The sequence below is a fragment of the Salmo salar genome, chromosome 19 (assembly GCF_965601325.2).
Source record: "Salmo salar chromosome 19, fSalSal1, whole genome shotgun sequence".
Classification (NCBI taxonomy): domain Eukaryota; kingdom Metazoa; phylum Chordata; class Actinopteri; order Salmoniformes; family Salmonidae; genus Salmo; species Salmo salar.
Genome location: NC_138309.1, coordinates 80,601,547 through 80,673,635, shown reverse-complemented (window position 1 = coordinate 80,673,635; position 72,089 = coordinate 80,601,547).

Below are 72,089 nucleotides of genomic sequence, written 5' to 3'. Positions count from 1 at the left end.
CCACACCTGGATTGTGCAATATTTGCCACATTATTCTTTTAAACATTCTTCAAGCTCTGCCAAGTTGGTTTTTGATGATTGCCAGACTGCCATTTTCAAGTATTGTCATAGATTTTCAAGCTGTTTTAAGTAAAACATTTAACTAGTCTACTCAGGAACATTCAATGTCGTCTTGCTAAGCAACTCCAGTGTATATTTGGCTTTGTGTTTTAGGTTATTGATGAAAGGTGAATTTGTCTCCCAGTGTCTGTTGGAAAGCAGACTGATCCAGGTTTTCCTCTAGGATTTTGCCTGTGCTTAGCTCTATTCTGTTTCTTTTTATTTTAAAAGACAAAACTTACTAATCCTTGCCATTGACAAGCAAACGCATAACATGATGCAGCCACCACCATGCTTGAAAATATGGTACGGTACTCCGTGAGGTGATGTGATGTGTTGTGTTGGATTTACCTCAAACATATAATGCTTTGTATTCAGGACATAAAGTTCATTTCTTTGCCACATTTTTAGCAGTTTTACTTTAGTGCCTTATTGCAAACAGGCAAACAATTCTGCATAAGATTTCTTCTTTTCACTCTGTCATTTAGGTTAGTATTGTCGAGTAACTACAGTGTTGTTGATCCATCCTCAGTTTTCTCCTATTACAGCCATTAAACTCTGTAACTGTTTTAAAATCACCATTGGCCTCATGGTGAAATTCCTGAGCGGTTTCTTTCCTCTCCATCTTTGTAGCGACTGGGTGTATTGACACACCATCCAAAGTGTAATTAATAACTTCACCACTTCACCATATTCAATGTCTGCTTTTTTTTATTTTTACCCATCTACCAATAGGTGCCCTTCTTTGCAAGGCTTTGGAAACGCTCTTGGTCTTTGTGGTTGAATCTGTATTTCAAATTCACAGCTCGACTGTGTGCGGTACAGAGATGAGGTAGTCATTCAAAAACCATGTTAAACACTATTTTTCCATTCATGCTGTAACACAACAAAATGTAGAAAAAATGAAGGGGTGTGAATACTTCCTTAAGGCACTGTACATACTGTTGTTCTCAATAATTGTCATCAACAGTAAATAGCCTACAGTGTCACTGTCAGCGTTATAGACATTAAACTAGTATTACAGATAACAAGTAGCATTCAACCGTGGTAGAAATGTGGCTGCTGCATAAACCAGGCCATTAAATAATCTGTATGCAGTACCATGGTACACATTTTTACGATATGTTGTAAAGTCGGTGCTGCATTTCTCCGTCTATCTACTACGCGAATCTCCTGCATCTCCCAGGTATGTCTCATTGTGTTGAGATGTGAGAGTACAGTGTTGACCCAGGGACCCGTGGCTGGTTTGTCTGTTCTCCGCCTGCAGCAACGAGCAGCTCCAGCACTGATGAAAATCCTTATAATTGGCCAAGCCTCCACACATGGCCCCGAGCTCCTCCATTCTACATTTCCAATGAGACACCACAGAGACGGAGAGAGTGAGAGGGGGAAGGAGTGGGGTAGAGAGAGGGAGTGGGCAACCTGACTGAAGATGCATCTCCAATTCTCTCTGTGCATCATGTGGCCCTGTGTGTGTGTGTGTGTGTGTGGTTTGTGTGTGTGTGTGTGTGTGTGTGCATGTGTGTGTGTGCTGTGTGTTGTGTGTGTGTAGTGTGCTGTGTTGTTGACATTAGCATATTCTATGTGAACTGGTAGCAGCGTGATGCAGCACAGCCTTGACATCAATAGCAGAAGAAGTCATCCTCACATCATGTCTATATAATGTCCTGTATACAAGGAAGTTGTAGTCACATCATGTCTACATAATGTCCTGTATACCAGGAAGTTAGTCACATCATGTCTATATAATGTCCTGTATACCAGGAAGTTAGTCACATCATGTCTATATAATGTCCTGTATACCAGGAGGTTGCACCGAAATCATGTCTATGTAATGTCCTGTATACCAGGAAGTTACAGTCAAATCATGTCTATATAATTAGTCCTGTATATCAGGAAGTTGCAGTCACATCATGTCTATATGATGTCTTGTATACCAGGAAGTTGGAGTGAAATCATGTCTATATTATGTCCTGTATACCAGGAAGTTACAGTCACATCATGTCTATATAATGCCCTGTATACCAGGAAGTTGCAGTCAAATCATGTCAATATAATGTCCTGTATACCAGGAAGTTACAGTCACATCACGTCTATATAATGTCCTGTATACCAGGAAGTTACAGTCACACACGTCATGTCCTGTATACCGGTACAGTCTCAGTCGCCTGTATACCAGGAAGTTACAGTCACATCATCATCCCTCTCAGGAGAAATGAACATTACATCTCTGATTCTACCCAGGCTGTTTTAAGGTTGCTCTCTATCTCTCTTTCAATGTCTCTAGTGAACATCTCTCTCTTTCCCTCTCTCACTCGCTCTCATCACACCTCTATTCTTCCCCATTCAATATCTCTGTTCTCTCTATCCCTCCTCCCCTCCTCCAGGCCTCTCTCGATCCGTGTGTAGGGTGTACCAGTGCACGTGGGCCTGTTATCTCCCAGACACACTTCTGGCGTTGGCATGGCGACAGAACGTCCTGAGGCACAAACTTTCGCAGGCTCTACTTCCCACTGTTTTGGCAGCCAAGAATACGCCAGCCAGAGCCAGGGATGTCCACACTGCTCTCCGGCCCTGGCACAAAGGGCACAACAGGCGCAGGCAGAGAGGTACGACAAGAAGGCTGAAGTTTGAACCCAGCATCAGCCCATGTAAGGGCCCTCTGAACTCATTGGCTTCAATAATAGCAAATGTGGTTATATGATATGAGAGTCTCGTTTGGCTCAGTTGGTAGAGCATGGTACTCGCAACGCCAGGGTTGTGAGTTTGATTCCCACGAGGGACCAGTACAAAAATCTAAGCACTCACTTCTGGATAAGAACGTCTGCTAAATGACTGAACTGTAAATGAAGACTCATTCTACGCTCACGCGTCATCATACAAATTACATTTACAGAGGAGGACTCTCAAAATATATGTTCAAAGTGATAAAAAAACAAATGTGAGTTGTACAAGAAATGTTCTAGATGAAGTGTAAGTGGCGAATGGTTTTTAAATGTGTGCCTGCTCTTCTCAGAGAAAACAACAACTGATTCAAAGGGGGCTTGGCTCTTCTCCTCAGAGAAAACAACAGCTGATTCAAAGGGGGCTTGGCTCTTCTCCTCAGAGAAAACAAAAGCTGATTCAAAGGGGGCGTGTGGGTTTTAAAACACTTCCGCACTATCCTCCAGGAGGATACTCTCATCCTCTGAGGTAGGTAATGAAGGAGGGGAGGACACTAACGAATTCACACTCTCCTCGACCACTTAGCGGTTTCCGGGTCACCGTGGAGAAGAATTCACACTCTCCTCCACCAAATCAAATCAAATCACATGTTATTTGTCACATGCGCCGAATACAGGTATAGACATTACAGTGAAATGCTTACTTACAAGCCCTTAACCAACAATGTAGTTTTAAGAAAAGAAAAAGAAAAAAGTAAGAGATAAGAATAACAAATAATTAAATAACAGCAGTAAATAACAATAGTGGGGCTATATACAGGGGGTACCGGTACATAGGTAATTGAGGTAATATATACATGTGGGTAGAGTTTGTCACATTTTAATTTTTTTTACATTTTTAGTCATTTAGCAGACGCTCTTATCCAGAGCAACTTACAGTAGTGAATGCATACATTTCATGCATTTATTATTATTATTATTATATAAAAAAAAAAAATTGGACCATAGAGAGCCCTTGGTTCTCTATGGTGTTGAGGTCAGAGCGTGACTAGGGAGGTGTTCTAGTAATTCTATTTCTATGTTGGTGAGTTGTATGGTTCCCAATTAGAGGCAGCTGGTAATCGTTGCCTCTAATTGGGGATCATATTTAGGAAGCCCTTTCTCCCACCTGCTTTTTGGGATATTGTTTCAGTTAGTGCCTATGTGCACGTTGTACTTCACGTTCGTTGGATGTTTTGTTGTTTTTGTTGTTTCACTGTGAATTAAAATTATGTGGAACTCAACTCACTTGGTCCGGTGCCTTGGTCCGCTCTGTACAACGATCGTGACAGAATATCCCACCTCTCAAGGACCAAGCAGCTTGTGATGGAGGTAAAGAAGTTTTGGACCTGGGAAGAAATCATGGGAGGACACGAGACCCTTCTTTGGCGGGAGTTGCAGAGGACCGCGGCCACAGAAACCCCAAGATTTTTTTGAGGGGGGGCACGAGGGGTGGTCGGCCGAGCCAAGGAGAGAACCAGAGCCCGCCTGGGAGTTGATGGAGCAGTGTGAGGAGGGATATCGGAGAATGATGTTGGCTAGGAGTATGCTGCAGTGCAGGCGTGCTGAAGAGCGCGGCACCAGTCCCGTGCCATCTGCGCCGGCTCCACGCACCAGGCCTCCAGTGAGCCTTCTCAGGGAGGCGATGGAGAAGTTGGGAGACAGAGAGAGAGAGAGGAGAGAGATGTTGTGCACAACATTTGACCTGAAGAGCCTGTCAGCAGTCTGGTGAGTCCTGTGCCAGCTCCCCACACCCTCCCTAAAGTGCGTGCCACCTGTGCCGGCTCCACGCACCAGGCCGCCAGTGCGCCTCCCCAGTCTGGTACGTCCTGTGCCAGCTACCCGCACTCGCCCTGAAGTGCGTGTCACCAGTCCGGTGCCACCTGCACCGGCTCCATGCACCAGGCGTCCAGTGCGCCTCCCTGTCCGGTACGTCCTGTGCCAGCTCCCAGCACTCGCCCTGAAGTGCATGTCACCAGTCCGGTGCCACCTGTACCGGCTCCACGCACACCAGGCCGCCAGTGCGCCTCCCCAGCCCGGTACATCCTGTGCCGGTTCCTCGCACTCGCCCTGAAGAGCGTGTCATTAGTCCGGTGCCACCTGTGCCGGCTCCATGCACCAGGCCTCCAGTGCGCCTCCCCAGCCCGGTACATCCTGTACCAGCTCCCCGCACTCATCCACCAGTGCGTGTGTACGGTCCGGAGACTCCAGTGACGGTCTACAGCCCGGAAAGTCCAGGCACGTTGTCCAGTCCCGCTCCATGGCAGGAGCCTTCCATACATGAAGGGCACATTTTGGCATTTGCTGTATGATTGATGAGAAACTCCATATTGCAAATGTACGGTCCCTTGCTAGACTTCCGCGAATGTTTGTAAAATTCGCGGATGGCAGCGGGCTGTGCACCGGGGACAGATCTTCCGGGAAGTCATCAAACGAAGTCTCTCGGACATTCGGTTTCCGTTTAAAAAAATTCACATATTGGTCATTTTTCCACTGTCCCGGAAAATACCACCAGAGGGCGAATGTAATCATATTGCAAATGTACAAAACATCCCCAATCACGACGTGGCCTTTTCTCCTAAACGGAAAAGACTTCGAAGATTAAACTTGGTGAGCATAGGTTTGGCATAATGGACAGTTGGATCCGAACAAGATGGAGTCGAGGCCTTAACGCTTTTTGAGTTAAGGCCATTTTTTGGGGATTAAAGATCAAAAACTAAAATAGAGCGCTAATTTGACCGCTTCACGTCGAAGTACGTCAAAGTACATGATCCTACGGTGTCAGGAAAAAAAGAACCAGACATTTATCTATCGTAATTTAACCTCCCTGGGCAAGGTGGGACGTTTGCGTTTGCGTCCCACCCTAGTCAACAGCCAGTGGAATCGTGTGGCGCGAAATACAAATACCTCAAATGCTATAACTTAAATTTCTCAAACATATAACTATTTTACACCATTTTAAAGACAAGACTCTCGTTAACCTCTCTGGGCTAGGTGGCACCAAATCGTCCCACCTACGTAACAGCCAGTTGAATCCTGTGGCGCGATTTTCAAATACCTTAGAAATGCTATTACTTCAATTTCTCAAACATATGACTATTTTACAGCTATTTAAAGACAAGACTCTCGTTAATCTAACCACACTGTCCGATTTCAAAAAGGCTTTACAACGAAAGCAAAACATTAGATTATGTCAGCAGAGTACCCAGCCAGAAAAAATCAGACACCCATTTTTCAAGCTAGCATATAATGTCACATAAACCCAAACCACAGCTAAATGCAGCACTAACCTTTGATGATCTTCATCAGATGACACACCTAGGACATTATGTTATACAATACATGCATGTTTTGTTCAATCAAGTTCATATTTATATCAAAAAACAGCTTTTTACATTAGCATGTGACGTTCAGAACTAGCATACCCCCCGCAAACTTCCGGGGAATTTACTAACAATTTACTAAATTACTCACGATAAACGTTCACAAAAAGCATAACAATTATTTTAAGAATTATAGATACAGAACTCCTCTATGCACTCGATATGTCCGATTTTAAAATAGCTTTTTGGTGAAAGCACATTTTGCAATATTCTAAGTACATAGCCCAGCCATCACGGGCTAGCTATTTAGACACCCAGCAAGTTTAGCCTTCACCAAAATCAGATTTACTATAACAAAAATGTTATTACCTTTGCTGTTCTTTGTCAGAATGCACTCCCAGGACTTCTACTTCAATAACAAATGTTGGTTTGGTCCCAAATAATCCATCGTTATATCCAAACAGCGGCGTTTTGTTCGTGCGTTCTAGACACTATCCGAAATGGTAAATCAGGGTTACGAGCATGGCGCATTTCGTGACAAAAAAAATCTAAATATTCCATTACCGTACTTCGAAGCATGTCAACCGCTGTTTAAAATAAATGTTTATGCAATTTATATCGTAAAAAAGCAATAATATTCCACCGGGGATCTGCGTTTCGGTAAATAGAGGGAAAAAAAGAAAGACGGGGGCGACCAGTGCACGCGCCTAAGCCCACTGATCTTCATCAGATGACACACCTAGGACATTATGTTATACAATACATGCATGTTTTGTACAATCAAGTTCATATTTATATCAAAAACCAGCTTTTTACATTAGCATGTGATATTCAGAACTAGCATACCCACTGCAAACTTCCGGTGAATTTACTTAATTACTCACGATTAACGTTCACAAAATACATAACAATTATTTTAGTCTGTTTAGGATAGGGGGCAGTATTTTTACGGCCGGATAAAAACGTACCCGATTTAATCTGGTTATTACTCCTGCCCAGAAACTAGAATATGCATATAATTATTTGATTTGGATAGAAAACACTCTAAAGTTTCTAAAACTGTTTGAATGGTGTCTGTGAGTATAACAGAACTCATATGGCAGGCCAAAACCTGAGAAGATTCTATATGGGAAGTGCCCTGTCTGACCATTTCTTGGCCTTCTGTAGCCTCTTTATCGAAAACATAGGATCTCTGCTGTAACTTGACATTTTCTAAGGCTCCCATAGGCTCTCAGAAGGCACCAGAAAGTGGAATGATAACTCTGCAGTCCGTGGGCGAAAAACAGTAGGGGTTTTGGAAAGTGGTCGTTCTGAGAACAATGACACTGGTGCGCGCGTGCATGTGAAGACTCCATTTTCTATTTTCAGTGTTTGAACGGATACAATGTCTCCCGGTTGGAATATTGTCGCTATTTTACGAGAGAAATCGCATAAAAATTGATTTTAAACAGCGTTTGACATGCTTCGAAGTACGGTAATGGAATATTTTGAATTTTTTTGTCACGATATGCGCCGGCGCGTCACCCTTCGGCTAGTGTCTTGAACGCAAGAACCAAACGCAGATATTTGGATATAACTATGGATTATTTGGAACCAAAACAACATTGGGTGTTGAAGTAGAAGTCCTGGGAGTGCATTCTGACGAAGAACAGCAAAGGTAATCCAATTTTTCTTATAGTAAATCTGAGTTTGGTTAGTGCCAAACTTGGTGGGTGTCTAAATAGCTAGCCATGATGGCCGGGCTATCTACTCAGAATATTGCAAAATGTGCTTTTTAAAATGTGAGATTTTAAAATCGGACACCGCGATTGCATAAAGGAGTTCTGTATCTATAATTCTTAAAATAATTGTTATGTTTTTTGTGAACATTTATCGTGAGTAATTTAGTAAATTCACCAGAAGTTTTCGGTTGGTATGCTAGTTCTGAACAAAACATGCTAATGTAAAAAGCTGGTTTTTGATATAAATATGAACTTGATTGAACAAAACATGCATGTATTGTATAACATAATGTCCTAGGAGTGTCATCTGATGAAAATCATCAAAGGTTAGTGCTGCATTTAGCTGTGGTTTTGGTTTTTGTGACATTATATGCTAGCTTGAAAAATGGGTGTGTGATTATTTATGGCTGGGTACTCTCCTGACATAATCTAATGTTTTGCTTTTGCTGTAAAGCCTTGAAAACGGACAATGTGGTTAGATAAAGGAGAGTCTTGTCTTTAAAATGGTGTAAAATAGTCATATGTTTGAAAAATTGAAGTTTTTGCATTTTTGAGGTATTTGTCATTCGCGCCACGCTCTATCAGACCTCTTTTATGCAATCGCGGTGTCAGATTTTAAAATAGCTTTTCGGCGAAAGCACATTTTGCAATATTCTGAGTACATAGCCCGGCCATCACGGCTAGCTAATTTGACACCCACCAAGTTTGGCCCTCACCAAACTCAGATTTACGATAAGAAAAATTGGATTATCTTTGCTGTTCTTCGTCAGAATGCACTCCCAGGACTTCTACTTCAACAACAAATGTTGTTTTGGTTCCAAATAATCCATAATTATATTGAAATAGCTCCGTTTTGTTCGTGCGTTGAGGTCAGTATCCGAAGGGTGACACGCGGGCGCATTTCGTGACAAAAAAAATCCAAATATTCCATTACCGTACTTCGAAGCATGTCAAATGCTTTTTAAAATCAATTTTTATGAGATTTTTCTCGTAAAATAGCAATAATATTCCAACCGGGCGACGTTGTATTCGTTCAAAGAGAGAAAGAAAAACATGGAGTCCTCTCGTGGACGCGCGCTCCAGTGTCAGTGTTCCCTGCCTGACCACGCACAAACACTCCTGCTGTTTTTCGCCCAGAGACTGCAGAGCTCTCATTCCACTTTCTGGCGCCTTCTGAGAGCCAATGGAAGCCTTAGAAAATGTCACGTTACAGTGGAGATGCTGTATTTTTGATAGAGATGCCCTAGAAGGACAACAAATTGTCAGACAGGGCACTTCCTGCATGGAATCTTCTCAGGTTTTGGCCTGCCATATGAGTTCTGTTATACTCACAGACACCATTGAAACAGTTTTAGAAACTTTAGAGTGTTTTCTATCCAAATCTACTAATTATATGCATATTCTCGTTTCTGGGTAAGAGTAGTAACCAGTTTAAATGGGGTACATTTTTTATCCGGACGTGAAAATACTGCCCCCTAGCCCCAACAGGTTAAGAGAAATCGTACAATATGAGTTTTTTTTTCAAATAAGTTACAGATCCAGTTGGAGCGTGTTCAGATGAATCCGTTAAGGCAGGTTTCGGAGCTCTGCGAGATTTCTGTGATTTTCTGTGATTTTCTGAAATAACACACACTCATTCAACTCTCTGTAAATAAGTCAGTTCTTAACGTAAAGACTTAAATCTCAACATTCTATAAGAGCCTTCCCCTAGGAGGATATGTGTTCACTTTCAGCGTCCTGTGTCAACCAGAAGTGCCCCTTGCCAACAGCCAATGGAATCGCATGGCGCGAAATACAAAAACAACTAAAATACCACAATTCAATTTTCTCAAACAATCAACTATTTTACACCATTTTAAAGATAAGACTCTCGTTAATCTAACCACATTGTCCAATTTGAAAAAGGCTTTACAGCGAAAGCAAAACATTAGATTATGTTAGGAGAGTACATAGACACAAATAATCACACAGCCATTTTCCAAGCAAGGGTATATATCATAGAAACCGAAAACACAGCTAAATTATGCACTAACCTTTGACGATCTTCATCAGATGACACTCCTAGGACATTATATTACACAATACATGTATGTTTTGGTCGATAAAGTTCATATTTATATCCAAAAACAGCATTTTACATTGGCGCTTGATGTTCAGAAAATGTATTTCCCACCAAAAACTTCCAGTGAATTTACAAAAATACTCATCATAAACGTTGACAAAATACATAACAATTATTGTAAGAATTATAGATAGACTACTCCTTTATGCAACCGCTGTGTCAGATTTTAAAATAGCTTTACGGAGAAAGCACATTTTTCAATATTCTGAGTTCATAGCTCGCCATCACGGCGAGCTATTCAGACACCCGCCAACTTCGGGGTCACCTAAACTCAGAATTAGTATTAGAAATATTGTATTACCTTTGCTGATCTTCGTCAGAATGCACTCCCAGGACTGCTACTTCCACAAGAAATTGTGTTTTTGTTCGAAATAATCCACAGTTATGTCCAAATACCTCCGTTTTGTTCGTGCGTTCAGGTCACTATCCAAAGGGTAACGCACGCGCAAGTGCAATTCGAGACACAAAAAGTCAAAATGTTCCATTACCGTACTTAGAAGCATGTCAAATGCTGTTTAAAATAAATGTTTATGGTATTTTTAACGTAAAATTGCGATAATATTCCAACCGGACAATAGTGTATTCATTCAAGGAGAAAAAGAAAAAACAGTGTGCTTGTGGGAACGCGCATATCCAATCCCTTTGTCCTCAGGCAGACCGCTCAGTAACTGAGCTCCTATACTCTGCCCAGAGACAGAAGGCTCAATCCACTTTCTGAAGGCTTTAGACAGCCAATGGAAGCCTTAGAAAGTGCAACGTAACAGCACAGATACTGTAGTTTTGAAAGGGACTACAAAGAAGAACTACAATTCTCAGATCCTACACTTTCTGGTTGACTTTTTCTCAGGTTTTTGCCTGCCATATGAGTTCTGTTATACTCACAGACACCATTCAAACAGTTTTAGAAGCTTCAGAGTGTTTTCTATACAAATCTACTAATAATATGCATATTCTCATTTCTGGGCAAGAGTAGTAACCAGTTTAAATCGGGTACGTTTTTTCATCTGGCTGTGAAAATACTGCCCCCTATCCATATCAGGTTAAGATGGTGTCATAGGTGCTGTTTCGAAGGGTTAAAAAGGTCAGATCTTTCCACAACTTCATATGTGTGATTAGGCAACCCTCAGGAACTGTAAATCAGTCATTTCTCCCAACAGATGTCAAAGAAAAAACTCTCACACACACATAAAGGATGGAGTGACACAGTGCGGGGCTTAAAGACACACAGAGCCTGCAAAGGCATTACCATAATCTCTAAGCTGTGCCGAGTTCAACGAGGTGCCCCGCTTGACCGTAGCTTGCTCAGTCTGAGCACAGCAACCATGAAAAAAGTAGGCCCATAATGAAGCCTGGCCCTAAATTTCAGGTGCTTTTGGGGGACAGCGGCGGAACCGTTAGGGTTAGAAGCACAATTCGACCTCAGGAACATTCCTGAGGTCCTTCCGATCTGTGCAAGCATCACCTGGACCATGTGGCATCAACTCTTAACAGTGAAAATAAGGTGTTTACATCAAACAGTTTGCAATGACTTTTCTCCCCATAGGAATACATTGCCTGCTCCCCTAAATTCAACCTGAAGCCTATGTGGGTTATGAATGTCTTATGAACCTGTCTTCGATGAATATCCATCAGGCCACTATGAGGTCTACCTGTGTTGATTCTAAGCTTCCTGGAGCAACCGGAAGTGGTTAAATTCACCCTAAAGGTGTTTTGATGTACCAAACCTGCAGTTTGTGATAAATAGTGCATTCAACCCTGTGTAAATCAGTCAGTTCTTTACGAAAATACTTAAAACTCAGGATTCTGTGAAAGCCTACCCCAATGAGGATATGTGTTTACTTTAAGCTTCCTGTGTCAACCGGAAGTGCCTTAAATATGGGTCACAGGGGCTGTTTCGAAAGGTTAAATAAGTCACATCTTTCCTAAACTGTATATGTGTGATTAGGCAATGAACTGTAAATCAGTCATTTCTCCCAAAAGATGTCAAAGAAAAGCTCTCTCTCTCACACACACACACACACACACACACACACACACACACACACACACACACACACACACACACACACACACACACACACACACACACACAGTGTATTTTTATAGACCGAGTCACTGGTGCTTCCTGCTTTAATTTTTTGCTTGTAAGCAGGAATGAAGAGGATAGAATTATAGTCAGATTTGCCAAATGGAGGGCGAGGGAGCATCTTTGTTTGTCGAGTATTTATTTATTTTATTTAACCTGTATTTAACTAGGCAAGTCAGCTAAGAACAAATTCTTATTTACAATGACAGCCAACCGGGGAACAGTGGGTTAACTGCCTTGTTCAGGGGCTGAGCAACAGATTTTTACGTTGTCAGCTCAGGGATTCAATCCAGCAACCTTTCGGTTACTGGCTCAACTCTCTAACAACTAGGCTACCTGCCGAGTAAAGGTGGTCTAGAATTTTTTTCCCTCTGGTTGCACATTTAACATGCTGATAGAAATTAGGTAAAACTGATTTAAGTTTCCCTGCATTAATAACATGTTAAGGATCTCTACAGATCAGTGTCCCACTCTTGGGACGGTTGAGCTAATGTGCGCTAATGTGATTAGCATGACGTTGTAAGAAACAAGAACATTTCAAAGGGCGTAGACATATCTGATATGGGCAGAAAGCTTTAATTATTGTTAATCTAACTGCACTGTCCAATTTACAGTAGCTATTACAGTGAAAGAATACCATGCTATTGTTTGAGGAGAGTGCACAATTATGAACTTAAAAATGTATGAATAAACCAATTAGGCACATTTGGGCAGTCTTGATACAACATTTTGAATAGATATTCAATGGTTCATTTGATCAGTCTAAAACTTTGCATACACACTGCTGCCATCTAGTGGCCAAAACCAAAAATTCGCCTGGGCTAGAATAATTCCTTATGGCCTTTAACTTGCATTTAAAAGACGATGGTTTTAAAAAAATACAAAAAACACGTTTCATACCAGATCGAATGTGTTATATTCTCTTACATTAATTTCACATTTCCACAAACTTCAAAGTGTTTCCTTTCAAATGGTACCAAGAATATGCAAATCCTTGCTTCAGGTCTTGAGCTACAGGCAATTAGATTTGGGTATGTCATTTTATGCAAAAATTTAAAAATGGGGTGGATCCTTAAATAAAGTCCCCGCCCACAAGGAGCGCCGCCTCTGGATGAGTGTGTTCCTGTTTGCTTATGATAGATAGTGTGGTCTATAGCTTATCATGATACACTCCACCTCAGGTGAAACCTCAAGACTCCCTTAGATATCGTGCACCAGTTGTTGTTTCCATATATGGATAGGCCCATGCCCGTGTCTTACCAGAGGCTGCTGTTCTATCCTGCCGATAGAGTGTATAACCCGTCAGCTAAACGTTCTTAATGTCGTCTTTCAGCCACGACTCAGTGAAACATAAGATATTACAGTTTTTAATGTCCCGTTGGTAGGATATACGTGCTTTAGGTTCGTCCCATTTATTTTCCAGCGATTGAACATTAGCTAGCAGGACGGAAGGCAAAGGCAGATTAGTCACTCATCGCCTGATCCACATAAGACACCCTGATCCTTTTTCAGCAAAATCTCAGTTTTCTTCTCCAGCAAATGATGGGGATCTGGGCCTGGTAGTATATCCCTCCTGTCCAACTCATGGAAGAAAAACTCTTTGTCTAATCTGAGGTGAGTAATCACAGTTCTGATGTCCAGAAGCTCTTTTCGGTCATAAGAGATGGTAGCAGCAACATTATGTACAAAACAAGTTACGAACAACGCGCCATCTTCATGAAAATAAATAATATATAAAAACAAGGAAAAAAATGAATAAAAACTATATATTAAAAAAAAAGAAAATTTTAAATAAGAATTCACACTCTCTTCGACCACTTAGTGGTTTCCGGGTCATCGTTGAGAGGAAGACAGTGGAGTCAAGGAGACGACAGTCTTTTGTCCAATTTAAAATCTCCCCTAATCTGTACTGCAGCAGGAAGCGATGTCATCAACCCCAAACCCCTGAAGTCTCTAAAGAAACATCTCGACACAACAATCAATAAACAGAAGTACATGTAAACAGAATGTACACAGAAGTGGCTACATCGTACTTTTAGAGACCAGGACAAAATGGATGGACAGACAGACGGACGCCGGTTATTGATAGCATCACGGGCCGTGCTCTAGATTGATTATTGTGCTGTGACAAGAGAAATAATAGCAAACATGGCACAGGACGCTGGTCCCCCTGGCTGGAATTATTAATACGCTCTCCTCCAGGGCAGAAGGGATGGATGGAGAGATGGAGGAAGAGAGCCTGGCACACAGCGCCCACTGCTAAAGGGAGAAAGAGAGGGAGAGTATGATAGGACACGGGGGATTTGGACTCTTTAATCTTGCCCTGCGCTGCTTTGATAAGGACAGAAATGTCCCCTGCTCACAAGATAGAGCTGTTTCTCTCTCTTTCGATTCCTTTCTGAAAGTTTGATTCATATTTATGCATGAGCATGTACAGTATTTGTTTGTCAGATTTCCTCATTAATTTTCTCAAAGTCCTCCTAAAGGAAACATAGTTAGAGGGGAGTTGAATGACTTTGGCAAGTTAGATTGGTGTGTGTCTGTGTGTGTAGCCTGTGTGTCATTCTGTCAGTCTGTCTGTCTGTCAGTCTGTCTATATGTCAGTCTGTTAGTCCATAACTGGACAAGTGCATTGAAACCAGAGGAGCTGATTGCAAAGTGCACCCTTCACAGCCACACAGCCTATTGACGTCTGTTTTCCGAGGAGTTCTCATAACCCCACGCAAATCCCCCCTGAAGTAGGCTGGCAGTCAGGGCTGAGCACTGTGTTGACGTCGCTGCCGGGCTCGCCTTTGAAGTCTCTGACCTTTTGGTCCCGCTTGTCACTGGTGAAAAACCAGACTGTCAAGTTTGCCCCGGCGCTCTGGAATGAAAATCTGGCTTTCTGAGCCACTTTTGTCACCCTGGTCCTTTGAGTAATACACCATGTATGTACTGTGTATAAGCGCTGTCATCAAAAGGAGACTGGCAGTCACATTAACCATAGATCTCTCCACTGGTCTTCTGCCGTAACATATTCACAATGGAGCTGCAAAGTGCTGTGAACATTATCCCTGGGATCCTATGCTACCAATAAAATAAAATTAACACTCTCTCTGCTCATTGTAATGTGCAGGCTGGGTTGGGTTTAGTGACATTGTGGGTGTGTAAGTGTGGGGGTGTGTTTGTGTGCGTGTGTGTGTGTGTATGTGCGTGTGTGTGTGTGTGCGTGCGTGCGTGCGTGTGTGTGTGTGCGCGTGCGTGCGTGTGTGTGTCTGTGTGTGTGTGTCTGTGTGCGTGTGTATGTGTCTTTGCATCTCTGTGAGTTGGTAGTTTACGTATGAGTGTTTGTCCCTTGTGTTTAATTTAATTTACGACTCAGCTGGAGTGGATGCGTGTCATAAGACAGCGCTCACACAGGAAGCGCTGGCTGTGGAATGTGACACCAAGTGAGTCATCAAAGAAACTAGGTAACTAACTAACTAGTTCCCCATTGTGTTCCACTGAACCACTACGCTAACACAAACACACACATCTAGCATCAACAACACACACATTGTATAAGAAACAGTATAATACTATAAAGTTTTTAGTGCATGAATGTGACTACGGAATAATTACTATTACTTAATTGATATAGTACACCTAACAATATCATACAATATTACATTTTATATAATGGAACATAAACTCCGAAAAAATAAATAAACGTCCCTTTTTCAGGACCCTGTCTTCGAAAGATAATTCGTAAAAATCCAAATAACTTCACAGATTTTCCTTGTAAAGGGTTTAAACACTGTTTCTCCTGCTTGTTCAAAGAGAAAAGAGAGAAAAATGTCTGTACTCCCCCAGGTTTTGATACCAGCTGATGCAAATAGTGCACAGGGCTTTCATTTCAAAAAATACAAATTGAGAAACCAGAAATCTTTCAATAAATAATTTCAATTTCATTCATATAATATAACATATTACATTTGAACAGACAGACATCAAATTAAGACAATACAATGTGACATTTATTATATTGTACAATATTTTCTCTTGGGGTCTCATTTATTCTCCATATCATTATGGTCAAGGTCAGATGGTCAAGGTCAGAGCTCCTACTGTATGGTTGTCTATTCCAGAAAAGCACCCTGCATGGCTGATGCAATCGGGCAAGTCCCAGGAGGCTGAGGGAAGTTGGATGGAAGCAGTGTATTATATCTTGTAATGTAACATGAATATGACAAGGCCGCTGCGCTGTACTCGAAAGCCAGACCCCCTGAGCTACGTGCCCAGAGCAATGCACTCTGACTGTCTGCTCTTTACACACACACACCACACCACACACACACACACACACACACACACACACACACACACACACACACACACACACACACACACACACACACACACACACACACACACACACACACACACACACACACACACACACACACACACACACACACACACACACACACACACACCCACCCACACACCCACCCACAACACCACTTCCCTCATCCACCTAGATAAGAGGAATACCTACAGTATGTGAGAATGCTGTTCATTGACTACAGCTCAGTGTTCAACACCATAGTGCCTTCCAAGCTAAGCACTAAGCTAAGAACCCTGGGACTGAACACTCTGGCAGTGTGGTGTCAGTACAATAACCTGTCCCTCAACATCAGCAAGACAAAGGAGCTGATTGTGGACTACAGGAAACAGAGGGCCAAGCAAACACACCAATACAGTCGTGAAGATGGCATGACAATGCCTCTTCCTCCTCAGGAGACTGAAAAGATTTGTCATTGGTTCTCAGATCCTCAAAAAGTTCTACAGCTGCAGCATCGAGAGCATCTTGACTGTTTGCATCACCGCTTGCTATGGCAACTGCTTGGCATCCGATCGCAAGGCGCTACAGAAGGTAGTGTGTGTCGCCCAGTACATCTCTGGGCCCGAGCTCCCAGCCATCCAGGACCTTTATACCAGGCGGTGTCAGAGGAAGGCCCGGAAAATGTTCAAAGACTCCAGCCATCCAAGTCATAGACTGTTCTCTCTGCTACCGCAAGGCAAGCAGTACCGATGCAAGCAAGCGGTACCGATGCACCAAGTCTGGAACTAAGGTTGAATATTTTCCAGGTATTTTACCTATGTTCCATCCCGAGAATAAATAATTTTTCTCCCTGGTAATCCGGTATTTCCCGCCAAAACCAAAAGTGTCATTCAAAAGCATTATAAAGCATTATAAGTAGGCCTTTGTCTGGATTTGATTAGAGCTTTGATCTAAAATTCAAGCCCGATGCTACCTGAGCCTGATGAGCCATACATTAAATACATTTTTTGGAGCCCAAAAAAGCCCAATACATATATGATATAAACTACTGCAGATTAATCATGACAGAAAAACAGAAAATCCCATAGATGTAGCTTGCTAAATGCAATCTTGGGTAAATAAATTAAACTAGCTACAGTAGGCTAATCTTTTTGAGTGTGAACTGTATTCCTGTACTGTTTTATATTATACTGTATTACATGTACAGTACCAGTCAAAAGTTTGGACACACATACTCATTCAAGGGTTTTTCTTTATTTGTACTATTTTCTACATCGTAGAATAATAGTAAAGACATCAAAACTATGAAATAAGACAAATGGAATCATGTAGTAAGCAAAAAAAGTGTTCAAAATATATTTTCTATTTGAGATTCTTCAAAGTAGCCACCCTTTGCCTTTGACAGCTTTGCTCACTCTTTGCATTCTCTCAACCAGATTCACAAGGTAGTCACCTGGAATCCATTTCAATTAACAGGTATGCCTTGTTAAAAGTTAAATTGTAGAGTTTCTTTCCTTCTTAGTGCATTTGAGACAATCAGCTATGTTGTCTGTTGCCAGTTCATTTTGTTCCTCAAACCTACCAGCGTTTTCCCACTTGCGCCTGTCTTGTCTATATTCCTGTTCTCTAGTTTTTCAGGTTTTGACCTTATCCTTTCTGCCTGTCCTGAACCTGAGCCTGCCTGCTGTCCTGTACCTTTGCCCCACTACTCTGGATTACTGACTTCTGCCTGACCTGATCCTGAGCCTGGCTGCCGTCCTGTACCTTTTCCTTCCCATGTTCAATTAAATAAACTTGTGTTACTTTGACACTGTCTGCACCTGGGTCTTACCTTCAAACGCGATAAACAGACACATCTCAACATCAACTGTTCAGAGGAGACTGTGAATCATGCCTTCATGGTCGAATTGCTGCAATGAAACCACTACTAAAGGACACCAATAATAAGAAGAGAGTTGCTATGGCCAAGAAAACGAGCAATGGACTTTAGACCTGTGGAAATCTGTCTTTTGGTCTGATGAGTCCAAACTTGAGATGTCTGGTTCCAACCACCGTGTCTTTGTGAGACGCAGAGTAGGTGAATGGATGATCTTCGCATGTGTGGTTCCCACCGTGAACCATGGAGTAGGAGGTGTAATGGTGTGATGGTGCTTTGCTGGTGACACTGTTGGTGATTTATTTAGAATTCAAGGCACACTTAACCAGCATGGCTACCACAGCATTCTGCAGCGATACGCCATCCCATCTGGTTTGCGCTTAGTGGGACTATCATTTGTTTTTCAACAGGACAATGACCCAACACACCTCCAGGCTGTGTAAGGGCTACTTGACCAAGAAGGAGAATGATGGAGTGCTGTATCAGATAACCTGGTCTCCACAATCACCCGACCTCAACCCAATTTAGATGGTTTGGGATGAGTTGGACCGCAGAGTGAAGGTAAAGCAGCCAACAAGTGGTCTGCATATGTGGGAATTCCTTCAAGACTGTTGGAAAAGCATCCCAGGTGACAACAACCAACTCATGAAGCTGGTTGAGAGAATGCCAAGAGTGTGCAAATCTGTCATCAAGGCAAAGGGTGGCTACTTCGAAAAATATAAAATATAAAATGTATTTTGATTTGTTTAACACTTTTTTGGTTACTAAACTCAGCAAAAAAAGAAACATCCTCTCACTGTCAACCGCATTTATTTTCAGAAAACTTAACATTTGTAAATATTTGTATGAAAAGATTCAACAACTGAGACATAAACTGAACAAGTTCCACAGACATGTGACTAACAGAAATGGAATAATGTGTCCCTGAACAAAGGGGGGGGGGTCAAAATCAAAAGTAACAGTCAGTATATGGTGTGGCCACCAGCTGCATTAAGTACTGCAGTGCATCTCTTCCTCATGGACTGCACCAGATTTGCCAATTCTAGCTGTGAGATGTTACCCCACTCTTACACCAAAGCGCCTGCAAGTTCTCAGACCTTTCTGGGAGGAATTGCCCTAGCCCTCACCCTCCGAGCCAACAGGTCCCAGACATGCTCAATGGGATCGAGATCTGGGCTCTTTGCTGGCCATGGCAGAACACTGACTTCCTGTCTTGCAGGAAATCACGCACAGAATGAGCAGTATGGCTAGTGGCGTTCTCATGCTTGAGGGTCATGTCAGGATGAGCCTGCAGGAAGGGTACCACATGAGGGAGGAGGATGTCTTCCCTGTAACGCATAGCATTGAGATTGCATGCAATGGCAACAAGATCAGTCCAATGATGCTGTAACACACCGTCCCAGACCATGACGCACCCTCCACCTCCACAGGCCTCGGTGTAATGCTCATTCTTTCGACAATTAACGTGAATCCGACCATCACCCCTGGTGAGACAAAATCTTGACTCGTCAGTGAAGAGCACTTTTTGCCAGTCCTGTCTGGTCCAGCGATGGTGGGTTTGTGCCCATAGGCGACGTTGTTGCCGGTGATGTCTGGTGAGGACCTGCCTTACAACAGGCCTACAAGCCCTCAGTCCAGCCTCTCTCAGCCTATTGCGGACAGTCTGAGCACTGATGGAGGAATTTTGTGTTTCTGGTGTAACTCAGGCAGTTGTTGTTGCCATCCTGTACCTGTCCAGCAGGTGTGATGTTCGGATGTACTGGTCCTGTGCAGGTGTTGTTACACGTGGTCTGCCACTGTGAGGACGATCAGCTGTCCGTCCTGTCTCCCTGTAGCGCTGTCTTAGGCGTCTCATAGGACTGACATTGCAATTTATTGCCCTGGCCACATCTGCAGTCCTCATGCCTCCTTGCAGCAAGCCTAAGGCACGTTCACGCAGATGAGCAGGGACCCTGGGCATCTTTCTTTTGGTGTTTTTCAGAGTCAGTAGAAAGGCCTCTTTAGTGTCCTACGTTTTCATAACTGTGACCTTAATTGCCTACCGTCTGTAAGCTGTTAGTGTCTTAACAATCATTCCACAAGTGCATGTTCATTAATTGTTTATGGTTCATTTAACAAGCATGAGAAACAGTGTTTACACCCATTACAATGAAGATCTGTGAAGTTATTTGGATTTTTACAAATTATCTTTGAAAGACAGGGTCCTGAGACAGGGACATTCCTTTTTTTGCTGAGTTTACATGATTCCATATGTGTTATTTCATTGTTTAGATGTCTTCCCTAGTATTCTACAATAGAAAATAGTAAAAATAAAGAAAAACCTTTGAATGAGTAGGTGTGTGCAAACATTTTGCTGGTACAGTATATGGACTGGAATTGCTAACATCGTTCAAACCATGATAAAGCAGGGAGAGAACATGTGATTCTGGTGCAACACGTGGCCTACAAATGTAGTATCGGTGGCCCATAGAGGTACATAATAAGTTAGAGGAAAAACAAAAAGAAATGGAGGAACATATTCAAGAAAGATCCAGTGTAATATATTTTATAAAATAAAGCGAACTATTTGGAATATGGGGAAAAATGCACCAAATTCTTTTTCAACCTTCAATATAGAAATGCTACAAAAAAATGATTGAAACCTGTTACAAATGATGGAGTCACATTGGATTCACCGAATCATATTTTGAAAGAGGAAGTAAAGTACTTTAAGAATATGTTTTCATTTCAGTCTCCTCCATCTCCACTAACTGGAACTAATTGTATGGATTTCTTCCCTAATAATAATGTAAAATTAACATCTGCACAGAAAGACTCATGTGAAGGCCAAATTACAGAGGAGGAACTTCTTGATGCAATTAAAGCCTTTAAGGCAGGGAAAACTCCAGGGCTGGATGGCATACCGGTGAAAGTATACAAAACTTTTTCTGATATACTCAGAGGACCATTATTAGCATGTTTTAACCACTCCTATATAAATGGTAGATAATCAGACACGCAACAAGAAGGTCTGATATTATTACTGAAACAGGACCCAAGTGGTATATATAAAGATCCAGTCTATTTAAAAAATTGGAGACCTCTTACACTTCAGTGTTGCGATGCAAAAATCCTAGAAAGAATGCTTGGCGCATAGAATTTAAAAAAAGTATTGTCAGATATTATTCATCCTAATCAGACAGGTTTTTTACATAGACAATACATTGGAGATAATATAAGACAAGTACTGGAAACAATAGAATACTATGAAATATCGGGGACACCAGGCCTGGTTTTCATAGCTGATTTTGAAAAGGCTTTTGATAAAGTATGACTGGAGTTTATATATAAATGCCTGGAATATTTCAATTTTGGGGAATCTCTTATAAAATGGGTTAAAGTTATGTATAGTTACCCTAGGTGTAAAATAGTAAATAATGGCTACATCTCAGAAAGTTGTAAACTATCTAGAGGTGTAAACAAGGTTGTTCACTATCAGCATATCTATTTATTATTGCCATTGAAATGTTAGCTGTTAAAATTAGATCAAACAATAATATTAAGGGATTAGAAATCTGTGGTTTAAAAACTAAGGTGTTATTGTAACCAAATTATGATATTACGTATTGGATCACAAAAAAAAATCATATTTTTCATTACTGTGTAGTTTACCAATTAAATGGTCTGACGGAGATGTGGACATACTCGGTATACAAATCCCAAAAGAAAGAAATGATCTCACTCCAATACATTTTTATAGAAAGTTAGCAAAAATAGATAGGATCTTGCTACCATGGAAAGGAAAATACCTGTCTATTTGTAGAAAGATCACCCTGATTAACTCTTTAGTCATATTTTATTTCACCTTTATTTAACCAGGTAGGCAAGTTGAGAACAAGTTCTCATTTACAATTGCTACCTGGCCAAGATAAAGCAAAGCAGTTCGACAACATACAAAAACACAGAGTTACACATGGAGTAAAACAACATACAATCAATGATGCAGTAGAATAAAAAAAATAAAAAAAAATAAGACTATATACAATGTGAGCAAATGATGTGAGATAAGGGAGGTAAAGGCAAAAAAATGCCATGGTGGCAAAGTAAATAAAGTATAGCAAGAAAAACACTGGAATGGTAGATTTGTAGTTTGAAGAAAGTTCAGAGATAAAATATAAATAATATGGTGCAAAGGAGCAAAATAAATAAAATAAATAAATACAGTAGGGGAAGAGGTAGTAGTTTGGGCTAAATTATAGATGGGCTATGTACAGGTGCAGTGATCTGTGAGCTGCTCTGACAGCTGGTGCTTAAAGCTAGTGAGGGAGATAAGTGTTTCCAGTTTCAGAGATTTTTGTAGTTCGTTCCAGTCATTGGCAGCAGAGAACTGGAAGGAGAGACGACCAAAGGAGGAGTTGGCTTTAGGGGTGACCAGAGAGATATACCTGCTGGAGCGCGTGCTACAGGTGGGTGCTGCTATGGTGACCAGTGAGCGGAGATAAGGGGGGACTTTACCTAGCAGGGTCTTGTAGATGACCTGGAGCCAATGTGTTTGGCGACGATTATGAAGCGAAGGCCAGCCAACGAGAGTGTACAGGTCGCAGTGGTGGGTAGTATATGGGGCTTTGGTGACAAAACGGATGGCACTGTGATAGACTGCATCCAGCTTGTTGAGTAGGGTATTGGAAGCTATTTTGTAAATGACATCGCCGAAGTCGAGGATTGGTAGGATGGTCAGTTTTACGAGGGTATGTTTGGCAGCATGAGTGAAGGATGCTTTGTTGCGAAATAGGAAGCCAATTCGAGATTTCACTTTGGATTGGAGATGATTGATGTGAGTCTGGAAGGAGAGTTTACAGTCTAACCAGACACCTAGGTATTTGTAGTTGTCCACAAATTCTAAGTTAGAACCGTCCAGAGAAGTGATGCTGGACAGGCGGGCAGGTGCAGGCAGCGATCGGTTGAAGAGCATGCATTTAGTTTTACTTGTGTTTAGGAGCAGTTGGAGACCACGGAAGGAGAGTTGAATGGCATTGAAGCTCGTCTGGAGGGTTGTTAACACAGTGTCCAAAGAAGGGCCAGAAGTGTACAGAATGGTGTCGTCTGCGTAGAGGTGGATCAGAGATTCATCAGCAGCAAGAGCGACATCATTTATGTATACAGAGAAAAGAATTGGCCCAAGAATTGAACCCTGTGGTACCCCCATAGAGACTGCCAGAGGTCCAGACAGTAGGCCCTCCGATTTGACACACTGAACTCTGTCAGAGAAGTAGTTGGTGAACCAGGCGACGCAATCGTTTGAGAAACCAAGGCTACTGAGTCTGCCGATGAGGATGTGGTGATTAACAGAGTCAAAAGCTTTGGCCAGGTCAATGAATACGGCAGCACAGTATTGTTTCTTATCGATGGCGGTTACGATGTCGTTTAGGACCTTGAGCGTGGCTGAGGTGCACCCATGACCAGCTCTGAAACCAGATTGCATAGCGGAGAGGGTGCGGTGGGATTCGAAATGGTCGGTAATCTGTTTGTTGACTTGGCTTTCGAAGACCTTAGAAAGGCAGGGTAGGATGGATATAGGTCTGTAGCAATTTGGGTCAAGAGTGTCACCTCCTTTGAAGAGGGGGATGACAGCAGCTGCTTTCCAATCTATGGGAATCTCAGACGACACGAAAGAGACACGAATATCACAGTTTATGTATTTGCTTATGGTTTTGCTTACACCTAGTGACCTGCTTTTTAAATTAAATGAACAAAAAATATTCAATTTTATTTGGAATGGCAAGCCTGACAAAAGGGCCTATTTATATAACGAATATGAATTCAGAGGGCAGAAATGATTAAATATTAAAACATTAGACCACTCACTAAAGGCATCAGTCATACAAAAGTTATACTTAAATCCAAACAGGTTCTCTAGTAAATTGGTAGGAATGTCTCATCCTATGTTCAAGAATGGCCTTTTTCCTTTTATTCAGATTACACCTGCTCACTTTTGGTTGTTTGAAAAGGAAATAATCTCCAAAATGTCGTTATTTTTTAACAAGCCATTGAAAGTTGGGTGCAATTTCAGTTTAGTCCACCTGAAAAGACAGAACAAATAATACAACAAATATTGTGGTTAAACTCAAATATACTAATTGATAAAAAAATGTATTTTTCGAAGATTTTTCTTTTTTTAAAGTATAATTTTAGTGAATGATATCATAAATAGGACTGGTGGAGTTATGTCACACATGCAGCTAACACAGACATATGGAAATATCTGCTCTACCCAAAATTACAACCAATTAATTGCAGCATTACCACAAAAATGGAAGGGGCAAGTAGAAGGGGAAAAAAGTAAGGAACTTGTATGTCGGCCCTGTATTAAAGAACATAAATGGTTAGAGAAAATTGTGATAAATAAAAACATATACCAATTTCATTTAAGTACCAGAAAACTGACAGCTGTGCCATATAAATTGTAAAATAATTGGGAAGAGATTTTCGATGTACCCATTCCATGGCACATGGTTTATGAATTGATAGCAAAGCAATGCCGGATTCAAAACTTCAACCAATAGAATGTTAAATATATGGGGGATACAATCTTCCCAGCTCTGCAGATTTTGCTGTGAGGAGGCAAAGTTATTAGATCATTTATTTAGGTATTGTCCATATGTAGCTCATTTTTGGTCACAGGTCCAGGAATGGCTGAAGAATTGCAATATTTGCCTAGAACTAATGCTACAGATAGCAATACTGGGTGATTTGAAAAGCCATAGTCAATCAATCAATAATATAATAATTATTTTAGCAAAAATGTTTATCTGTAGAAGCTATGAGAATAGAAAGGTTCAGTACTTTTGTGAAGCATCACAGCACAGTTGAAAAATATATGGCAAATATAAATCCAAAATGGATGGTGTTGAGAGATAGATGGGAGGGGTTGAATGGAGCTGAAGGGTGGGACTAATAACAAGATAAACAATGTAAAATATACGGGGTCTGTAAAATGTACATAGGTTCAGAAATTTTGTGAAATAGCACAGTTACAAATAGAAATCAAACTGGATGGACATCAGAAATAGAGGAAGGACTAAAAACAGACAAAATATAAATATTGTAAAATAGATTGTGTCTGTAAAATGTGTATAAGATGTATAAACTGAAGGTAGAAGCCTAAGTGTTATTGTTTATTAGTTTACTCCAATTGGGGTGTAATGCTTAGGCGTAGTGGAGGAGGAATCAGACGCAGGAAGCAGCGATGCGGGTGATGGCTTTTTAATGTGCGCCACAGCAAAACACCTGCCACCCCAAATAGCGAACTCAGCGCATACAAAATCAAAGTGCCCCAAGCACAGGGGACAAAACACAGTGAGCGACAACCCACGCACTAGCGCTAAATAAAAACATAGCGTAACAATGCACCCAACAGAATAAACAATCCCGCACAAAGAGCAGGTGGGCCAACTAGCTAATATAGCCCCGCTAATCAACCCAACTAAGGACAGGTGCAAACAATAACAGAAAGGGGGAAACAAAAAGGAATCAGTGGCAGCTAGTAGGCCGGTGACGACGACCGCCGAGCGCCACCCGAGCAGGAGGGGGCGCCACCTTCGGTGGGAGTCGTGACATGGGGTGTCACAATCTTCGTCGTCTGAGGAGGAAGAATCATCGGACCAAAATGCAGTGGATAAAGTGCTCATCTTCGTATTTATTAAAGAACCACACTTAAACACAAAAACAACGACAAAAGATCTGTAAGGTGCACTGACTATACAAAGAAACAACTGCCCACAAAACCCATGAAGAAAATCCCCTACTTAAATATGATCTCTAATCAGAGGCAACGAGGATCAGCTGCCTCCATTTAGAGATCAACCCAAACATACACAACATAGAAATAGAAGAACTAGAAAGGAAAACATAGAAATAGATAACATAGATCAAACCCAAAATCCCAAAACACACAAAACAAACACCCCCCTGCCACGCCCTGACCATACAATAATAACAAAATAACCTCTTTAACCTGACGTGACATGGGGGAAGGGTGGTAGGGTTTGCGGGGAATAATAAAGGTATATTTTTTAAAAAGTATGTATATCTATATAGGTATGTGTATGTATATATGTGTATATGTATGCATATGTGTATGTATATGATACATATATTTACCTTTTTTTATGGGGGATTGGAAATGGTGCAGACAATTACATTGATGGAAGCAAAAATCTTCCCACAATATTAAGCTGATCCACCCCTTAAAAAAAATAAAAAAGAAGTATAGTTGGCCTCCCGAATGGTGCAGTGGTCTAAGGCTGTGTCACAGCTGGCCATGACCAGGGCGACGCACAATTGTTTGGGTTAGGGAAGGGTTCGGCCGGGGGATTTCCAATGCCAACTCTCAATGCCAATTTCACAGCTGGCTGCTGATTGGTGAAGGCACTCTGGCATGAAGTCAATGCAGAGTTATCAGAGACTAATAGAAAATGAGTTGAGCTCTGGTCATGTCTGTTCAACTGAAATCCCAAATCATTCAAAGGTTTCTGATTCCGTTGGTTGGTTTGATTTTTGCATGAGCCTCAAACACTGAATGTTTTTGTGAGTTAATTTTAGATAAACAGCTAAGAAGTTACCATGCTAATGAATCTCTTCATTAGGCCTTAAGGCAGATGCCTGAGGAACCCCCATTGTACAGCTGCCAGACAATGAGAATTTCTGATTGATTGTAATTACATACATATAGAATCATTCAGGGATGGACTACCTGAAAGTTTATTACAGGTTGTCTGAGTTGGGCCGGCAGTCTGGGGCACGTCTGTCTGTCCATTGTTGGCTGTGTAGAGATGATGCCATGTGTTTGTAATTAAGCATCAACACATGGAAGGAGAGTGTGATCCTGGGAACACTGGAATGGGAATGTTGAAACTTCCTGGACATGGGCATGCAGGATAGAGACAGAAAGTGGGATCCCTTCTTTATCATGGGGGTTTGACGGCAGGCTTAGATATACTTTAAGGGCTAGGTCAGGAGACTTATTTAACTGACTTCTCGGGTTTCACTTCTCAGGCATGTACTCCGTCTCACGAGGCCACGGTAACATTCAAGTACGTGAAAGAGATCAACTTTAAAAATGACTCTCTAGCTCAACCGGGAGCGACACAGGACATACTTTTCAGGCCTGCAGCCATGTGATACTGATGTGATCTAGTTAAACAACAGCTGTTTGTGATTCCAATGGAAATTCTAAGGAAGATTCCCTATAAGATGCCAGCTTATTGCAGGTGTATTTTGGTATGGGGGGGGGGGCTCTCACTACAGTACTGTTGTTCTCTTCAGTGGATAACGTTAGTGTTACCCAACCAGTTGTTCCCTTGTACACTGTTGCTCATAACATTATCTCAGTGTGAGAGTGTACAGAGGTGCTTGGCTGGGCAGGGTATTGAAAGGATTAGTAGGCTGTTCATTTACGATGCCCGCCTGCTCGGGGCTTGTGAATGCTTGCTTTACACAGGGCTTGCCGGGGTGCTCTCCTACTCCCTGCCTGGCTTCGCCCCTCAGCCATTCCAGGCCCCAGCAGTGCTACAAATATAAATCCCAACCAAAGTCATGCAAATTAAAGATGTTGAAGTAATCAGGAGAGCTGGCGTTCTATATTATAGCATCCCCAATAAATTCCATTTGATTACCACATTTTCCAATAGATTTTGTTTTTTAGAAATTCCTGCTACCGATACGTCAACTTTAATCGATGTCAGATACTACTTTGCTTCAGGGTTTTTTTTAAGTTCTAGAGACTCAGACTTGGACATAGATTTCAACAAGACTGTATAAACTTTGAGTAAAGTGATGAATATCCATACATGTAGTAAATGTTGGATTCATCGAAGTGAACAGTTGCATTATCACGTTGATATTAGCTGGAGTATATAGAAGGTGGTAAGGTAGGTCCAAGCACGCTGTTTATGTGTGGAATCCAAAGGTAAACTGCTTTTTGAAGAAAAGTTGGCCCTTTTTCTCCCCCACCTCTGTTTTGTGGGGTTGCATTGTCGCTGTTCTGTTTTAAGAGCTTCTAGCAACACATGGGTGTGTTTATTACGGTTATATGGCAACCATAAACGGAGTCCCCATTATGAATAAGGAACTTTTTAAAACTAAGCACTTTCTTTGAAGTGTGAAACATACTTTGGTACAAGCTGTGGAGTAAAATGCATTGGAATTATATTTACATTTTTTTTCCTATAAAACACCTGGGTTTGATGTCCAACTTTATAGTCCTAGTAGAAGCATTAATTGGTTATTTTAGAAAAGATTATATAGTCCAACATAAGAGTTTTATGTAGTGAAATGCATATTGGCAGCATATGTACGTGAATGGGACAAGGTGCATTTCCAGAAGGATAACCAGACTGAATGTAGCGCTGGGGGTCAAGTCACCCAAGCTGAGGGTAGATGCCATAAAATCCTAACTATAGGTGGGGGGTTCAAACACTGATGTTTTTGGTTTGAGTGATTTGAGACAATGCGGTGAGATGTGGTAAATTGTCGTGTTCAACTGCTCATACCATTACTGTAGAATATTACAAATAGAATGCGCTTTAACCAACCATGTTGATGTAGGCTTGTGTATGTACAGAGTATTGTATTTTATTGACTATAGATTTTGAATGGAACTTTTTAAGGGGAACTTCTGAATGTCCTTGATGGTATAACGTACTTCTATAGACTAAGAGGGAAGTAGTTGCCTAGCTGAAATACTAGATTTAACTGGCCATTCGAAGTCTTGGGTTTAAACGTCATGTAGATAAAAAATGTGAAGTTTCTGCTTCATGCATGAACGCAATCGTCAGCTAACGAAGATAGACACTTCACAACAAACACTTTCCCTGAGTTTTACTCTCAGGAGAGAGAGAGGAATAACCTCCACGCTGGCCTTTCATTGACTTTTGCAGTCCGTATTCAGAGCAAAATGCTATAGCTGCTGTTAGTAGAACTCGCAAAAGCTAAAAAAGGAATTCCCTCTCACCAGATTGCACATTGGCCACCAGTATGTCTGCAAATATCCACTCATTCATCAAATCAATGCATTCCTCTCCCATTCACAAAGATATCCCCCAGCGCAGCACAGCAGACGTGTCTGTTGGAGACATCACAATGGTTCAGCAAGCAAACATACTTCCCTGGGCCCTTGGGAGAAACCCAGGCAGTAGCGTCACACAGAGAGAGGGACTTCTCCAGTGGTTCTTCCCCTCTCTGTGTTTCTGTTTTTTCATGGTCAACTTTCCGTATATAAGGGTAGACTACAGCATCAGACTCGCATTACTCCAACCACCCGTCATTCATTTGTATTTATATGAATGTGTCGTCGTTGATCTGTGTTGACTTGACTTTGACCTTAAGAGTAATTGTTCAGTGATTACATAGTGATTAACTGCAGTCACTCTACTCTGAAGGAAATCATGTTTGAAAAATACTGATGGTCCGGTACATGTCGCAGTGCATGGGCAGGGTCATTGTGTAGAAGTCATATGCAAAGCTAATTAAGAATGAACTTTAGCTTACCCATTGGCATGGCAATTTTACAGTACTGTACAAAGACAACACAGTTGACAGTAAGGTTAGGATGTCTGCGCCGTGAATTTTGTCAGGTTATCTTCACCTGCAGGATCACACTAAGGGAAGGCTGGCATTAGTCTAGCACTACCCTGACCGGCACACTCTGCCAACCCTGCCAGCCATGTTGTGGTAACTTGAAGAGGTGAGACTGGCACCAATCATTTTCCATTCTGCCAGGTCACCTGGCACCTTCAGGGGGCAGCTCGCTCTGTCACCCTCTCTTGTCCACCCGTCCTCCTCCTGGCTGAGGCTGAGATAACGGGCTATCCGTCATCCACTGGGCCACATTAAAATTTAACTCTGGTTACCGAGTGTGGCCATTCAAACTTTTATCTCAAACCTTCTTTATCTTCTTTTCAGTTCTCAAGAGTTAATAGCTTCTGAGCTCCCCGGGTAAGGATGATGTTCTGAATAATGAAAGCTCATTATTTCTCTACAGAATGCTTGTTAATTCAAATGATGATATTAAAACTATAGCAGCCTTTAGCAGTGGGGTGATTTCTAGCATACTTTATCATGTATCAATATATACTCTGTTTGTCAAAACTGCCCAGGGCTCGGGCTGACATTCTCTTTCCTGAGGAGTGGAGTGCTTCAGCAGGCCTCCAGACTACTCCAAGGTGACAACTCACAGAGTTTGTGCCTTTAGGAATCAGAGGGACGGAGGGAAGGACGAGAGGATGGAACTCAATTCCCCTCCCCTCCCTCCATGTCGATTCAACATCATTCCATCACACGCTCACTCACAGACATCTGTCATCCTCATCTGCCTTGGCTGATGTGAGCGCATGTGCACAGACACAGACACACACCACACACACACACACACACAGAGAGAGACCCTCCCCACACACACACACACACACACGCATATACACACAGACAAACACACACAAGGACAGAGACCCACAGACAGACAGACAGACAGACAGACAGACAGACAGACAGACAGACAGACAGACAGACAGACAGACAGACAGACAGACAGACAGACAGACAGACAGACAGACAGACAGACAGACAGACAGACAGACAGACAGACAGACAGACAGACAGACAGACAGACAGACAGACAGACAGACAGACAGACAGACAGACAGACAGACAGACAGACAGACAGACAGAGGAACCCTCATGGCCATTGACCTTTAAATACACCAGTATTGTATCTAGGAGACATGACTTGTGCCTAAGGTTCTCAGCATAATGAATCGGAATGAATTTACATCATTTTTCCTCATTTTCATACTTATCCATATCTTGGCTACCGGGAAACCTCAGAAACTTGAGTGAACAAAAAGGGATTTGATTCAGAGGGGTTAGGTTAAATGCGGAAGTCACATTTCAGTTGAAGGCATTCACTTGTACAACTGAAGACATGTAGGTATCCCCCTTTCCCCTTTCTCCTAATGTTAACATGTTCATATGAGTCTTTGATCAACCACTATGTGTACCAAGGACAACTGTGCCAGGAGTTTTCTTTTGATCGTTCAACAACTTATCAATTAACAATAGCACAGTTTCAATTAAACGTGAAAGGATCAAGGAAATCCTTTTCCCTTTATTTGGTTCATCTTCATTTTTTGCATAGCGCCCAAATGTCCTCCCATCCTCTCGCAGTTCTTTGTGTTTGCTTATTAAGGCCGGATTAGAGCTGTGTGCTCCGCTTTTTACGGCTCTCGCGACCAAATTAGCCTGTCAATTGACACAATGCTCTGTGTTCTCTTTGTAGATTCCCTCTCCAACCAAAACATAATGAGATAAAGCGCATCTCCACTAAAAAAAAAAAAAAACGCTCCTAATATATTTTTCTACACTCAAATCACCTGAAGAAAACATTTACGTTTTGGCAGCTGCTAAAATGCCTGTGGTTCTGCTGTTAAAAATGCATAACTGGGGGGTAAATAGGCTGACAACCCATTTACTGTGGGTAAATAGGCTGACAACCCATTTACTGTGGGTAAATAGGCTGACAACCCATTTACTGTGGGTAAATAGGCTGACAACCCATTTACTGTGGGTAAATAGGCTGACAACCCATTTACTGTGGGTAAATAGGCTGACAACCCATTTACTGTGGAGTGTATAGTTATCTAGGGTTCTAATATGGCCTTCATACCATCATGGCCACCTAATCATGCCCAGCTTCCAATTGGCTCATTCATCCCACCCTCCTCTCCCCTGTAACTATTCCCCAGGTCGTTGCTGTCAATGAGAAGTTGTTTTCAGTCAACTGACCTTGGTAAAATAAGGGGTAAATAAAATAAGACAATGAGACAGTGGCATTAGAAAAGGCCTTGGGTGTCGTATATGACACAGTTTGACAGGTGCGATCACTCACTCCCGACCCCACATCCTGTTGTTGACACCGCGCCAACTACAGTACGGCGACAGGAGTCACGTCATGACACAGACAACACACCGTTCCACCCCGACCGGTTCCCTCGACCCCCACCTCCCCCATACCCTACGCCCCCGGGCCGTGCAAAGCCATAGGCTGCCATGGGCGGCTTCAGGTTTCAAAAGAAAATCCCTGCTGCACTGCAGTCGCTAAGCCACAGGTCCCCGAAACTCCCCCCAAAACAAAAACATACCTTCCCCTCCAAGTAGGAAAGGCTGAAACATGGTAACGTCCTGAGGGCTACTCTGTTTCCATGTGGGGTGGGGTGAGGTGGGGCAGAGGGCAGAGTGGGTGGGGTGTTGGAATATGCACAGGTCACACAGGTGGCTATTTCATGGTCAGTCGTGTCAAGAGGTCAGCCAACAGTTCCTAGAACCGCTACCTACCTCTCCCTATCCCATCTACACTGAGTATACAAAACATTAGGAACTGCTCTTTCAGTGACATAGACTAACCAGGTGAATCCAAGTGAAAGCTACGGGTAAAAATTAGAAAATCAGACAATGAATATCCTTTTGAGCATGGTGAAGTTATTAATTACACTTTGGATAGTGTATCAATACACCCAGTTACTACAAAGATACAGTCGTTCTTCCTAACTCAGTTGCCAAAGAGAAAGGAAACTGCTCAGGGAGTTTAACGGTTGTGATAGGAGAAAATTGTAATTACTCCACAATACTAACCTAAATGATAGAGTGAAAGAAAGAAGCCTGTACAGAATACAAATATTTGAAAACATTCATCCTGTTTGCAATAAGGCACTAAAGTAAAACTTAGAGACTTACGTAGAAAGACTTAAAGATGTAATAGCTGCCAAAGGTGATTCTAACATGTATTGACTCGGGTATGAATACTTATGTAAATGAACTATTTCTGTATTTCATTTTCAAAATATGTGCTACATTTTTGTAACTTTTTAATTATGGGGCATTATGAAATAAGTCAAGGGGTATGAATACTTTCTAAAGGCCCTGTAGATGACAGGAGATGGGCAAGAAAAAATATTTAAGTGCCTTTGAACAGGGTTTGGTAGTAGGTGCACAGGTTTGAGCTTGTCAAGAACTGCGACACTGTTGGGTTTTTCACACTCAACAGTTTCCCTTGTGTACCAAGAATGGTCCACCACCCAAAGGACATCCAGCCAACTTGACACAACTGTGGGAAGCATTGGAGTCAACGTCAACATGGGCCAGCATCCCTGTGGAATGCTTTCGATGATTTGTAGAGTCCATGCCCCAACGAATTGAGGCTGTTCTGAGGACAAAAGGAAGTGCAACTCAATATTAGGAAGGTGTTCCTAATGTCTGGTATACTCAGTGTATATTTGCAGAGCTCCCCCCCACCAATCTCTCTGTTGCCCTCATTTTCTTTAAAAGCTTTTAAGGAAGCAGAGTGAGGGAGGGTAGGCACACTGCGTTGCACAGTGGCTCAGGCTGGCATTCAGCAGCAGGCAGTGTGGTAACTGTGGTAGCTATGTGGCCATGCTGACCCCTGGAGAGTCTGTGCCCAACAGAGAGACCAATGCAATGAGCCAGCCAGACTGTGGAGTCACTATGAAGCCCAAGCTGCCCAATGCCTGCCAGTCCTAACAGGCGCCACCTCACGTTCGTGTATGTACGCCATGCACGCCGGCCCAGCAGAATTAAGGTTCTTGCCATGCGGATGCAGCCCGTCAGTCTGGGCGTCTGCCGTTTTAGTCAGAGAGAACAAACAGATGTTTCTGGGGATTAGCCAGCTCTACCTCTCCCTCTCTGACTGACTCCACACTTATTCAAACTGTCACTTTGGGTGCAACATTAGGAGGCCGCTCGGCTAGATATGACGGATCCGGTTTTTGTCATGCTTCTGTCAGTGGGCTGACGGGGGTGTCTGGAGCACAGGTAATCACAGTCTCTTACTGAGCACGCTTAAAGGGCCCCGGTGCTATCACACAAAATAAGCAAGCGCTAATTAGTGAGGTGTGGTGTGATTTCCCAGGGAACACCAGCAGTACTCTCGGTACGCTCAGCTGTCAACAAGACTCCTATCCACTCCTTACACACATTGGAAAACACAGATATTCGTTCTGTTAACCTGTGTAGAAATATTGTATTTCCGCAATTTTCTTCAGTATCATAATATACGGTGTATTAAACATAACTTCGCCTAGTGTTGCATTCGCCAGTAGCTTATGTTTCTCAATAGCATGATTTTTTACCTCTCTTGAACCAAAACATGTTTCAATGAATTTTGATCTCTGGTATGTATTTTAGAATGCACCTCTCTGAATCCGAGTGTATTGTTGTCTTGTGTTCTTCCCTGATTAAGTCCATTGTTTGTCATCTCAGGAGACAGGAGCAAGCAGCCGCTGTAGCAGTCACTGTGGTATCTCTGACACACAATGGCAACTACAAGTTTATTTCGTTGTTTGCCCATTTGACACCCTGGTTTGCTTATAATCTTCTTCAAAGGTGCAGGCAAGCACCCACCTCTCCCCTCCCAAATTCAGTGTGAGTAAAAACGCTGTGGAGGTTGTTGTTGAACCTGATAATGGATTTGGTGGAGAGCCTCCAGGCATGCATCATTGGCAGGTTCAGAATACCGCTGAGGGATCAATGAAAGGAGGACAAAAATAATAACAAGAAGGGAATGGGTGGATAAAACAGAAATCTTTTCTTCCCTATTTCATGAAAACCTGCAAAGTGTTAAACCTCTACCCGGTAATCTGTGAAGAGACAAGGCCGCTGTAACGTTTCCCATCAGCAAGTGGATTATGAGGGGGAATTGTAATTTACATCAGCTTCACTTTTATGTGTCACTCAGCTTAGAAGTTAATAGCATTTAGCCAAACAATAGCCAGTCACGTGGTCTCAGTCTGGGGCGTCCAAATCCACAAGTGAGTTTGCAGTACAGGCGTTCCGGACTCCTAGACAATGGCGGGCTTCGCCACGTTCTTGCTGAGCTAATTAGCGTCTCTGTCCCTATCTGCACAACACACATGTCCGCCATTACTGTTGTTAATGCGCATCTGTGTCCCACTGTATCGACGAAGGCCATTGTCTACCACAGTCTCTTTGATAATCCCATGTAACGCCACGGTTTCTTTGATAATCCCATGTAACGCCTGTATTTGTTTGTCACCGGGTTGCTAGATCCCAGTCCTGGAGTGACATGACCAGACAGGTTTAGTGTAAAGCACTCTGGATAATAATTTTATTTATCATTCTTCTCTTGCCTCTATTGTCTCAGAGAGATTAAGTCTAGAGAGATAAAGCCTCCCTTTTTTCATGTTCTCAACTTAAAAGTTCCTGGCAAGGCATTCTTGAAAAACATCTCACCTTCGAGGAAACAAGGAATTATTATCTAAGAAGCGATGGTTAGGGAATGTCTGTATCTGGGATATTGTTTTTAAGAAATAAACATCAGAATGTCTTTTGATCTAAAATACTGACCTACATCTATAAACCCAGACTACATTTAGGTCAGAGCATTAGGAGAAATGAATACTTGGAAGACAAGAGTTTCTGTAACTTCACTTTTTTCTTATTTTTTTCATCACATTCTGTCAGCAGCCATTACCGAGTCATGCTACAGCTTCAATCCACCATTTTTCCTAGATTTTTGACAGAGGCCTCATAGTTGGACACAGAAGACCATCCACCTCTATCAAACACTGAAAGACCTACCTCCTTTCCATGTTGTCACAGGCAAAGCAAAGAGAGTCGGCTCTCTATCTGCCCAACAGATATTATCCCAAGCGGCGTTGCCTTGGGGAAGGCAGGTGTGGAGCTCTCAAGTTCTACTTCCTCTGTGTTCTTTGGAAGAGCAGTTGAGAGGAGGGCGGGGAGATAGAGGTGGGAGACTCGTCAAGAAATCCTGACATATACGACCAATCCGATGGCATGAGTTATACCCCTCTAAGTCTAAACAAGAACAGACCAGCTGATTTTTAGGCCTTGACTCTGCTGTAACACGCTTTGAAAGACAATCCATATCCATCATAATGAAGGTAGATCAGAACCAGGAATGGACCACCATAAACTCAATACTGGACTTGTCTTTCACCAGTAAAGATGGTAGGCGGACTGAACGAGGGGGGAGCAGTCATTAACAAAAGACCTCTATTAGCACATCTCAGTCTCTTGCCACACACGTGTGAACCCTGTGCCTAATAATACTCTGAAAGGTATGAGGTAAAGTAAGCGCACGGTCCTGAATAAGTAAAACTCCATTCCACCACCGGGTGCCATTAGTAATGCACAGCAGCATCATATTTGATTAAGTTACTTTAGTAGTTCTTCCTGTGTGGAATTTGATTAACACTGACTCCTCTGTGTTTCAGGCAGCCATCCGAATGGTGGCTTTCTATTTATTTATTTTTCATTCTCTTTCTTTCACCATCTACCACTTTCTCTATATATATTTCTCTCTTTCCCCTCTCTATCTCTCTCCCCCATCTCCCTCTCTCTCTCTCTCTCTCTCTTCCCCCTCTCTATCTCTATCTCTCTCTTCCTCCCTCTCTATATCTCTCTCCCCCTCTCTATCTCTCTCTTTCCCCCTCTCTATCTGTATCTCTCTCTTCCTCCCTCTCTATATCTCCCTCTCTCTCTCTCTTCCCCCTCTCTATCTCTATCTCTCTCTTCCTCCCTCTCTATATCTCTCTCCCCCTCTCTATCTCTCTCTTTCCCCCTCTCTCTCTCTCTCTCTCTCTATCCTTTCTCCCTCCTCTCTCTCCATCCCCATCTCTCTATATATATCTTTCTCCCCCTCTCTCTATATATATATCTTTCTCCCCTTCTCTCTATATATATATCTTTCTCCCCCTCTACATATCTCTATCCCCCCTCTCTCTCCCCCCTCTCTATCTCTCTCTCTCTATATATATTTTTTTTCTCCCCCTTTCTCTCTGTATCTCTCCATCCCCCCTCTCTCTCTATATATCTTTCTCCCCCTCCCTCTATATATATATATCTCCCCCCTCTAGGTGGACAGTAGCTGTAGATAAAATGTACCTACAGTTTTTTATTTTCTCCCCCACTGAAAATAATTTGACACTGCCAAATGATCATAAACTGCCATTCGGAGCGACTATAGTATGCATTGGTTGAAGCTCAATGTTAGATTAAAATCTCCCTACCATCATATTTAAGCCAATGTGATACCAATATCGATTAAAATTTGAGAATCAACTCGATTGGAGGTACACAACACACTCCCCGCCTCTCATCATGAGCCGTCAGGACGTTTCCCGAGAACCACATACTGGATTTTTAAACTTTTTTTAGCCATTGAGTTTTCAGAGTGTTTTTGTCGCCTGCCTAGCTCAAATTTTAGAAGTCGGATTAGAACGAGACACTAGCGTCCAAAAAGTGACCATTAGACTTAAAATGTTCGGATTGACTAAGTTTGTAGGTACAACAGTTTTTAATACATTTAGAATCTATTGCTCTCACGTGCTCATTTCTGTCGATTAAGAACCAATGATGTGCTACGTTTTTTAAGCATTTCTGACAATGATAACATCTTTTCAGCAGAATCTGAGTTTTAAAACCGGGACCAAAACAACACGTAGGGAGATGTTTGAATCAGTGCTTCGTCAGAGCATGTGTCGATACGGATAGGATGGAAAGAAAGGCAGCGCTGCTGTCGGATCAGTGTTCTCCGTTCAAGTCTTTCCTTAACAGTAGATACTGACGACAGATCAGCTCCTTTCAGAGAAATTGTCAGCTATGGTTTCAGATTTTGAGGCGGCTTATTCTAGTGGTTAGGCTATGCATTAAATATAATATTTGGCCCATCATTGCGCACATGTTAGACGTACACATCATGACATTTTAGCCTACAATTACAGACAGTAGCCTACAATTACAGACAGTAGCCTACAATTACAGACAGTAGCCTACAATTACAGACAGTAGTCTACAATAAGCAAAACAGTATTCAATTGATTGTACATGAAATGTATTTTAACCTGATTGAAATATAAAGCCCTACATAGCCTACTAAATGAATCTTTTAATGCAGTCATCTGGGTTTTCTTTCTAAGCATCTTTTTATTCTTTGCTTGTTTAGAACAATTGCAAAGACATTGGCCACTTTGTATTGTAGTCAACTTTGTTCGGAAATTATCTGAGGTCACAGAGAGAGATAAACTTCTTGATTCTATGTTTAGCAGAGATCTTTTGTGTATAAAGTGATGCGGAAGGGTAAAAAAAGCATCTAACGACCCAGTTAGCTGTTCTACGAGTGGTCAGAGGTAGTCGGTAAATAAGTGTTTTCAGCTGCAACTTTAGCAACGATGGTTTTGGGAAACAGCTCGGAGATTTAACGATGCACCTACAAAGGTTCTAATGATAAACATAGCGTTCAGATGCTTTTGGGAAATGGGCCCTGGACAATAAATGATGTGAGACAAAACACATACATTTTTAAAAATGGTAAATTACATTACATTTTCGAAAGACACATTTTGCATGTTGAAATGTTGTATTATTTTGTATAATCACCTTCCGGTGTAAAAACTATGGAAATTAAAGTAAAAAACTATGTTTTAAGTGAGTAGAGATTGGTCAGAACAATCCCTACTTCTAAAAGCATATGTATAGCTATGGTAGCAATTAAAAGGGAACCGTTTGGAGATTGAGGAAATGATTAGACTAAAGGTGAGGACCGGTCACCTGACACAAGACTGAATCTAAACACTACACAGTTTATATTTATGTGCATTTTACTTTTACTGTATTTTTCACTTCATTTGTTGATTAACGAAATCTGAAATATATTCTGGATATATTGAGTAACATGAAAATAATACTTATGGAAAATTTGGGGTAGGTGCAACATAAAACAAACAAAAAATACATGGATTTGAGTGAGAGGACTAACTGGTGTTTCCAAGTGCTACACACTTCCCTAAAGTGTGCACAGTTCCTATGTCATTTCAATGCACTTTTACTCAAAGTAAGAGTCTTCAACTATAAGGTATTTTTTTTAGCTCCTAGCTGTGCCATTGAGTAACTAGAGCAAGCAGACTTGTTATTGTTTGTTTGGACCACAGCCCTGCATCGCCGCCTTTGCACAATTACTATTGTTGTTTACGCAAGCCAAAAACAGTCCATTATAAATCGCAGATATTTCGCTTTCTTAATATATAACGTCTGAATTCTGTTCTGTTTATTTTAACTAAACCTATTTATATTGTATTTCTTTATTTACTGTTGGAATAAGACAATGGGCAATATAGAATAATAGTCTTCTCGCCAAGTCTCTCTGTGCTGTATAAAACAAACCCACATAGGTGATATGAAAATTAAAAGCTCTATATATTCGAGCAATACATTTCTTATATATTTTTCTCCTCTCGACCCCCCTTATGCAATTAAATTGAATTAAAATAAAGTTTACTGCAATGAGTAGTATTTAAGATATTATTATGAGGTGGCACTACTGCTCACACTGCCTGACAAGGGATAAAGGCCTAAACAATAGTCCAGATATCTTGAGCTGCAAGACACTTTATACAGTTCCAGGCCCAGACTGTCAGGATGTCTTGGCTACACCTGACCCACCTTTCCCCAACAGTCAACTGTGGACTATATATATAATTGTATTCATGATTATATTAGTGATCGCTGTCGGGTTTAAAGGGAGACAATAATGCGGGACAAAAATGTTGGAAGGAAACAATGACATCACATAGTTCTGGGAGGAGACGTGGGAGTTGCTGTTCTAATACACAGATCTATCCTGTTTGTTCTGCATTATGAAGTCAAATATCAGGAAGGGGGATACATGCTTTATTAGTGAACACGTTCATTGCAGGAGTGAATGTGTCAATGTTTAATGCATATGCAAATAATGAAGATAAACCTGAGTTTATGAAAAATATAATTTCAAGGTTCCTAATTTCAAGGTTCCTATGGCAAGGTAAAAAACCGAGGGTGGTACAAAACTCTCCAACTGCCAAAATAATCTGTCTGGAGTTATCAAACTTTAGGTGGTAGTACTGGGCCACCAACTACAAGCAATAAATACTTGGATATCAGACTAATCAGAATCTACACTGAGCTAAATTAAAAAATCACAGCCATTTTCCAGATGCTCAAATTGTGTGCGCACATTTTTTGACATCCCTGTCAGTGAGTCTTTCTCCTGACAGGGATGTGTCACACAAGTTTTGAGTGAGCGTGCGATTGCCACGCTGACTGCAGGAATGTCCACCAAAGCTGTTGCCAGAGAATTGTAGGTTTTTTTTCTCTACCATAAGCTGCGTCCAACGTCGTTTTAGAGAATTTGGCAGTATGTGCAACCGGCCTCACAACCGCAGACCAGGTGCAACCACGCCAGCCCAGGACCTCCACATCAGCCTTTTCACCTGCGGGACCCTTCACAATACAACAAACATGGGCTCATTCCGCTCAGGACAACCCAGGCTATGACACCATGTCATTTTGTAACTGTACATTAAACATAATGATCATAAACGTTGACATGTATATGACATGTTTTGTTATATGGAAAATGTGAAGTACGTATTTGGATTCACGGGTGTTTTGTTTACTAGTATGACATCATAACGGTATTTATTATAATCCTCAACATCTCATCTTTCAAAATACATAGAGTCCGCGTAATTTACAGCATTTCCCCTCACTCGGACAATTCTTTGTTGTTGAAAAAGTTGGCCAATTAACGGGAGGGATTGGGGCAACTTCTTGTCACGTGTAGTGCTTAAATTCAGAACGGCTGACAGTCAAAACCCGTACAGAGCTGTGAAGCTGAAAACCTTGAGCTCTGAAGTGATGTATAGCATGTTATTGCGCTCCGATTTAGGCGCTTATCAGTTTACCAAATATGCAATTTTCAACCCGTGTACAGGTACGAGTGTAATGGGTTACGAAACACACTATAAATCTTAGTGTAACAGGTACAGTTTAGTGATGACTCATTTAGCTTCATTTGTCTGTCTTTGAGACGATGGGTTTGCAATAAATCTAGTCAAACACAGTCAAACTGAAAAGCAACTCATACGAATGGTTGATGGATTAAGGCGTCACTGCATGTCAGGCATGGTACAGTATGATAAAGAATTCCGCTCAATGAAATGTTATCTAAAACATGTAGCTATCTCAGTGTACTTACTTACCTGGAAAAGCAATTAACCAAGTCCTGTAAGTGCTCTTGGCAAACAAATCTCAATCTTGTGAAGGAAACTGCTACTCAGAAAACACACTACATTAGAAAGATCAGTCATTTAAAACATGTTGTTTTTGTAATGCATTACTGTACCTGCCTGATATTCCACTCTGTATTCCACTCAACACAACATGGACATATAAACGAGTGCCTTGGTGTTTCCAGTCCTAAAACAGGGTTCTAGGACTGGAATCTGCACTACCAGACAGGGTTCTAGGACTGGAGTCTGCACTACCAGACAGGGTTCTAGGACTGGAGTCTGCACTACCAGACAGGGTTCTAGGACTGGAATCTGCACTACCAGACAGGGTTCTAGGACTGGAGTCTGCACTACCAGACAGGGTTCTAGGACTGGAGTCTGCACTACCAGACAGGGTTCTAGGACTGGAGTCTGCACTACCAGACAGGGTTCTAGGACTGGAGCCTGCACTACCAGACAGGGTTCTAGGACTGGGGTCTGCACTACCAGACAGGGTTCTAGGACTGGGGTCTGCACTACCAGACAGGGTTCTAGGACTGGAGTCTGCACTACCAGACAGGGTTCTAGGACTGGGGTCTGCACTACCAGACAGGGTTCTAGGACTGGAGTCTGCACTACCAGACAGGGTTCTAGGACTGGAGTCTGCACTACCACACACACACACAAACACACAACCACACACACACACAAACACACAACCACACACACACAAACACACAACCACACACACACACAAACACACAACCACACACACACAACCACAAACACACAACCACAAACACACAACCACACACACACACAAACACACAACCATACAACCACAAACACACAACCACACACACACACAAACACACAACCACACACACACACAAACACACAACCACACACACACAAACACACAACCACACACACACACAAACACACAACCACACACACACACAAACACACAACCACAAACACACAACCACGCACATACAAACACACAACCACACACACACACAAACACACAACCACACATAAACAAACCCACAACCACAAACACACAACCACACACACACACAAACACACAACCACACACACACAAAACGACACACAATTAAACATACAAACATATTTGTATTTTTTGTGCAACACTTTGTGGCCTTCCCCCATTATGCTCTTCAACGTCGCTGCAATTACATACGCACAAAATGTCTTCCACATTCCCTCCTCACATAAAAGCATTTCACATCAATGACTCCTCTTATAGGTGACACGTGGGCGTGCTGGTACAGCGCTTAAAGTAACCACAACATGACAAGGCGGTGTGAGACCTGGGGAGGCCCTTCTCAGTCAGGTGATATTACAGCACAGAGGGGATCAGAGGGACTTGGGACACGTGTGTGTGTGTGTGTGTGGCGGTTAGCGTGTCGAGTTAGTGTCTGTTCCCCTGTTTCCATGCTCCTGCACAGTTTCACACGTGTCAAAACAACAAAAGCCACTTGGGAGGCCATTGAGAGCCACGACAGCTGTGGAATATTTTATTGAAATTGTTTTGCGGAGCCAACGGAGGGAGCGGTGATGGGATTTGCACTGCTTGTAGAAGTAAACAGTGAGGACATAGCTATGATGTGGAGGTACAGTCACCTCCGCATGTGTTCTGCTCCGTCTCTCTAGCCACATGCTGCTTTAATCAGTCCTATAGTATAGCAATATAGCCTAGTTGCCGGATGAACCCTGAGCTCCTTGACGTATTATAATGGTCGGGGGGGGGGGGGGTTCGCTAACGTTGCTACCTTTTGATTCAATGAACTAGAAAACCAAGAAACCCAGCGGGTGACTCCTAATATGTGCAATGGGTACAGTCATGGATGTGTGCACTAAACCGTACAAAAATCCTTCCTGAGCAAAAGCACAACGATTTGTTTTCTTTGGTTCGAACACTGCACCATTGGAGTAAACACAACATCCCTCCCATAACAAAGAGGCAGGTGGTGGAGAGCTGCTCACAACTCCCTTCATTAGTCTCGGCCTTGTGTTGTGTTGTTACTTTCTCCAGTAGCGCTGCTCTGTGTGTCTATAAACGACATGTTGGGCCTTGGGGGGCTACTTTCTACTCAGACCCAGCCATAGGTTCAGGCTGGTTGGGGCCGCAGTGTCTCCTGCCTGCTTGCCTGCTATGAAAGATCCCCCTTCTCCTCCTCCTCCCCCTCCTCCTCCTCCTCCTCCTCCTCCTCCTCCTCAGTGGCTGTGCAGCTTTAGTTCTGGCTGTCACTCTGCCGTGGTTCTGCTGCCACACTGGGCCGTGTGTGTGTGTGTGTGTGTGTGTGTGTGTGTGTGGTGTGTGTGTGTGTGTGTGTGTGTGTGTGTGTGTGTGTGTGTGTGTGTGTGTGTGTGTGTGTGTGTGTGTGTGTGTGTGTGTGTGTCTTTCTCTGGATGTGTCTGGCTCCATGGCCCTGTGTGCCTGTGCCTTTGCAGCGAGGAGCAGGGCAGAGCTCTGTGTGCCTGTCTTGCCCTCGGGGGCCACCATTGTTCCCCGGTCCTGCACGGCCCAGTGGCCACAGATGTTCCCTGTTTGATACCGCTCCCCGCTCCCCGCTCCCTCTCCTGGATGTGTGGGTGGCCAAGCAGGGCGCCTGTTGCACCTCCCGCTCGCCTGGCGCTCGCACGCCATTGGCTGCGGTGCCCGTGCACGTGACATGAGCTGTGTTGTCTAATGTTCTAACCCTGTGACTGTGAATAATGGGACAGAAGTACCCCGAAGTGGAGAAGAATCGGTGGTGAGGTGTTTATAAAGGGATCAGGAGAAGAGAAGTGTTGCCTCAGAGCTTCTCTGAGAAACAGACTAGATGAAATGGTCCCCATTGGCTTCCAACTGCATCTGTGTTGAGTTGAATAGAGGATGATGAAAGGGATCTGGTTGGTTTATTGCAACAAACAGAGAGTTGAAATTGAACGACAGATTCTTGTGTTGTTGTCACAATGAAAGAAATGTATAGAGCTTTACTTTCACAACAATTGTCTTAAACTCATAACAGGTGATTCATGGAAGGTGGAAAGCCAATAGTTCTGGCAGTCATTTTCACCTCCTGTCACAGTCTTGTATTTCACTGGCCTTCAGTACTCTCTCCAAACCTTCTCAAAATGTTCACCAAGATAGTGTACAGTGCTCTGTGCATGTACATACTGCCCCCCCGGATAGGAATATGAGCAAGGCTGGCGATCATAAAGATCGCACATTGACACGTCATGCTGACTGAGAAACCCCTGGTTTATGACTACGACATGACATAGATGGCTAAGACTTTGCTAGCTCACTCAATGTGCAGTCGTTCAGGTCTTTGAGCTTTTCCAATTCTCCTCAATTCAGTGCGATTGGATGTTTTTCTGTCGGATTGCCACGTCACTCACACTTCTTCCACTAGTTCAAACGTACGAAACACTATATAGAATTACATTTTTGTGCTACTGCTTTGATTTGTGATATTATGGATTTTACCTGAAAAATAGCAGTTAGTTTATGATTGACAGATCTATACCAAGGACCCAACACTGCAATTCTGACTGACTGGCTGGATGACTGGCTGGCTAGCTGGCCAGGAGAAAAGCTCTTCAGCTTTTTTCTAGATTTCATTAATGCCTCCCTTTGTCAAGCTGAGCAGAGAGATTCCAATCTGTTTAGCTGGGATCCACATTCTGTATAATAAACTGTCATAAATGTTGGGGGGGTGTTCAGCGCTACATTGGAGGCAGCGCTGGGAAAGCAGCGCTGGGAAAGCAGCGCTGGGAAAGCAGCGCTGGGAAAGCAGCGCTGGGAAAGCAGCGCTGGGAAAGGCCTCAGAGGCATTGTGGGATTTGTCAATGGGAGCATAATGTTCTTTCAGACAGGCACAATGCTGGGTGACTGGGCAACAGGCAGGTAGCTGATTCCCGAGAGAAGGGGATATGTTGATGGGTGAGGACTGGACCTGGGCTTTCAGACCACACATGGTTGGAGAAAACACAATCCGATTATGGTAATGGACATACGTTTACCAGGAACCTTCCTCGGTGTTCTTCACTAAGTACCTAGTGGATTGGAAATAATCTCACAGCCAAAAATAATGGCATTCACATTTTTCGTGGAGAGCTGCCCAACGCATTGCTTTTGTTTAGGTTTACTGTACGGTCGACATGGGCAGAAATATTTCAATTGGCCTATTATGAGATTACACTTTAATGCATTGCTGTGTTTTCATGCCTACAAATATCAAATACCTCGCCATGAAGAGAAAAATATGATTTGTTGCTAATGATAATAAGTCCATGTACAGGGCCATAATTGAATGTGTTGTTCATACATCTCAACCATGCACCAAGCATTTGGATTATCATGCCTGTTATAGGGTGGTATTTCCTCTCTCTGTGTTGTTCAATGCACGACTGAAGCTTCGTAGATTTGAACTGTATGTGGACAATCTATTTATGGATGCAATACGCATTCAAAGCATGACTGTGCAACATGTTGAACTTCTAAAAAAAATCATTCATTAATTGAAAACACTCTGACAACACCAGAATGACCTTACAGCCTATTTGTAATGGACCTCAGAACGTTAAGTATTATATTGATATCAGTATCACATTTGTAATGGACCTCAGAACGTTAAGTATTATATTGATATCAGTATCACATTTGTAATGGACCTCAGAACGTTAATTATTATATTGATATCAGTATCACATTTGTGATGGACCTCAGAACGTTAAGTATTATATTGATATCAGTATCACATTTGTGATGGACCTCAGAACGTTAAGTATTATATTGATATCAGTATCACATTTGTAATGGACCTCAGAACGTTAAGTATTATATTGATATCAGTATCACATTTGTGATGGACCTCAGAACATTAAGTATTATATTGATATCAGTATCACATTTGTGATGGACCTCAGAACGTTAAGTATTATATTGATATCAGTATCACATTTGTAATGGACCTCAGAACGTTAAGTATTATATTGATATCAGTATCACATTTGTGATGGACCTCAGAACGTTAAGTATTATATTGATATCAGTATCACATTTGTGATGGACCTCAGAACGTTAAGTATTATATTGATATCAGTATCACATTTGTGATGGACCTCAGAACATTAAGTATTATATTGATATCAGTATCACATTTGTGATGGACCTCAGAACGTTAAGTATTATATTGATATCAGTATCACATTTGTGATGGACCTCAGAACGTTAAGTATTATATTGATATCAGTATCACATTTGTGATGGACCTCAGAACGTTAAGTATTATATTGATATCAGTATCACATTTGTAATGGACCTCAGAACGTTAAGTATTATATTGATATCAGTATCACATTTGTAATGGACCTCAGAACGTTAAGTATTATATTGATATCAGTATCACATTCTCCGTCCGCCGCCATAGCGTATTCTATTCCCACCTAGATCTGTGTACACTGCCCCTGCTCCCCTGTGTTGGTATTGTGGCGGCCCGGCCATGTTTGGATAGCTAATGAATAGAAGTGGATTGCGATAAAAAAACGGAGCCATGCCCTGGCGTGATGGAGGGACCGAGTGTCAGTGGCTTTATCCTATCAAAAAGAAATCATCTCCGACAGCACTCCGGGTGCAGAAAGGCGCACCTCGTCAGGTTTCACAGCAAAAATTGCTTTCACCTGCAGCCCCCGAGGCGTCACACAACACACAGGCCCCAGCCAGCGAGAGAGACTTTCTCTCTCTACCTTTGTCTCTCTCTCCCTCTCTCCCAGTCTCGCTGTTTCTGACTACAATGGAATCATATTAGCTCCGTCCATGCATTCCCAAACACGTATTACGTGGGACCACCAGACAGTGCAGAAAATCACAATTAAAGTGCATGCATTTAGGAGGCCTTTGTTCCTCTGTGTGTATATGCTTTGCGTGAATGTGAAAGGGAGAGCGAGAGAGGCACGCTGCATTTTGTTGATCTTCCAGGTGTGACATTTTTTTTTTCAAAAAGGCAAATCTGTATTTACTGCTAGACAGATATCTCTGACTTGACAGGTATAGAGTCATTATCTGCTTGTCATGTGTGGCCCGGGGCCCCCGTGGAGCTCCAAACCCCTGGTTGTATCAGAGAGAGCCTATTAGCTTACCTGCCATTCGCAACCAAAAGACGCCAAGAGGACAAAACACGGTGTCATATTTATGAATGTGTCAGCAGGCCCCGAAACGTAGCGTGTTAAGGAATGGCCTGACAAGCTGCAATCTGGCTTTTTACAGTGAAGAGAAATGATATCCTCGTCACTACAGGTGAAACCAGAAGCCTGGTGCAGGGAAATGGTTGTGAATCGCCCGGGCATTATGGGAAACCTCAATTAGACAGGAAACTTGAACTAATACGTATCCAGTGTTTCTAAATGACTTAACTTTTTCTGGGTTGAGTCGAGTTATGGGTGGAGGAGCTGTGTATGTGTACATGTGGAGTGTGTGTGTGTGTGTGTGTGTGTGTGTGTGTGTGTGTGTGTGTGTGTGTGTGTGTGTGTGTGTGTGTGTGTGTGTGTGTGTGTGTGTGTGTGTGTGTGTGTGTGTGTGTGAATGTTGAGATTATCTTGGTGTCCCCCTTATGCTACAGTTTCCTCTCTGACTGTATGGTCAGTAAATGGGGATAACCAGTTAACTGGTACATTGCAGTTGAAGACCCCTAAAGTGGCCTGCCTCATAAAGGAGTTGACAAAGGAGTCACAACTTAATGTTTCACTCCATATTCCCACCACAGGTCCCAATTCAGTGTGAGGGTAAAAAGTGATGCGATACGAGCGGGTCTCTTTCTATGTGCCACTTTGAAACAGGCCCAAAACGGAAAGCAATCAAAACAACTCCGTCAGTGTGGTCTGTTCCTCACAGCCATGTAACTAATGGCATCGCAACCCCCCAGCGCCACCCAGACATGTTGGTTTTGTCCTACTTATTGAACTTTGACCCTTGGCCCAGCCTATACCTGAGTGCCCAGCGGTTGGGTAGAATGGCTTCACACCACAAGGGAGGGGTCAGGTGGCCGTGGCAGACAGAGGAGAATCTGTCTCTGTCAAATTGACATGCCAGGCCCCCTTTGTCTGTACTGCTCCTGTACTGGCAGCTAGGGCCAGAGTGTTGAGGGGAGAGGGGAGAGGGGAGAGGAGGGAGGGGAGAGGGGAGAGGGGAGAGGAGGGAGGGGAGAGGAGGGAGGGGAGAGGGGGAGGGAGGGGGAGAGGAGGGAGGGGAGAGGAGGGAGGGGAGAAGAGAGAGGGGAGAGGGGAGAGGAGGGAGGGGAGAGGGGAGAGGGGAGAGGGGAGAGATGCATGTGGTCTGTGGTGGCATGGATGCTTGATCCTAAAAGCCATAAATATGTTATGACTGTTCGAGGTGACTCTGCTTGACACTTGGAGACGAGATCTGATCTGTGGTTTAAATGTTAATAACAACGACAGACGTCGTTCTATGACTTTGACAACTTCGGAGTAAGTTATGACATGAAATATGAAAGCCAACTTTCTGATATTTGCATATAACAAGTGAGCAATGAAAAGACGCTATCGCTGTGATTTTCTCCCAAGGAATCAAGCTGGCAGTAGCTGCAAGTGAAACCACAGAATGTTTTACAGCTGGCTAGCTAGGGAGATACAGTATCAATCTTTTTTATTTTGCTAGTTTGCCTCATGATGCCATCCTGAGGCCAAAAGCATTAGAGTTTGGATATAGCTGTTTTCAAACTAGTTTAGTATGAATAATAATGACTGATAACGACTAGGTACTAGTTGTATGTACATTACTTGTTATTCCAGTTGGATTAGTAGTAGCATTACTTACTAGCAATGTTAGCATTAGCATGAGTGGTCTCCATGATTGGTACTGTACATAAGCAGCCCAGGTGAGCATCACTCCCCCTCCCCTCAGCCCTCTCAACCTCCCATCCCCTCCCCCCATCAGGGTCTGCCCACTGTCTCTATCCGGGTCAACCATGGCCTCCTGGCTGAAACCAGCGCCGGTGCCCTCCTCTCTTCCTCAGTGTCCTGTCTGCACACATACAATAGGGGTCGTGGGAGATGGACAGGTGTCCTGCTCCGTGGCCTCTCCAGGCGTCACACAGAAATGCAGGCAGCTGGTCAAACACCCCACCCCAGGTCCCCCACTCTCAGCTGCAGCCAGACAAGACCAGCCCACTAAGGGAGAGGGAGAGGGAGAGGGAGAGAGGGGGAGAGAAGGAGGGGGAGAGCGACAGAGAGAGATGGAGATAGTGAAGAAGGGAGGGCTGAGGGAAGGAGGAGAGAGAGAGAGATTATATGTGGAGGCTAAGGGCTATCAGAGGGACAGGGACAGTGGTCTGGAGCTGAGGGTTGACAGGGACAGTTGGTCTGGAGCTGAGGGTTGACAGGGACAGTGGTCTGGAGCTGAGGGTTGACAGGGACAGTTGGTCTGGAGCTGAGGGTTGACAGGGACAGTTGGTCTGGAGCTGAGGGTTGACAGGGACAGTGGTCTGGAGCTGAGGGTTGAAAGGGACAGTTGGTCTGGAGCTGAGGGTTGACAGGAACAGTTGGTCTGGAGCTGAGGGTTGACAGGGACAGTTGGTCTGGAGCTGAGGGTTGACAGGGACAGTTGGTCTGGAGCTGAGGGTTGAAAGGGACAGTTGGTCTGGAGCTGAGGGTTGACAGGGACAGTTGGTCTGGGCAGTGGCAGCCAGGCTGATGTTGATGCAGCCTCCCTCCTGCTCACATGTCTGTAGGCTGCTGCTCTCAGCTAATTATTGAAATCTCTGTATTTTACCATGGTAAACTTGATCATGTTGGTTACTATCAGGAACAGTCAAACTTAATCCTGATGAAACTGAGCATGAGTTGGGCTTTTGTTTGAATCAAACTGGTTTAAGGTCATCATTTGAACTATCTTCATTCCTTAGTATTAGTAGATGATTGTGAACGGGATATTTGACACGCTTCGTTGCTGAACATAAACATCTCCCTGATGGAGGGGCTTTGCCTCCTGGTATAGGGGATTAGCATACACTTCAATGACTAACTGTGGAAGCACTGATCATCAAGGTTGGACCTCCAGGGCTGTGTAATTCATAAAAACAAATGTCATTATTAAAATCATGTCTGTCTGTTTGTCTGTCTTCCCATCTGCCCTTCTGTCTGTCTCTCTGTGTCTCTGTCTCCCTGTTGTTCAGTATATAGAGGATGTGGTTAGGCTTAGCTCTACCTTGTGTTGTCAGATCTGAATATATGAGTGCTGTGCATTTATAATGGGCTACAACACTGTCATTTATTATGGTTCAAATGTATCCACGGTATCAATCACAGCCCATATGCAGGAAGTCTGTCAGCATGTTGGATACTTTGTATCAGTGCCTGGTCCCAGTAGACCTGAGCAGTAGTAGCAGCGCAGCTACCATGCAGAGAGCAGGGAGACAAGCCTGCCACTCTGACAACATGCCGTTTTGTAGAAGCACTGCTCATGTAACAGATGCAGATTTTCCCAGGCAGGCACAGCGCACCGCGCTCGTCAATGGGGACAGCCGCTCAACTGCGCTAGAACGGAATAAATCACCGGAGAAACTCGCTTGTCATTTCACCGCCGTCCCAACGGTGGCTTGCCGGCACCTGATCGACTTGATGCCCTTATTTTAAAATGAGGGGAAGAGAAAGGCTGCTTCAGCTGAGAAATAGTTAGTAGAGCAGGTTGTTCAGGAAATGGTTAGAGTAGAGCAGGCTGTTCAGGAAATGGTTAGAGTAGAGCAGGCTGTTCAGGAAATGGTTAGAGTAGAGCAGGCTGTTCAGGAAATGGTTAGAGTAGAGCAGGTTGTTCAGGAAATGGTTAGAGTAGAGCAGGCTGTCCAGGAAATGGTTAGAGTAGAGCAGGCTGTTCAGGGAATGGTTAGAGTAGAGCAGGCTGTTCAGGAAATGGTTAGAGTAGAGCAGGCTGTTCAGGAAATGGTTAGAGTAGAGCAGGCTGTTCAGGAAATGGTTAGAGTAGAGCAGGCTGTTCAGGAAATGGTTAGAGTAGAGCAGGCTGTTCAGGAAATGGTTAGAGTAGAGCAGGCTGTTCAGGAAATGGTTAGAGTAGAGCAGGCTGTTCAGGAAATGGTTAGAGTAGAGCAGGCTGTTCAGGGCGGCCGTCTAATTTAGAACCAAAGCCTTGGTGGGTTCCTGCTGTAATAATCTGGACAAGGCACACCTATGCTAGGAGAATTTAAAATGGGTTGGGGGCTGCTCTTTCTCTGCTAGAGGATGGCTAGATGGGGAATGAGGAGACTGGATTGGCTAACTAAAAGGGTGTGCTTGCCTGAGTGTGATTATGTGAGTGTTCAGGGGCCAGCTGGCACCTGTTAACACTGCCAAGTAATGTAACATAATGTAAAGTAAAGTAAAGTAATGTAATGTAATGTAACGTAATGTAAAGTAAAGTAATGTAATGTAACGTAATGTAAAGTAAAGTAAAGTAATGTAATGTAATGTAACGTAATGTAAAGTAATGTAATGTAATGTAACGTAATGTAAAGTAAAATAATGTTATGTAAAGTAATGTAACGTAATGTAACGCAAAGTAAAGTAAAGTAATGTAATGTAATGTAAAGTAATGTAATGTAATGTGCTCCCGTTTAAATTTGTATCACCTGCAAGTGCAAAAAAAACAAGTGCAACGCTATCATACTGTAATTAGTGTTCTAATTAACACCTTGTCCTTTTCTGGAGCTAACTGATTAACAGTGTGTTTGCCGCGTTCACGTCTCATTAGCGTTTAGCCATTGATTGAATAATATGTCTGTAGTTTGTTTGCGAACAGGTTTGTTTTGTTGTTGAGGGATTTTCTGGTCAAACCGTTTTTCTGACAGCAATAACTGTCATTCAACACATCGCAAAACATGTATTACTATGGAGACTGTAATAAAGGTGGCAGGGATGTATTACATTAGACATTACAATACACTACTGTACCAGATCTGAATCAAGTCTACCGTGTTATAGGTAATGTGTCCACAACAAATCATTTCCAACTCCTCTGTACCCTACTAAAAATAACATCACTTGCGGAAATGAGAACATTTGTTACTGTACACTGTATGCATACAATAACTGGGGATTTTGAATAATTCGGTTTTGACTGGCATATGTGACAATTGATCAATGACCCAGGAAAACAATTGATTCTAGTATTTTAACACCCTGGTGGCTTTGTCATAAAAATGCATGCTTAGCACACACACACACACACACACACACACACACACACACACACACACACACACACACACACACACACACACACACACACACACACACACACACACACACACACACACACACACACACACACACACTCACACACTCACAGGGAGGGGAGTGTGCACCACAGCTTTGGTTAAAGTGATGGGCAAGTGGAAGAGGTCACTGATGACTATCGATCAATGAGGCTGGGAGGCCAGCCAGCCTGGCAGATCGGTTTGTCACTCAGTGGAAGGGGATAGATTTGTGTGTCACTGTCTGTCTCACTGCTGTACAGCCTCTTGGGATGGGTAGGGGGGCATAGGCTGTACCCCTCACGGGGTTGTTCATTACAACCTGTCCAGGAAACCGATAAGGAACCTCAGACTGAGAAATATTAACGTTCCTTTTGGACAGCTAATTATAGCCGGTGTCTGAGTTTTTCCTCTCTGTTAAAGATAGAAAAGTTGGATTTGTACGTGTCAAGTGAACAGCGCGGTGAACACTTAATCAATACTCCATCTTCATCTATCAGAAGGTGATATTTGATATTTACCTCGGCTGGGTTTGGACAAATGTATGTGACGGGTATTTTGTTTTGTGTTGTACTTGATGATAAGTTAAGCTAACTCAAAGCTAGCCTGCTTCTGTAGCTCTATTGGATAATTGTACTTTTTCTATCAGATAGTATATTTACAATCCAGTCTCTCAAACTTGTGCAAGCATTGTTTTTATTCCGTTCTTACATTTTTGTCATTTAGCAGATGCTCTTATCCAGAGCGACTCACAGTAGATACTGTGTAATTATTGTTTTTTTCATACTGGTCCCCCGTGGGAATCAAACACACAACACTGGCATTGCAAGTGCCACACTCCACCAAGTGAGCCACACGGGACGTACCAAAGCAGCATCCTAAGCTTCCGGGCGTGCATACTTTAATTCTGAGACACATGGTGACAGCTTAGATAGTCACAAGAAGTTACGGAGGCCTACAACATCACCACACCACGCTGCATTCATCCAGACCCAATGACTCTTTCTTGACTTTCTCTGTTAGCTAGCCTTGTTTGCTCACCCTTTATGTTTACAGTTGGCCACTCTTCAGTCAATAGCGACTGGCGACCACGTCTTTGGTGGTATTCGAGGGGATTTTGGGATAATTTAATGTGCCAGGGCGCCTGGGATATAATTCGATTTGGTCCGATACAGTTTTAAACAGAGCGATGACACCACTTCCTTTCCAAAGCACATACTTGGGGCCCTGTGTCATCGTCACATTTCAGCCTTCCAAACAGATGACTTATTGTGGATAGAGAATGGTTGTGAATGGAGAGAGGAGATGCACAGTGGGTCAATGAGGATTTTGGGCTAATGTAATCGGAGAGATTATATTGAGTGTTTAGTTGTCAAGAGACTCCTGGTTTGCTTTGAAACATGACTCTTTTGAATGGTCCCTCAGTGCCTCTAATTTGTCATCATTACCTAAAAGGATGAATATGTGTTGCGCTTAAAGTCTCCTCTGCGAACTAGGAATGGAGCCTCCCGACTCGGGTTACAAGAAACACACACATCTATGTAACCTCAGTCCATTAGACCTCCAATACATAACCAAAGAAGATGGAGTTACACAGTTTCATAACTGGCAGTGATAGAAAGAGAGAAAGAGATGGCCTGCAAACCAAGCGCACTTGAATGTTTACTACATGAGGTCGACAGTCATTGGATCTGATTCCAATATGCTTGGTCTGTGGCACCAAGCCCCCTGAGGGAGAACCATCTTTTTGGGGAGAAGCGTTTCCAGACACAGTAGGAAGCCGTGTGAACGTGTCTCCTGGAGCCCATGCTCAAGACAGGGGGGAAGCATCCTCTTTGATTAGATTACATGCTTGGCTGTGATGAGAGAGGAATGAAATCACATCTCTGAGTTTTTTACATGTCCGTGTTTTTCACATTGTGTTTTTTACATTGTGTTTTTTACGTCTGTGTTTTTTACATTGTGTTTTTTACATGTCTGTGTTTTTCACATCTGTGTTTTTTTACATCTGTGTTTTTATACATCATTATTGAATCCCCCCAGCTGGTCATGATTTCATCGGGGACTCATTTTGTATTTTAATTTGGAGCAAATTTGAACTAGAAATTATTATTCTTCTTTATCTCGTTCTCACCAATACCGGCTGTCCGATATTGAGTTTACTATGTTCTGTATGTACTAACATCCCAGACTAACTGGGCCTTAGGAACTCATGTGTCTGTTCAAATACAGATGCTTCAATGTTGGAAACGAATGGATTCACATCATACATGTTTCATTTCTGAATACATTGTTGTATGTATTCAATGTGTAGCTACTAGATAGACATTTACCATCTACAGGTACTCAAACTCAAAGCCTGGGTTTGGGCATTAAGGATACATACAATGCCTTCAGAAAGTATTCACACTTTCTCCACATGTTGGTGTGTTACAGCCTAAATTTAAAATGGATACAATTTAAATGTGTTGGTCACTGGCCTATACACAATACCCTATAATGTCAAAGTGGAATTATGTTTTTCTTTTTTTTGTTTTTTTTTACAAATGAATTACAAATGAAAAGCTGAAATGTCTTGAGTTAATAAGTATTCAACCCTTTGTTATGGCAAGCCCAAATACATAATAAGTGGCATGGACTCAGTCTGTGTGTCATAATAGTGTTTAACATGATTTTTGAATGACTACCTGTGATGTCCTGACCATAGACAGCTCTTATTTTCTATGGTAGAGTAGGTCAGGGCGTGACTGGGGATTTTTCTAGTTATTATTTTCTATGTGGGGTTCCAATTTAGTTTTTCTATGTTTGGGTGTTTGGTATGATTCTCAATTAGAGGCAGTTGGCTATCGTTGTCTCTAATTGGGGATCATACTTAAGTAGCATGTTTTCCACCTGTGGGTTATGGGATATTATTTTGAGTTAGTGCATGTAGCACCTTTGTAGTCACGTTTCGTTTATTCTTTATTGTTTTTGTATTTTGCTAAGTTTCACTTCATAATAAAGATGTGGAACGCTACTCACGCTGCACCTTGGTCCGTCTATACACACGAACGTGACAGAATATCCCATCAAACCAGGACCAAGCAGCGTGCCCAGGAGGAGCAGGGATCCTGGGCCTGGGAGGAAAGCTAGGAGTGGAGGACACCCTGGATGTGAAATCATGGCAGGAGACAGAAGCCTGCCATGGAAGCAGGTGGAGGCAGCGAAGGAACAACAGCGACGACACCGGGGTTCGCGGCCACAGAGAAAGCCCAAAAGACAGCCCTAAAAAAAAATTGGGGGGGGGGCACATGGAGTGGTCGGCAGAGCCGAGGAGTGCGTCAGAGACCGTCGAGGAGTTATTGGATAAATTGGAGGAGAGTGAACGGAGGGGTGAGTTAGAGACCTTCGAGGAGTTGTTGGATAAATTGGAGGAGAGTGAAGCGAGAGAGCTGTTGGTTTGGCGTAGTATGCACGGAATTCGCCCTGAGGAGCGTGTTAGCCGTCTGATGCCACCTGATTCAGCTCCCCGTACTCGTCCTGAGAAGTGTGTTAAAGTTCCGGTACAATTGAGGCCGGCTATACACACCAGGTCTCCAGTACGTCTCCACAACCCAGTAGGTCCTGTGCCTGCTCCTCGCACTCTCCCTCAAGTGCGCCTTCCCAGTCAGGTGCGTCCTGTGCCTGTTCCTCGCACTCTCCCTGAAGTGCGTGTTCCCAGTCCGGTACGTCCTGTGCCTGTTCCTCGCACTCTCCCTGAAGTGTATGTTCCCAGTTCGGTACGTCCTGTGCCTGCTCCTCGCACTCTCCCTGAAGTGCGTGTCCCCAGTCAGGTACGTCCTGTGCCAGCTCCCCGCACTCGCCCTGAAGTGTGTGTCACCAGTCTGGTGCCACCTGTCCCGGCTCCACGCACCAGGTCTCCAGTGCGCCTTCACAGTCCAGAGCTTCCGGCGACAGTCCCCAGTCCAGAGCTTCCGGCGACAGTCCCCAGTTCAGAGCTTCCGGCGACAGTTCCCAGTTCAGAGCTCTGTACCCCACAAATACAATTATCTGAAAGATCCCTCAGTCAAGCAATGCATTTCAAACACAGATTCAACCACAAAAACCAGGGAGGTTTTCCGATGCCACGCAAAGAAGGTCACATATTGGTAGATGAGTTCAAATTTTAAAAAGCAGACATCGAATATCCCTTTGACTATGGTGAAGTTATTAATTACACTTTGGATGGTGTATCAATGCACCCAGTCACTACAAAGATACAGCCGTCCTTCCTAACTCAGTTGCCGGAGAGGAAGGAAACTGATCAGGGATTTCACCATGAGGCCAGTGGTGACTTTAAAACAGTTACAGAGTTTAATGGCTGTGATAGGAGAAAACTGAGAATGGACAATATTGTAGTTTCTGCAGAATACTAACCTAATTGACAGTCAAAGAAGGAATCCTGTACAGGGTAACATTTTTCCAAACATGCATCCTATTAGCAAACAAGGCACTAAAGTAATACTGCAAAAAATATGCCAAAGCAACTAACTTTTTGTTATGGGTACACTTGTAATCGTCATGGACTGGGGAGTTTTACAGGGTTTAAAAAATAAACGGCATGGAGAAAGGTAACAGGTCACAGACAAATCCTAGAGAAAAACGTGATTGAATCTGCTTTCCAACAGACACTGGGAGATTACTTCAACTTTCAGCAGGATAATAACCTAAAACTCAAGGTCAAATCTACTCTGGATTTGCTTACCAAGAAGACAGTGATTGTTCCGGAGCGGCCGAGTTACAGTTTTGACTTAAATTTACTTGAAAGTGGCGGTCAAGCAGTGATCAACATCAACTTGACAGAGCTTCGAGAATTTTTTAAAGAATAATGTGCAAATATTGTACATTCCAGGTGTGCAAAGCTCTTAGAAACATACCCAGAAAGACTCACAGCTGTAATTGCTGCCGAAGGTGATTCTAACATGTATTGACTCTAACATGTATTATAAATTAGATATTTCTGTAAATCATTTTTTAAATAAATTTGCCAAACATTTCTTAAAACATGTTTTCACTTTGTCATTATGGAGTGTTGTGTGTAGATGGCTGAGAAAAAAATCTATCTAATCCATTTTGAATCCAGGCTGTAAGACAACAAAATCGGGAGTAAGTCAAGTGGTATGAATACTTTGTGAAGGTACAGTATCCTTAGACAAAAGTGTATTATAGTCTCTTTAGATGATCATTTGAATGATACAGTTGAAGTCGGAAGATTACATAGACCTTAGCCAAACAGATTTAAACTCAGTTTTTCACAATTCCTGACATTTAATCCTAGTAAAAGTCCCTGTCTTAGGTCAGTCAGGATCACCACTTTATTTTAAGAATGTGAAATATCAGAATAATAGTAGAGCGAAGGATTTATTTCAGCTTTTATTTCTTTCATCACATCCCCAGTGGGTCAGAAGTTTGGTAGCATTGCGTTTAAATTGTTTAACTTGGGTCAAACATTTCCGGTAGCCTTCCACAAGCTTCTCACAATAAGTTGGGTGAATTTTGGCCCATTCCTCCTGACAGAGCTGGTGTAACTGAGTCAGGTTTGTAGGCCTCCTTCCTGGCACATGATTTTTCAGTTCTGCCCACACATTTTTTAAAGGATTGAGGTCAGGGCTTTGTGATGGCCACTCCAATACCCTGACTTTGTTGTCCTTAAGCCATTTTGCCACAACTTTGGAAGTATGCTTGGGTCATTGTCCATTTGGAAGACCCATTTGCGTCAAAGCTTTAACTTCCTGACTGATGTCTTGAGATGTTGCTTCAACATATCCACATAATTTTCCTACCTCATGATTTTCCTTCCTAATTTTCCTACCTCTATTTTGTGACGTGCACCAGTTCCTCCTGTAGCAAAGCACCCTCAAAACATGATGCTGCCACCCCCGTGCTTCACGGTTGGGATGGTGTTCTTCGGCTTGCAAGCCTCCCCCTTTATCCTCCAAACATAACGAATGCCATTATGGCCAAACAGTTCTATTTTTGTTTCATCAGACCAGAGGACATTTCTCCAAAAAGTAAGATCTTTGTCCCCATGTGCAGTTGCAAACCGTCGCCTGGCTTTTTTATGGGGGTTTTGGAGCAGTGGCTTCTTCCTTGCTGAGCAGCTATTCAGGTTGTGTTGATATAGGACTTGTTTTACTGTGGATTTAGATACTTTTGTACCTGTTACCTCAAGGATATTCACAAGGTCCTTTGCTGTTGTTCTGGGATTGATTTGCACTTTTCGCACCAAAGTACGTTCATCTCCAGGAGACAGAACGCGTCTCCTTCCTGAGCGGTATGATGGATGCGTGGTCCCATGGTGTTTATACTTGCGTGCTATTGTTTGTACAGATGAACGTGATACTGTCAGGCGTTTGGAAATTGCTCCCAAGGATGAACCAGACTTGTGGAGGTCTACAATTTTTTTCTGAGGTCTTGGCTGATTTATTTTGATTTTCCCATGATGTCAAGCAAAGAGGCACTGAGTTTGAAAGTAAGCCTTGAAATACATCTACAGGTAAACCTCCAACTGACTCAAATGATGTAAATTAGCCTATCAGAAGCTTCTAAAGCCATGATATAATTTTCTGGAATTTTCCAAGTTGTTTATAGCACAGTCAACTTAGTGTAGGTAAACTTCTGACCCACTGGAATTGTGATACAGTAAATTATAAGTGAAATAATCTGTCTGTAAACAATTGTGGGAATAATTACTTGTGTCATGCACAAACAAGACATTTGTGGAGTGGTTGAAAAACGAGTTTTAATGACTCCAACCTAAGTAATGACTCCAACCTATGTAAACTTCTGACTTCAACTGTATAAAGTGAATCTAACAGATTTTTATGTTCAACATGCCCTTCCACTTGTAACTTCCCCTCTATTTCTGATGCACGGTTTCTTAGGTGTCGTATTATTATTAGTTCATAAAGTTAAATCATCACAGTTTTCCTCTACTTGTTACTTTTCCTACCATTTTCCGGGCAACTATGGCTGCATCAGCGATTATCAAAGCTTAATGAATTTAGATTACAAAATATATATATTTTGCCCAGAGAGAAATTTATCCTGTGAGGGGAAGAAAATCTGTCAGAGAATTTACACACACACACACACACACACACACACACACACACACACACACACACACACACACACACACACACACACACACACACACACACACACACACACACACACACACACACACACACACACACACACACACACACACACACACCCGCACACACACACACACACACACACTACCGATATCCACAAGTCCTCCCTTGCCATATTTGTCTATCACAAAACTAAGTTATCAATCACTTCTCTTTCTGTCAATGCAAAAACTCACACTGGGAGAACAAAACAATATGAACACCTTCCTAATATTGAGTTGCACCCCCTTTTGCCCTCAGAACATCCTCAATTTGTCTGGTCATGGACTCTACAAGGTGTCGAAAACGTTCCACAGGGATGCTGGCCCATGTTCACCATCCTTTGGGTGGTGGACCATTCTTGATACACACAAGAAACTGTTGAGTGAGAAAAACCCTGCAGCGTTGCAGTTCTTGACACACTCAAACCGGTGCACCATGCACCCCATTCAAAGGCACTTAAATCTTTTGTCTTGCCCATTCACCCTCTGAATGGCACACATACACAATCCATGTCTCAGTTGTCTCAAGGCTTAAAAATCCTTGTTTTACCTGTCTCCTCCCCTTCATCTACACTGATTGAAGTGGATTTAACAAGTGACATCAATAAGTGATTGTAGCCTGGATTTACCTGGTCAGTCTATGTCATGGAAAGAGAAGGTGTTCCTAATGTTTGTATACTCAGTGAATATAACCTACAGTGTTGTTCACAATCTATTACCCTCCAATGATGGGTTTAAACGGCTCCCTTAGCTCCTCCCCTCTCAATCATCTCTGTTCAGTGTGAGAAAAAAGTTGAGGCGATTAAGAATGGGTCAGGTTTAGATGCATATCCCTCGTTCTCTCTCTCTTGGAGGCCAGATAATTAGGGGTCCATAATCTTTTGCTGAGAGAGCACCTTGTCCTCTCCCCTGTTTATAACATCATCAAAGTTGTGCCTCTGGGGGCCCCCAGCTTCGTTAATAATTTAGGTGTGCGCTGCCTGGTTTTAACAGGAAGCCCTTACTTATTGAGTTTGTAAACCATGTGGTGATTTACGAGAACACCTTGCGTGCATCATGCTCATTAAATAAAACTCTGAGGTAAACAGGACTGTCTTCTTTATTATTTATTTTCTCCTTCTGTCCCTCTCTCGCTCTCTCTGTCTCTCTCCCCTCTCTCTCTCTATCTGTCTTATTCCTCTCTCTCTCGTTCACTCTCACTCTCTTTACAGGGTGACTGAGCTGAGTGAGTTTGGAGTTGGGGAGAGTTATTGTGTGAGGTGACGGCACAGAGAACTAGACCTGTCTGTCTGTCTGTCTGTCTGTCTGTCTGTCTGTCTGTCTGTCTGTCTGTCTGTCTGTCTGTCTGTCTGTCTGTCTGTCTGTCTGTCTGTCTGTCTGTCTGTCTGTCTGTCTGTCGGCCTGTCTGCCTGACGGCCTGTCTGTTGGTCTGTCTGCCTGACGGCCTGTCTGTTGGTCTGTCTGCCTGACGGCCTGTCGGTCGGTCTGTCTGTCTGCCTGTCTGTCGGTCTTTCGGTCTGCCTGTCGCTAGCTGCTTCCAGATGGGCAGAGGGTAAGTACTTCATGCTCAGATGGAAGTCAAAGCACCGCTGCCCTGACCTTCAACACGCCACTTTATGGACCAATTAAGCTATTGGAATTGATTGTAATATGCCTTGGCTTCTTGGCTGGTCATGGTGGGGAGAAGCAGGGTGCTGGATGAATTGAATCATTTCTACACCTAGAGAATTTATGGCTTAGAGGAAGTTGAACACTGTGTGTGGGATTGGTGTGTGTGGAGAAGGGCGGGAGGGTAGTGTAGTGTGTTGGGGAAGGGCGGGGGGTAGTGTAGTGTGGTGGAGAAGGGCGGGGGGGTAGTGTAGTGTGTTGGGGAAGGGCGGGGGGTAGTGTAGTGTGGTGGGGAAGGGTGGGGGGTAGTAGTGGGGTGGGGAAGGGCGGGGGGTAGTGTAGTGTGTTGGGGAAGGGCGGGGGGTAGTGTAGTGTGTTGGGGAAGGGCGGGGGGGTAGTGTAGTGTGTTGGGGAAGGGCGGGGGGGTAGTGTAGTGTGTTGGGGAAGGGCGGGGGGGTAGTGTAGTGGGGTGGGGAAGGGCGGGAGGTAGTGTAGTGTGTTGGGGAAGGGCGGGGGGGTAGTGTAGTGTGTTGGGGAAGGGCGGGGGGGTAGTGTAGTGTGTTGGGGAAGGGCGGGGGGTAGTTTAATGTGGTGGAGAAGGGTGAGGGGGTAGTAGTGGGTTGGGGAACCCTCAACTTCCAAATCGTTCCTGCTCCAGAGTACAGCCCTCGGTGTAACGCTCATTCCTTCGACGATAAATGCAAATCCGACCATCACCCCTGGTGAGACAAAACCGCAACTCATCAGTGAAGAGCACTTTTTGCCAGTCTTGTTTGGTCCAGTGGCGGTGGGTTCATGCCCATAGGTGACGTTGTTGCCGGTGATGTCTGGTGAGGACCTGCCTTGCAACAGGCCTACAAGCCCTCAGTCCAGTCTCTTTCAGCCTATTGCAGACAGTCTGAGCACTGATGGAGGGATTGTGCGTTCCTGGTGTAACTCAGGCAGTTGTTATTGCCATCCTGTACCTGTCCTGCAGGTGTGATGTTCGGATGTACCGATCCTGTGCAGGTGTTGTTACACATGATCTGCCACTGCGAGGACGATCACCTGTCCGTCCTGTCTCCCTGTAGCGCTGTCTTAGGCGTCTCACAGTACGAACATTGCAATTTATTGCCCTGGCCACATCTGCAGTCGTCATGCCTCCTTGCAACATGCTTAAGACACATTCACCCAGATGAGCAGGGACCCTGGGCATCTTTCTTTTGGTGTTTTTCATAGTCAGTAGAAAGGCCTCTTTAGTGTCCTAAGTTTTCATAACTGTGACCTTAATTGCCTACCGTCAATAAGCTGTTAGAGTCTTAACGACCGTTCCACAGGTGCATGTTCATTAATTGTTTATAAAATAACTAATGACGGTCTGAAAAGAGGTTGGTTCAGTCATCTACCATAGTCGTGCACAACATCACAATCTATTTTCAAGTGGTTCTAAAGTATTCCTTGAAATTATTTATTTTAAGATTTCTGGTTTCTCAATTTGTATTTTTTGAAATGAAAGCCCTCATCTCTGTGCACTTTAATTGCCTACCGTCTATAAGCTGTTAGTGTCTTAACGACCGTTCAACAGGTGCATGTCCATTAATTGTTTATTTTTCAATGAACAAGCATGGTAAAAAGTTTTTAAACCAAATACAATGAAAATCTTTGAAGTTATTTGGATTTTAACGAATTATCTTTGAAAGACAGGGTCCTGAAAAAGGGAAGTTTCTTTTTTTGCTGAGTTTATTTAGCAGATGTTATTGCGGGTGTAGCGAAACGCTTGTGTTACTAGCTCCAACACTGCACTAGTATCTACAATTCACAACAATACACACAAATCTAAAAGTAAAATAATGGAATTAAGTAATATATAAATATTAGATTGAGCAATGTCGGAGTGGCGTTGACTAAAATACACTAGAATAGAATACAGTATATACATATGAGATGAGTAAAGCAGTATGTAAACATCATTAAAGTGACTAGTGTTCCACTATTAAAGTGGCCAGTGATTCCAAGTCTACGTGTATAGGGCAGCATCCTCTAAGGTGCAGTGTTCCTGTCACGTCCTGACCATAGAAAGCTGTTATTTTCTATGGTAGAGTAGGTCAGGGCGTGACAGTTTTTTTTTCTAGTTTAGATTTTCTATGTTGTGATGTTCTAGTTTTGTATTTCTATGTTGGGTTTTTGTTTGGGATAATCTCCAATTAGAGGCAGCTGGTCATCGTTGTCTCTAATTGGAGATCATACTTAAGTAGGTGTTTTCCCACCTGGGTTTGTGGGAGATTGTTTTTGAGTAGTGTATGTTAACTCTTCGTCACGGTTTGTTGTTCTTGTTGTTCTTGTTGTTCTTGTTGTTTGTTCAGTTTATTTTGTATGTATTGCATAGTTTCACCGTTCAATAAAATATGTGGAACGATAATCACGCTGCACTTTGGTCCGCTTCATCCTACGACAACCGTGACAGTTCCGTAACCGGGTGGAAGCCGAGCTAGTGATGGCTATTTAACAGTCTGATGGCCTTGAGATAGAAACTGTTTTTCAGTCTCTTGGGCCCAGGTTGATGCACCTGTACTGACCTCACCTTCTGGATGATAGCGGGGTGATCAGGCTGTGGCTCGGGTAGTTGAATGCTACGCAGTCATGGGTGTACAGGGGGTACAGTAGGGGGCTGAGCACACACCCTTGTGGGGCTCTGTGTTGAGGATCAGCGAAGTGGGGTGGCCCACCACCTAGGGGTAGCCCGTCAGGAAGTCCAGGACCCAGTTGCACAGGGCGGGGTTCAGACCCAGGACCCCGAGCTTAATGATGAGCTTGGAGGGTACTATGGTGTTGAATGCTGAGCTATAGTCAATGAACAGAGTTCTTACATAGGTACTCCTCTTGTACAGATGGGATAGGGCAGTGTGCAGTGCGATGGTGATTGCATCGTCTGTGGATCTATTGGGGTGGTAAATGTCATTAGGGAGGACAGAAGACAGAGGACAGGTCAGTATGTTGTCCACCCATAGTCATTATGGAAGACAGAGGACGGAGGACAGGTCAGAATGTTGTCCACCCATAGTCATTAGGGAATGTGGAGGGCAGAGGACAGGTCAGTATGTTGTCCACCCATAGTCATTATGGAAGACAGAGGACGGAGGACAGGTCAGAATGTTGTCCACCCATAGTCATTAGGGAATGTGGAGGGCAGAGGACAGGTCAGTATGTTGTCCACCCATAGTCATTATGGAAGACAGAGGACAGAGGACAGGTCTGAATGTTGTCCACCCATAGTCATTAGGGAGGACAGAGGACAAGTAAGTATGTTGTCCACCCATAGTCATTAGGGAAGACAGAGGACAAGTAAGTATGTTGTCCACCCATAGTCATTGCTCCACTCTCAGACTTTGACAGACACCTCTCACCACGGCTTTCCAGGGGTCAGCAGGGGTCAGCAGGCCAAACTAAAGAGGGTCACTGAGAAACAAGAGTCAATCCTCTAATGAACTATGGGAGAAGAGGAAGGGGAGGGAAGAGGAGAGAAAGAGGGTGTCTTTCCATCTCTCTTTTACTCTGTCTCTCTCTGTCTCTCTCTCTCTCTCTCTCACTCTGTCTCTCTCTCACTCTTACTCTCACTCTGTCTCCCTCACTCTCACTCTCTCTCTCTCTGTTTTTCACTCAATTAAATTCAATTCAATTTCAATTTAAGAGATCCAGAGAAGTCTCTCTCCAAATTAACACAGGAATATACTTTGTCTCCATATACTGAAACTCTAACATGTTCTAAAGCAAATACTGGAAAAATATTCCTAACAGAGAATGTGGGGAATGGTCAGAAAAGAGCTAAAGAATAATAATGTCATATGGGTTGTTATTTTGTGATGTCATTAAAAGTGTTATAAAGGAAATACTGTAACTTGATAAGTATATACACTACATGCACGAAGTCTCCATCCTTAAGGTTGTATATGAAATATGAAAAATTATTAAAGTTGTTAAGATAGGAATGTGATTTTAGGAGTCATAAGAGATAATTTGTCTCCTATAAACTTTGCACAGTAAGTAGCTACGCCCAGAGTGAGGTCAGAGAGCATGTCAACCTGACGGAACCGTCCCTTTTGATCGGAGTGCATAAAAAAGATTGGTAAAAAAAATGTACATTCAGACCAAAAAGACGTTTTAGCTTCAGCTCATGTCCGAAGTGGTTCAAACTCTGAATATCAACAGGAGGTGGATGCGAGAAGCTCACCTCCCAAGACAATCATTGGTACGGCTGATTAGCTATCCTAAGTCAAATATCTAGAAAAGCACATTTAAGTGGAACCATTCTACTATTTTTCAAATCATCCTATTCTACTACTCTTCTCAAGTCACCGTATTTTACAACTCTCCTCACCAATGGGAACCGTCGACATTGCTGGCTAGCCTATCTTCCAAGGAGCATCTTCCAGAGTGAACAACAGTAGAAGACGGGAAAGGGGGACCCCTTTAGGACAATCAGAGCCTGACAAGCATGCCGCTGAAAGGCCCACACCCTTCCTAAGAAGGCCTGGTTCCGACAGAGATAAACGGCGAACGAAGGGATTCACACGTAAATACATTCATGATTTCTTACTCCAAACAGGTGGCAGTTCATGTGCAAAGTATATGATTACTGTGAGAATAGTTTATATTTTCCCTCCCTCTTCATCTTCTTCATAACAAACTGCTATATGTTGTGTCAGTCTGCTAGGGACCTTTTTCTCATGTATTGAGTGCGCATGTTATCCTGTTTTATCATTTAGTTAGCTAGTAAATAAATAATTAAACCAATTTGTGTAGTACTGAATCATAAGTAAGGCTGGGTTTTTTGCAGATGCCGGAGGTTACAACTGTTCAAAATGATGATACGATATGAGGCTATGATTAATACGTTGACTGTTTTATGGATGTGATAGGTAAAGACTGTTAGAGTTTAATTCGGGAGATGGTAACTCTTTAAACAACCGTTCTCATGGTGCCCCAAATTCCTAGTGAGTTAATTGTAACAATTAAACATAGTGTGTTGATTCGATAAATAGCAGTCGTCAGATTGATGAAAGTAAAGTCACAACACTGTGTATTCTCTGTTTAGGGCCAAATAGCATTGTAGTTTGCTCAGTATTTTGGAAATTCATTCCAATGTTTCAAGTAATTATCTTTTTGTTTTCTCATGATTTGGTTTTGGTCTAACTGTGTTGCTGTCCTGCTTGCTTAGGGGGCTCTTCTCCAGGTTAATCTCCAGGTGATGGATTTTTTATGGAAGGTTTGGGAATCGCTTCTTTTTAGGTAGTTGTAGAATTTAACAGCCCTTTTCTGGATTTTGATAATTAGTGGGTTTTGGACTTTTATTAATTGGTTATTTGGTGTTTTACGTTGTTCACGGAGGATATTTTTGCAGAATTCTGCATGCAGAGTCTCAATTTGGAGTTTGTCCCATTTTGTGAATTGATTGGTGAGCGGACCCCAGACCTCACAACCATAAAAGTTGATTCAAGCGATTTTAGCCAGATCCTAATTGGTATGTCAAATTTTATGTTCCTTTTGATGGCGTAGAAGCCCATTCTTGCCTTGTCTCTCAGGTCGTTCACAGCTTTGTGGAAGTTACCTGTGGCGATGATGTTTAGGCCAAGGTATGTATCGTTTTTTGTGTGCTCTCGGGCAACACTGTCTAGATGGAATTTGTATTCGTGGTCCTGGCAACTGGAATTTTTTTTGAACAGCATTATTTTTGTCTTACTGCGATTTAATGTCAGGGCCCAGGTCTGACAGAATCTGTGCAGAAGATCTAGGTGCTTCTGTAGTCCCTCCTTGGTTGGGGACAGAAGCACCAGATCATCAGCAAACAGTAGACATTTGACTTCAGATTGTAGTAGGGTGAGGCCAGGTGCTGCAGACTGTTCTAGTGCCCTCGCCAAATCATTGATATATATGTTGAAGTGGGTGGGCCTTAAGCTGCATCCCTGTCTCACCCTGCGGCCCTGTGGAAAGAAATGTGTGTGTTTTTTGCCAATTCTAACCACACACTTGTTGTTTGTTTACATGGATTTCATGATGTTGTTTGTTTTTCCCCCAACACCACTTTCCATCAATTTGTATAGCAGACCTTCATGCCAAATTGTGTCAAAAGCTTTTTTTTTATCAACAAAGCATGAGAAGACTTTGCCTTTGTTTTGGTTTGTTTGTTTGTCAATTAGGGTGTGCAGGGTTAGTACGTGGTCTGTCGTACGGTAATTTGGTAAAAATTTGACATTTGATCATTACATTGTTTTTGCAGAGGAAATACAAGTCTACAAGTCTGCTGTTAATGATGATGCAGAGTATTTTCCCAAGGTTGCTGTTGACGCATATCCTCTGGTAGTTATTGGGGTGAAATTTGTCTCCGCCTTTGTGGATTGGGGAGATCCAAATATTGGGGAAGATGCCAGAGCAGACGATGATGTTAAAGAGTGTAAGTATAGCCAATTAGAATTTGTGGTCTATATAATTTATCATTTCATTTAGGATACCATCAACCTCACAGGCCTTTTTGGGTTGGAGGGTTTGTATTTTGTCCTGTAGCTCATTCAATGTAATTGGAGAATCCAGTGAGTTCTGGTAGTCTTTAATAGTTGATTCTAAGATTTGTATTTGATAATGTATATCTTTCTGCTGTTTGTTCTTTGTCACAGAGCCAAAACGATTGGAGAAGTGGTTTATCCATACATCTCTGTTTTGGATAGATAACTCTTCATGTTGTTGTTTGTTTAGAGTTTTCCACTTTTCCCAGAAGTGGTTAGATTCTATGGATTCTTCGATTACATTGAGCTGATTTCTGACGTGCTGTTCCTTCTTTTTCCGTAGTGTATTTCTGTATTGTTTTAGTGATTCACCATAGTGAAGGTGTAGGCTCAGGTTTACTGTATTGTTTTAGTGATTCACCATAGTGAAGGTGTAGGCTCAGGTTTTCTGTATTGTTTTAGTGACTCACCATAGTGAAGGTGTAGGCTCAGGTTTTCTGTATTGTTTTAGTGATTCACCATAGTGAAGGTGTAGGCTCAGGTTTTCTGTATTGTTTTAGTGACTCACCATAGTGAAGGTGTAGGCTCAGGTTTTCTGTATTGTTTTAGTGACTCACCATAGTGAAGGTGTAGGCTCAGGTTTTCTGTATTGTTTTAGTGACTCACCATAGTGAAGGTGTAGGCTCAGGTTTTCTGTATTGTTTTAGTGACTCACCATAGTGAAGGTGTAGGCTCAGGTTTTCTGGGTCTCTATCGTTTTGGTTGTATAGGTTTCTCAATTTCTTTCTTAGGTTTTTGCATTCTTCTTCTAACCATTTGTCATTGTTGTTCATTTGTCTGCTTGAAATATTTGTCTGCTTGAAATTTTTTGATTGGATAGGGAAGCTGAGAGGTCAAATATACGGTTTAGGTTTTCTACTGCCAAGTTTACAACTTCACTATTACAATGAAACATTTTGTCAATGAAATTGTCTAGAAGGGATTGAATTTGAAGTTGCCTAATTGTTGTTTGGTAGGTTTCACACTACTTTCCTTCCATCTATAGATTTTCTTAATATTATTCAGTTCCTTGGCTTTGATGCCTCATGATTGAGCATAGCTCTGTACAAGTTTTTTTTCTTCACCTTTATTTAACCAGGTAGGCCAGTTGAGAACTAGTTCTCATTTACAACTGCGACCTGGCCAAGATAAAGCAAAGCAATGCATCACAAACAACAACACAGAGTTACACATGGAATAAACAAACATACAATCAATAATACAATACAAAAAATCTATATACAGTGTGTGCAAATGAGGTAGGATAAGGGAGGTTAGGCAATAAATAGGCAATAGTGGCAAAATATTTACAACATGGCAATTAAACACTGGAGTGATAGATGTGCAGAAGATAAATGTGCAAGTAGAGATACTGGGGTGCAAAGGAGAAAAATAAATAACAGTATGGGGATGAGGTAGTTGGATGGGCTATTTAAAGATGGGCTTTATACAGGTGCAGTAATCTGTGAGCTCCTCTGACAGCTGGTGCTTAAAGTTAGTGAGGGAGATATGAGTCTCCAGCTTCAGTGATTTTTGCAGTTCATTCCAGTCATTGGCAGCAGAGAACTGGAAGGAAAGGCGGCCAAAGGAGGTGTTGGCTTTGGGGATGAGCAGTGAAATATACCTGCTGGAGCGCGTGCTATGGTGACCAGTGAGCTGAGATAAGGCGGAGCTTTACCTAGCAAAGACTGATAGATGACCTGGAGCCAGTGGGTTTGGCGATGAATATGTAGCGAGGACCAGCCAACGAGAGCATACAGGTCGCAGTGGTGGGTAGTGTATGGGGCTTTGGTGACAAAACAGATGGCACTGTGATAGACTGCATCCAATTTGCTGAGTAGAGTATTGGAGGCTATTTTGTAAATGGAATCGCCAAAGACAAGGATCAGTAGGATAGTCAGTTTTACAAGGGTATGTTGGGCAGCATGAGTGAATGAGGCTTTGTTGCAAGAAAGGAAGCCAATTCTAGAATTAACTTTGGATTGGAGATGCTTAATATGAGTCTGGAAGGAGAGTTTACAGTCTAACCAGACACCTAGGTATTTATAGTTGTCCACATATTCTAAGTCAGAACCGTCCAGAGTAGTGATGCTAGGCGGGTGGGAGGATTAGGGCAGTTTATCGGTTTGTTTTGCTAGCATTAAGAGCAGTTGGAGGCCACGGATGGAGTGTTGTATGGCGTTGAAGCTCGTTTGGAGGTTTGTTAATACAGTGTCCAAAGAAAGGCCAGACGTATACAGCATGGTGTCGTCTGCGTAAAGGTGGATCAAAGAATCACCCGCAGCAAGAGTGACATCATTGATATATACAGAGAAAAGACTCGGCCCGAGAATTGAACCCTGTGGCACCCCTATAGAGACTGCCAGAGGCCCTGACAAGAGACCCTCCGATTTGAAACACTGAACTCTATCTGAGAAGTAGTTGGTGAACCAGGCGAGGCAGTCATTAGAGAAACCAAGGCTGTTGAGTCTGCCGATAAGAATACGGTGATTGACAGGGTCGAAAGCCTTGGCCAGGTCAATGAAGACGGCTGCACAGTACTGTCTTTTATTGATGGCGGTTATGATATCGTTTAGGATTCTTGAGCGTGGCTGAGATGCACCTGTGACCAGCTCGGAAACCAGATTGCATAGCGGAGAAGGTACGGTGGGATTCGAAATGGTCGGTGATCTGTTTGTTCACATGGCTTTCGAAGACTTTAGAAAGGCAGAGCAGGATGGATATATATAGGTCTGTAACAGTTTGGGTCTAGAGTGTCTCCCCTTTGAAGAGGGGGATGACCGTGGCCGCTTTCCAATCTTTAGGAATCTCAGACGATACGAAAGAGAGGTTGAACAGACTAGTAATAGGGGTTGCAGCAATGGCGGCGGATAATTTTAGGAAGAAAGGGTCCAGATTGTCTAGCCCAGCTGATTTGTAGGGATCCAGATTTTGGAGCTCTTTCAGAACATCAGCTGTCTGGATTTGGGTGAAAGAGAAGTGGGGGGGGGGGCTTGGGCCAATTTCTGCGGGGGGTGCAGAGCTGTTGGCCGGGGTTGGGGTAGCCAGGTGGAAAGCATGGCCAGCCGTAGAAAAACGCTAATTGAAATTCTCGATTATCGTGGCTTTATCAGTGGTGACAGTGTTTCCTAATCTCTGTGCAGTGGGCAGCTGGGAGGAGGTACTCTTATTCTCCATGGACTTTTCAGTGTCTCAAAACTTTTTGGAATTACTGATGCAGGATGCAAATTTCTGTTTGAAAAAGCTAGCCTTTGCTTTCCTAACTGACTGTTTGTATTGGTTCCTGACTTCCCTGAAAAGTTGCATATCGCGGGGACTATTCGATGCTAGTGCAGTACGCCACAGGGTGTTTTTGTGCTGGTCAATGGCAGTCAAGTCTGGAGTGAAACAAGGGCTATATCTGTTCTTAATTCTCCATTTTTTGAAAGGGGCATGCTTATTTAAGATGGTGAGGAAAGCCCTTTTAAAGAACAACCAGGCGTCCGCTACTGACGGGATGAGGTCAATATCCTTCCAGGATGCCCGGGCCAGGATAATTAGAAAGGACCGATCGCAGAAGTGTTTTAGGGTGTCTTTGACAGTGATGAGGGGTGGTCGTTTGACTGCGGACCCATAACGGACGCAGGCAATGAAAACAGCAGAGGTGTATTTAGAAGGGAAGTTGGTCAGGATGATATCTAAGAGGGTGCCCATGTTTACGGATTTGGGGTTGTACCTGGTAGGTTCCTTGATAATTTGTGTGAGATTGAGGGCATCTGGCTTAGATTGTAGGACGGCCGGGATGTTAAGCATATCCAATTTAGGTCACCTAGCAGTACGAACTCTGACAATAGATGGGGTGCAATCACTTCACATATGGTGTCCAGGGCCCAGCTGGGAGCTGAGGGGGGTCTATAACAAGCGGCAACAGTGAGGGACTTATTTTTGGAGAGATGGATCTTCAAAGTAGAAGCTCAAACTGTTATTGTGTAGACCTGAATAGTATGACCGAACTCTGCAGGCTATCTCTACAGTAGATTGCAAATCCTCCCCCTTTAGCAGTTCTGTCTTGACGGAAAATGTTGTAATTGGGGATGGACATTTCTGAATTTTTGGTGGCCTTCATAAGCCAGGATTCAGACACTGCTAGGACATCAGGGTTGGCAGAGTGTGCTAAAGCAGTGAATAAATCAAATTTAGGGAGGAGGC